The following is a 72,089-nucleotide window of genomic DNA, read 5'->3' as shown; positions in this document are numbered from 1 at the left end:
TTATGCAAACAGAACTTATACAATTAAAACATGCTTGTATATTAACTCAAATAAACTAAAAATTGGTTTAAAATATGGTTACTTCATCAAGGACTAATGTTGAAACTCGCATGACCAGTGTTTGTGTACGGTAGCATAGTTGACAGTTTGAGGTACAGTAGTTGGATATCTTAAGTAGTTGGTTATCTCATCTCTGATTCATTTTACTACCTCCCAATATTTTGTTTGTCTAATGTTGTGCCATTTCCAGAAAACAAGCCCAGACAGCACACTTTATCCCAGGGACATCCCATAGTAGTCCCATATGTCCTGAGAATGTCTCGGGATATGTACGCTAGCCTCAGGATATCCCGGGATGAGTACGAAATCCACAGGATATCCTACAATATACCATAATGTCCCGGGATTTGTAAGTTAACCTCAGGATATCCTGTAAAGTCCCGGGATATGTACGAATGCCATAGGATATTCCAGAATGTCCCATGACATCCCAAGACATGTACAAAATCCACTGGATATCCTGTAATGTCCCGATAACAAACTGAAAAAAAACTACTACCACTGATTAAATGTTTATCTAAATTTAAATGTTCAACAAGGCCAATATATAATAATTTGTTTTATTCACTAGCGCTTTCAGAAACTAGGTTTCCATCTTCAGGCTGTGTTTATACTAGTACATAAAGTAAATATTTACTTAATAAATTAATTTTAGACAAAGTTAAAACAGATGATTTAAAGGATATTGGAAAAAATAAAAAATGATATTAGAAAAATTAATCTTTTGAATTTTGGATATATTACAGTGTTGTTCTTGATGTAATTATTTTCCGTAATTCCGAGTATAATTAATTGGGCCGTCTTCATTATTTAACAAGTAATTTTGGTCTGTTTTTTCTATAAAATAAGATTCCCACGCATTAAGATGATGAGGTTTTATAATTAGTTTTAAAAGTTTAAGGTTTCCCAGATTGAAAATATGTCTTGTTAATACTGTGGCTAGCAAGGGCTGACTTTACTTTACTGACATATTACTACCACTGAGTTCAGGAAAACTAGAGTTCTATCATAGTTGTGTGAAATGTGTATTTAATTCTAACTTTAAATTAATAAAATAATCGAAAACTAATTTTAATCATATAACAAACAATTATAACAGTGTTAATCTAATGGTAAATAAATAATCTATATTCAAATACCAGTATCCTCTCCAACTACCAGAAAAACAATTCAACTACTTGAGGCCTAAAGAGATTAACAGAATCATATTATATACTGTAGTATCAAAAATATTTTAAGTATTGCGACCATTGCAATTGTCGGCTACTCTTTCACCACTTGAAAATACTCATAATCATGAAGCGCGGATAGCTCAGGAGGTAGGGTAAAGCCCCCTGCAGACGGGGACAGTAGTGGCGTCCAGTAGACCTAGCCATTAATGGCTGCCAGTAATCGTCCGCCTACTGTCTACGTGTGATGAGGTACTGGACGCTTCAACGGCCAGTAGCCACTGGCCGCCAGTAAAGACAAAATAGTTTGAGTTTAGTGGCCGCTCAGAGGACAGTAGCGTGGTCACGTGACCTACTGACAGCCATGTTTCCTAACCTTAAATGTTCTAGTCGCAATTAGAGCACTGAGGAAACTGTTGTCGGTCCGTGATTTCCGTACGAAATGTACAATATAGGCCTATTATTAAGTTTTAACCTATAACTTAGACGCTGGACACATTCAGACATGAAACTTGAAATTGTGTTTGCTGGTACTCGAAAAAAATAGCGAGTGATTGGTAGGAATCACCATTGGCTAAAAATCGGACTATGGGAACGGGGGTTTATGGGGGGTGTTTTATGGCGTAAAAATAGGGTTTTCCCATTTTTGACCCTAAAAACAAAAATTTCACAATTTCTTTCCAAACAATTTTGTATAGCTTAAAAAACAAATAATTAAGCATATTGAAGCGTTATTGTGTGCCTAATGGTTACGGAGAAAATTCCAAAAAATTGTAAATTAAAAATTCCCCTGTTGTTTTTATGGAGAATAATTCAACTGTTGTAGTTTGCTTGTTTATGAACATATTTTGATTGAATTTGGAAAATACATTCATTTCTCACTAAACTATTAACATTTTACAACAAAAAACACTTTTTTACCCTCCCTGTTGCAGCAAACCTAAGTACTCGTTAAACTAATTCTATAGGGTAATGTGATATTTTTAAGGAGGCATTTTAGTGTAAATCAAATCAGGATAATATAAAATTTGCTTAGTCTGCAGTTTTGCAGTGGCGGGGGTATTTACTATATCTTCCAATTCTTCACTCAAAACATTAATTACTTCACCGACAACTTCTTCAACAACTTCATCCACTGCATTTTCGTATTCCAACTCAAATTCATCCATTTTGATACTGAACAAAAACACTGTGGTGTCACACTGGCCGCCACTAAAACAGTTTCTGTGGCATCCAGTACTGTCCCCGTGTGTAGGGCTACTGTCTTGACAGTACAGTGGCCGCCACTTGTGGACGCCAGTACTGGACGCCACTACTGTCCCCGTCTGCGGGGCTTAAGAGGCTCATAAGGGGAAGGTACCAGGTTCGAGACCCGTCTGGGCCAAAAACTATTTTCTCGTTTTTTTCTTCAAAATTTGTTTTTATTAACTATTTAATCAATTTACTGAACTGATAATGTCGGGGAAATAAATATGTGCACTCGAGTTTGAGCCTAAATATCTCTGAGATGAATTATCAGATTTTGTTGAAACAAAAATTAAATGTAAGTTTGTTTAAATACATTTTACGTGGTAACAATTTAAAAATTTTCCGTTTACCAGAAAAATTTATATAGTTGAAAGATCCTAAAAAGTACCGGTTTTTAAGGAACTCTGCACTAACACTGAAGTTTAAAAATTAATTGTAAACAAACCACTGAGCCAATCTTTCTGAAATTTTTATGGCTTATTGGTATTTTTATTGTTAACATTTCCATGCATTTTAAAATTTTTACTCACAATAGTTTTTATGCTGCTGTTAATTTTTAAAACCTATGCTAACATCGTTAATAAGACGCTAAAAATTTCGTTCAAAATACCATCGTGTTTGTCGTGACACAAGAAATAACACCAATATGATAGATTTATAATGCGAACAAAGGTGTTTTTTAAACAGATTTATATTTGTAAACAAAAATTTCTCCCGCGACTGGCAGCGGGCCGCCTGGTGTGCGTACGATATTTCCCAGCCGGGCGGGAGCGCGGCGAATCTGCGACGTTGCCGATGTGTACCTGGCCAGTGGCCACCACACTGACATTGCATGGGCAGCCTATTCACTCACGGCAAACAACTTTGAAAATCAATATTTAGCTTCTGCCTTAATTTTTCGATCGTTGGAAACATTTTTTGCACGTAAAAATCATATAAGTACCTTCGTATCGCTCCCACGGTAAATTGGTCCACATTTATCCTTGTTCCGATGTTAAAACAATTGGCCACATGATCATACACGGGATAACGTTTGTCACAGCACTTTTCTTTTTCCGCATGAAAGAAACAAATCGCACTAACTATCATCTGTATTTCACCATCGAAAAAATTCCGGCGAGGAGCCATTTTCGAATAGATGTTACCGACCGGTGTAAAAATCTAAGACGAACTGGTTAGCTTGGTTAGTCATCTCTCATAGCGACCATAGTTCAAGAAAGGTGGGAGCTAATGTTTACATTCCATTACTCATCGGATATTCCAGCTGAACGCAACACTTCCCGGAAAGGGTGATGACCGCTCCGATTTCTACTCTCAGTTGTATATTTAAAAGTGGCAAATTAAAGAAACCATAAAATAAATACTGGTGGAAAATATTTACTTGGCGTTTAGCTGTTATAATTTTTTAACTAGCTCAATCAACACAAAACAGTTGGCTTGTTGCTTGTAATACAAAATTAATTTTTCATACCACCATAGTTAACTTATTATAATGTATTTGTTTCATGACTAGTTAATTAGAATATATTGTTAGTAAATTTATGTAAATTTCAAACTAAATATTGATATACACAGTTGTTTGCCGTGAGTTAATACCGATGCAATGTCAGTGTGGTGGCCACTGGCCAGATACACATCGGCAACGTCGCAGATTCGCCGCGCCCCCGCCCGGCTGGGAAATATCGTACGCACACCAGGCGGCCCGCTGCCAGTCGCGGGAGAAATTTTTGTTTACAAATATAAATCTGTTTAAAAAACGCCTTTGTTCGCATTATAAATCTATCATATTGGTGTTATTTCTTGTGTCACGACAAACACGATGGTATTTTGAACGAAATTTTTAGCGTCTTATTAACGATGTTAGCATAGGTTTTAAAAATTAACAGCAGCATAAAAACTTTTGTGAGTAAAAATTTTAAAATGCATGGAAATGTTAACAATAAACCTACCAATAAGCCATAAAAATTTCAGAAAGATTGGCTCAGTGGTTTGTTTACAATTAATTTTTAAACTTCAGTGTTAGTGCAGAGTTCCTTAAAAACCGGTACTTTTTAGGATCTTTCAACTATATAAATTTTTCTGGTAAACGGAAAATTTTTAAATTGTTACCACGTAAAATATATTTAAACAAGCTTACATTTAATTTTTGTTTCAACAAAATCGGATAATTAATCTCAGAGATATTTAGGCTCAAACTCGAGTGCACATATTTATTTCCCCGACAGTAAGCTTTTCATACTAAATCTATATTATTTTGTGTTTTTTTTTATGTTCAGGCCCAGACCACACTTCATCCCAGGGACATCCCATAGTAGTTCCATATGTCCTGAGAACCTGAGGACTACCCTGGGATGACCTCGGATGTCCCACGGACAGGGGCGTCATTGGGGGGGGGGGGCAGGGGGGGCATTTGCCCCCTGGATCCTGGTCTAGAGAAAAAAATATGCTGTACTAGCCAATATACAAATATTTTCCCCTGTCAAATCCTAAAAAGCACAGCAGACAAAAATCTGTATATTCTTTTACAGTAATTTGAAACAAAAATTATTATTGTTTTATTGTCTTAGATAGCACATTTTGAGTTTAAATAAATTAGTAGTTTTGTTATTCATTTACTTTTTCTGTTTGGTGCTGTACGCTAAACCATACTTCTAGTTTATATATATACATAAAAATTCAGATTTTTTAGAAGCATTGCTTTGTCATTTACTTTTATGAATTATTCAAACATTAAAATTATCCATGTGTATAAATGTTACGTAATTTATTTTGAACATTGTAGACTACCAATTTAATATAGTTAAATAGAACCTTTTGTACTTTTGTGTCAAATTATTTTATTGGTGATAAAATTTGAATTGCTTTTAAGTTCTTAAATACTTGTATTTTATTTAAAAACCAAAATAAACTGTTATAAACTATAGGCTCTAAACAACCGTATTCATTGCTAAATGTTGTACAAGAAAAATTGGTCATAAATCTAATAACAAACTTAATATTAATACATCATGGATCTGATCACGTTTCTTAGATGACTAACTTACCAACATAAAATTATTGTGTTTCTGTCTGTTGTCAATAATTCTTAGTTTCATTAACTTTCTGCCTAAATTTAAATAAATTTTACTCATAATTTTTTTTTTATTTGAAGTGCTTTTGACAATTAAAATAAGGACCCCCGGACCCCCCTTGTTTGCTGGGGGGTATTCCATACTCCCCGGTGTTTCCCCCCCCCCCCCCAAGCATTTGGTGAAATGACGCCACTGCCCACGGATATGCTGTGAGCTTATCCGTAGCGACTTCCACCATGATCCGTAGGACATCCCCGGGCGGGGACATTACGCATTCCTGCGGATATCCTGGGCTATCCCAGGTTGACCATAGGACTACTATGGGATATCTTGCATATCCTGTCGCAATATCCGTGGGATGTCCTGGGGAGAAAGTGTGCTGTCTGGGAGGAAGCTAAAGCTCAATTATGACATACAAAAGGTCCAATTAATTATTGAGTTTGGATTTTTAAATGACACATTTACATAAGGGGTATAGCATTAGTATATTGACAACGGTCATTCCTGTATAGTATCAGTTAACTACTAACAAAACTGACACATACTTTCTCCGAGTCTTTTTTTCGTAAGAAGGTTGCCACTATTTCGACCGAGGAAAATCCACAGTTAAGGTTAGGTAATTTTTGAGGTTTTGTGATTATTTCTGTTCAGCAAATAAAAAATAAAAACTGAGTAAAGCTTTTAACTAAACTAACCTAACCTAAACTGTGGTTTTTCCTCAGTTAGAAAAGTGGCTGCCCGCAAACAGACCTTTTTCTCCACTTGCTTGTCAACATCAATTATAACGGGAAAGTGGCGGAAGTATAACTATATTTCATGGGAAATTCACAAAAATTTTGATGAATGTAATTTTTACAGAATTTGGGGTTCTAACGTTTTTTAGAGTTAAATAAACCAAACCATAAAATGTTTTTATCGTTTTATCTGGTTTTGTGATGATACAATTTTTCCGTTATTTAATGGATTTTATGGAAAATCACCATTAAAAATCATAATATAATATATACAGTATATATTTATAAGGTTACTTTGCCTTGATCGCCAAGTGAGATGTAAGTCCGAAGAATAGGATGACGCGTTTCTACGTCAAATCGTCATTGTCAAATCATACAAAAGATTTTCTAAAGCATATGGTCGCGTCACAGTCTTTTCGACTCACGTACAAAACACATCACCGGTACAAAAATACATTTAAAGTAGACCTACTAACTCATTCGGGGAAACGGTTGTCACATCACCACGAATTAGTTAGAAGGCCTACTTTAAATGTATTTTTGTACCGGTTATGTGTTTCGTACGGGAAAAGACTGTGACGTGACCATATGGTTTAGACAAGTTTTTGTATGTTAACAATAACGCTTTGACGTCGAAACGCGTCATCCTATTCCTCGGACTTACATGGATCACTTGGCGATCAATGTAATGTAACCTTATGTACATAAATATATTATATCATTAGTGATTCAGAAAAACAACATAAAGAATGAAATTAAAAAGTCAAAATTTCAACAAACGGAGACAAAATGCCAGTATATTTTTCAAATTTCATCACAATCGGACAAAATGTTTAGGCTGGTAGCTCTGTACACATCCACGCTCACCCACACCCACACACACACATTCATCACTTCAAAAACCACTTTTTTGGATTCAGGGAAACTCAATACATATATTTCCACCTAAAATGCAACCTCAAAAAATTTACGAAAACCATACTTCCTCTAAATACTATATATTGTATGAGAAAAAAGTATAAATATAGTACAGTACTAGTAATAATTATACTCTCAACCAATCACTATAGGCCTATAGGAGACACCTCATCTTTATATTAAAGACAGTTTATGATTGACGATTTTTATAAATTATAAACAATAATGCATACCTGTCATCGCTCCAATGTACTGCCACATGAATCTCAATTTCAGGTTATTCGAAGGTAAAGCCATATTTTTTTAATTATTTGTCTGAAACTCAATTAAGTGCATTAATTAAAAGTTTAAGGAAACATAAACAAAATATTATTCCTGTCTACAACAAGAAAATAAAGCAAAACAAATGAGGCAAATTTACAATTCAAAATTGTGATATTTCAGTTATTTTTTGTTCTTTGGACTTGGTGTCGTTTGATATGATATTTTAATTGCTAAATAAAAATGTTCTAAATTTATTTAAAAAAATACTAATTCTTTAGCAATTTTAATATACACAATTAAAATCGCCGTCATTTTTAAATTTATATTGGATTAAAATAGTTTTTTTATCTTTTACCTGAACTGAAAAAAACACCATGTTTTATAATGATCAGTTGAAAAAAAATTCAAGGATAAAAGCGATCTTGGAAAAGTGTTATTCTTGATTTTCTTTTTATTTTGATCCATGGAACCATTTTCTTAAGTTTGGATGTTTACTTAGGTAAACCTTGTACATTCCAGCAAAGACAAGCAAATTAAAAGACTCATGAGAGTTTAAGACCTGCATTTACCTGACCTGTAATCCTAGTTTATAAACAAAGCGTTAGGTAATATTTTTGATTATGGATGGAGATAAACATTTCATTCCATGTTAAAGTTCTGAACAAACATGAACGTAATTAAATTGAGTCAACGCCTACAGCAGAGCGCTCTTGTGTAACTGATTTCTGTCGAATACGACTACTTTTTAACCAAGGTAAACCGAAACGACAACGTATGATTAACTGTAACACCGTTTATGCCATACCTATCAACTATCATAGTAAAAAAAAAATCATGTAGTATAGAATGATTTTAAACTCTGTCAACAGAACACTTTGGTTGGGTTATTTACCTACGATCTGATTTGCATGTATATGAGACGTCTACATTAGAATCTAAGTGAACGGATGTTCCGTCTATCAGAGCTCTATGTGGGCAGAGAGATGATCTGAATTAACATAATAAACCGAAAGGCCGATCGCGGATGTTGCCGTTAAAGGCGGGGACACACTTGTCATACACCCTTCCGGTCCGACTCCGATCATACTGTGGTACGACTGTCGGAGAGAGGAATGGTACATAACTTTGAACACCGGTGTTTACACCTCTCCGACACGTGTCACGCCATACTCCGATTTTGACTCCGATCACGCACCGACACTGCAGTCTATTCGTTTGTTGGATGCAGGACGGGTTGTTTCTTAAAAATCACTTGTATTCTTAAGGTATAAGAATAATCGAGGGTTAGGAACAATGGTTTAAGATAAATATATGCCGATGCTTGATTTTAAATCTGTGCGTGCATACCTTTAATTCGAGACCTCAATCATGAAAATCGGACGGGTAGAAGAGCCAAACGAACTCGAGAGATAAAAACCTAAGTGTTTAATATATAAGATGGACCCTTCCACCTAACTTTCCTTACATGCAGTATGGACCCAAATTATCCGTTTTCTCCTGCCCTCCAGAGATGTCTGACTTAAGTTTTTGAACATGTTTTTCACCTTCTGCACGTAGTTTACAAATCAGACTGGCGAGTGTTGATCGACCCAGAGGAGGAAATCGGAGATGGGTCGGAAGCGTATATGACATGTGTGTTCACCCCATCGAACCATATGGTTCACCCCCTCCAATCCCGCACCGATCCTTCTGGAATCCCGAAAATCGGATCGTAGTAGGATCGGACTTGACAAGCGTGTCCCCGCCTTCGGGTGTTGCCACTGTCGCGGGAGACGATACCGATGTCGCGGAGATCAGACGTACTCCTCACGACCATGACCCGTTCCCGTCATGGTCGGGTATGAGGGGTTATACTTGGTTTCCAGCTTGTACCAAGATGAGTTTTGACGTTGGACTAAGCAACCACATTTTAAATATTTTTTTGTTTTATTTCCAACTTTTAAAACATTGAAATTACAGATTTACCTTGACTTAAAATAGCTATTTATACTGTACAATTGTTTTGTATCATTGCCGTGACAATATTCCAATTTAACTACATACAGTAATGCGCTCAAACATTTCTTTAAGTGAGTCCTCTTTTTAAACTCTTCGAAAATCATTCATTCTTAAGTCGAGCCTTTCAAAATACCTTTCTCATTTTTGTTCCACATTTCCCTCGTTATTTTAAAGAATATTTCTTATAATTTTTTTTTTCTGGAGAATTTCTTTCTTTCTAATCATGCCAACTACATCAGGGTTGAAAATTACATCCCTGACCTTCCAGCCCAAATCTTTGGGTCGCTAGCAGCACGGGTCGCATGTGGCAAGGCACCAGAATGAGAGGCTAGAGTACCATACAGTTCACATGCATGTCCACACACAAAGACATAATTCTATAACAGCTTGTTTTCTCTTAAAAATAAAAAATTGTTATACTGACCAACTCAAAATGAAAAAAATATCATGCAATAATTATGTCCCCCTGTGAACCGGGGGGTAAACATTTTCCCCATTTTGAAGCTGAAAACATAAAATGCCACAATTTATTTCTAAACTATTTTAGAGCTTAAAAAAGAAATAATTTGTATATTAAAGCGTTGTTGTATGCCTAACTGTAACTGGGGAAAATGTAAATTAACTATATATTAAATATATTAAATTATATATTATAAACTATATATTAAATTAACTATATTAACTATAATTCCCATATTATTCTTATAGAGACTAAATAAACTCTTTTAGTTGGCTTGTTTATGGATATTTTTAAATAAAACTTGGCAATATTGTTGGTTTCAAACTAAGATATCAACATTTCATTTAAAAACACACCATTACCTTCTCTGTAGCAGCAAACCTAAGCACTCGTTAAAATTAATGTCATAGGAAATAAATCTGACAGTTTTCAGGTAATTATTTTAGTGGAAATCTAACCAGTAAATGGAGATTCGCTTAATCTGCAGGTTAACTGCGGTGGGTGTATTTTATTTACTACAGTAACAAATTAATTCTGGAAGGGTTTTCAGATGGTTTGTAAAAACTGGTGTTGATTGTAACTTTTAAAAACAAATTAATATTTAATTTGAACACTATAAAATTTCTTTTAATATTACAGATAAATAATAATACTCTGACTTTTATCTTAGCTATGGTAACTAAATTTTATAATATTTGTTGGCTACACTTCTAAGTTGTAAAAATATCTTACAGTATTGGCTTACGATTTCTTGGATAAACTAGGCCAAACAAGTTTAATAAATAACAGATTCTATTTTGAATGATATATTGTTGCATATTATTATGATATCTATAAAGGTACTACTTACAAGGGTTAGTTTTGCTCTCAATGGTACTAGAAAATGCTATCTTGAGAAATGAATAAACACAGCTCTGAGTTACAGCTCTGATGTAAGCTTATCTATAGAAGCTCATAATGTCAGAAGGTCGTGGATCTGTTTTAGACCTGTATAATGGCACTTGATATCAAACCCAATTTGAACAAGAATATTATAAAATCATAGTTTAAGACTCACATTAAAAGTTTTTTTTTAAGCTGCAAAGTTACACACACTTTATTAGTGTTTCGATATACTGTATCTTCTCATCTGAAATCAAACTAAGGTTTATCATTTGCTAATGAACGAAAACATTTTTTTTGTTTTATATAAGTGTTAATGATCCATTAATTTAAAGAAATATCTGTATTCATGCTGCGTGATGTCCTGGGTGACGTAGGCCTATTCATTCGTGCCACGTGAAAGGTTGGTTATTACAATGAATAGTCCAGGTTCGCTCTGTGGTTTCAGTTTTCTACTTCTACAGTTTGCAATAAATATTCAAATGCCTATCTAAGCACTGTTTTATACTGATCAATCAGCATATACATATATTAATTTTACTTTACTGCTATAATCACTGTTTTAAGAGAGGTTTAGTATGTTTTAGTTGTGCAAAAATAAAAGTTAAATTGGTAAAATCCATGTACATGTACACAAATGTATAACACCTAAATAATTTATGTTTACTTGAAAGGACCACAGTAGTAGTTAATTTATGTGGATATTATGTAGGTATGTCAGATAATTTTATCATGAAGTAAGAAATATTTTACTGCATGGTAATACATTTTTTGTGGGACACATTATAGGCCTACTTACATTTTTCATATATCTAAATTCGTATTTTTTCTAGGTTGCATTTTTAGAAGGAGAATATGACCACAGAAAACGTACTACTATAACCTGTGATATGACGTAGAAAATCTGTAATTTGGAGGTGGTCCCCTCTGACTAAGACCTTCAAATGAGCCCACACCGCTCATTCATCACAAACGGATGGTAGATAATGATGCATTCTGAGATATGATGCAAAATTAATTTTTAGTTCTCTATAGCTAGGGTGACAACCTTCACAGAAAGAGGTACTGGCAAATCACATTTTTTCTTCTTTTTAAAAAGGTTGGCAGCCTCTTTTAACCTTTGCATTTGCCCATTCACATAGGCTACGGATCTGTGCATGGAACGTATTTATATTCAACAAAGGGTGAGCCGGGTGAGCCGGTACAGTACAAGGATTGATATGTATATATAGGGCGCACTCAAGTCACGCGCCAAAATTTAGATCGACACAACCCCGCACGTGTAGTCCTATTCCGCCCGAGTTTCAATTCGCCCGTAACCTAATTAGTCTCAGTTCGCCCACGGTTCCAGATTAACCCTTATAATCCTCAGCTCTACCTGCGTCAGGATTCTCATTCCATCCACGGAGGCGAACCCCCGCCTCCAAGGACCTCACCCTCCCCCAAATATGGAAATGCCCTCCCCAAGCGAATACCGGTACCTTTAATAGTATTAATGTAAAGTTGAAACACAAAGATCTCAGCATTAAAATATAAAGTGGTATATGTCCTTATTTATGTAGCCGTTATAAAGATATGTTAAATGTTTATAATCTGGAACATTCGTTTGGGTTGAAAAGCTTCAACAGTAATCTATATTTACGACATAATAGATTAATAAAATTTACTACCCATGTGCTGTTAGTTACTGTATGATTGTCTCCCCATCTAAAGTTCGTTAATAAGCAAGTTAAATTATTTGGATTATAGCGTTTAACAACAAACAGAAACATACGATAACATTGCGATCCATTCAATGATGTATTCAACGATTGAGTTGTTACGGTCAAGTTTATTTTTATAATTTAGGGGATTCAAATAATATACGCTGTTCAAAGAGAGTAAATTAAAATTGATATCCAAATCTTACAGCTACAAGAGTTATCCAACCTTTTTTGACAAATTAATCCATAATTTCAAAACTTTGGGACAGGTATTAGGAGAAACTCCACTGAACAACGTGAGAATGATCTGATGCGGGGTATATACTATGACTGACAGACAACACGTTAAAATAAGTTTATCAACTTTCAATGGTGTTGTTGCTTTCTGCTTTAGCCTATTAAAAGCGGATTGTGGTTGTGTTTTAACCCAGAGTTAGTGGGTCAAACATGGACCACATGAAATTGTTGACATCACCCCACTTTATAGGATTCCCAACGGAGAAAAATTCGTTGGCTTAGGGGATGTCTCAAATCAAAGAGATAAATAAAGAAATTACCCTACTTAAAATATTTAACACAGGTTATCTCAGTAAAGCAACAGTTTTCTTCAATTCTTAATGCTGGAAAAACTTTGTTGCAACATGTTAACTCGAATTGAAACAGGGTGTTTAGCATTTATTAGAAGTTATCAGTTAAAACTTAGAGCAGAAATAATGTACTTGATCCTTGATGACGCAAATAGAGATATTTAAAATTAGTTTCTCACAAGTTTTCAAACAACTCTAAGATAGAAACTAGAATTACCTACTCAAATTTAAACATAACTAGTGGCATGTAGGGACTAGGGACATGTCCCTAAAAAGCTCAAATATAAAACAAATTATTGTTATATTTAAACAAATTAAGAATCAAATTATCTTTCACGCGGCAGCTCTGAAAATTGTAAGTTAATGGTTTTTTAGATCGCTTCAGTGAAAGCAGAATTTATCTACATCTATTAAAAGGCAAGCACGTTTCTTTAAAACCTTTTTTCTCAGCTTGTGTAACATATGTTCTTCTTCCCACTTTTAATTTCTGACAACAGGTGGACAACATTGGAGTTTCATAACAATGTTTGTTTCCCATGTTAATCTTATGGAGAAATACGAAACTTTATAGGGCCCCAGGGCCTCACTCTTTAATTATTCCCCTAAAAAGAAAGTTTCCTGCACAACTTCACGTTAAGCTCTTCCCAATGACACCAAAAACATGTCAATCGTTAAAAAAATTACAACAACATTATTAAGTAGTTTCGGAGCAGTAACTATCACAAAAAACCTGCTTGCGTATTAAATAAGTAATAGATGTTTTCCTCGACGTTATGTTTCATACTATGCGAATATACCTCAGCTGTACTTATTTGTTTGTTGTTTTTTCAATTTATTACCTCAGGTGTGATTATTTGTTAGTATTCCTGTATTCTGTTTTGTTTATTTCAGCTTAACTTAACCAATCAATAAGGACACAATGCCACTTTATATTTTAATGCTGAGATCTTTGTGTTCCGACTTTACATTAATACTATAAAGGAAATTCGCTTGGTTTGTCTAACAAATATTTTAAGCTTCAATAACCGTGTAGTCGGAGGTGGAAGGTGATGGGGTCGGCTGACAACGAACTGCACTCACGGTCAAAGGAATTTACAAGGGTTGGAAGGGTAGCCCGCCTAAGCCATATGGAACTGCACTCACGGTCAAAAATTGGTCTTTCACGGCTGAACGCTTCGCTAGCCCCTTAGTCATCTGTTTATTCCGTCCTCTGTCTTACTTTATCCAATACTTTATTTAATACACGTTTTAGTGTCTGTCCCAATAAATACAACAATAAATAACCTAACCTAACCTAACCTAACCTAACCTTTACAAAAGAAGCTTCGATATAATAAGAATATAGCCTATCATGTTATCGTAAATACTATGCTAGAATTTTCTGTGCACATATATATGTGTATTTTTTACAATGTCAGTAGTAAGTTTATTTGTTGACGTTTAGATTAATTTAATCAAAACTTTTCAATATATTTCAACTTATTGAATAAGTTTTAATCAATTCAATCATGGTGTTGCACAATGTGATATAGGCTAATTAAAAACTGACCGTGAGTGCAGTTCCGGTACCCCCAGAAAGGCTCAAAGTGACAGTGAGTGCAGTTGCGTAGTTGGATTAGGACCAGGGACTGACCGTGAGTGCAGTTCCAGCCCTCCCATGGGGTCATAGTTGGGGGAGGGTGGGTACCTAGGAGGCGGAGCTTCACCTCCGTGGATGGAATGAGACTCCTGACACAGGTACACCTGAGGATTATAAGGGATAATCTGGGACCGTGGGCGAATTGAGACTAATTAGGGAAATGGTGACAAATAAAATAACGTCTAACTCTAACTTGTCATCATACAATACCTTCACAGTAGTGATTTTTGTATCCTATGCACATTACATAGTAAACAAATCTATTTGTTCATTATTTAATTGGTCGATAATTTCAAAAGGAAGTCCTCTTCTGTAGGTCTTCCTCCTACTTTTTGGGACTTCCGTTGGGTTTAGCCACACATAAGCGTCTGATTGCATCGATTTCGAAATTTTCAAAAATGAAAAAAGCACATTTGGTGCGACAAAGAATTATTGTCATTGCTACACCGAGAGTGGAATATCTCGCACGCGTTGGTGTTTTGACACAAGTCCGCTATTCGAGCAGCCTAGACGAAAGGGAGGAAAGAGATCTATGTATTCCCATATCTAAATACGTTTATGTTAATAATTACAGAAGTTAGATATCTTTATGATTGCTAGCTGGCGACGAGTTTTTTTTTACAAATTCAGCCTTTAGATAATGATGGCATATTGTAGTAAAATAGAATAGAATACGTACCATTGAGTTTCACTTTTTAGAATCCCGAGTGGTCGGTAATCAAAATGCCCCTTTAAGACATTAACAGCACCTCTATTACTATAAGCTTAAAACATTATAGCTTAAGTTTTCCTACTTAACCTATTGAATCAAAACTAGGCTAAATATTATAAAACAATAACTAAAAACTTATCGTACACCTCTAAAATTGAATATCTAGTAACAGACAATGTTAACAGTTAGCCTTCAAAGCAGCAACTGAGCAATAGTCCACAGTAACTGAGAAATAATATTAATGGTTTAGTTTACCTCTGTCAATATGGTCCTTGCGTAGTTTGTCACTACTGCAGTTTCGTGCTCGTGGAGCACATCATCAGGTGAAGGTCACAAAAAGTTAAAACATTTTCCTTACGTGAAGGTCGTCAATTAACACACCGAAAAACACATAACACACGAACGGTACGAAAAAACATTTAACTTGGCCAATACATTAATATAGTCATGACTTGCCTTCTACCGGCGCCGGACCCCGTGTGTAACGTCTTTAATGTATTGGCCAAGTTAAATGTTTTTTCGTACCGTTCGTGTGTTATGTGTTTTTTCGGTGTGTTAATTGACGACCTTCACGTAAGGAAAATGTTTTAACTTTTTGTGACCTTCACCTGATGATGTGCTCCACGAGCACGAAACTGCAGTAGTGACAAACTACGCAAGGACCATATTGACAGAGGTAAACTAAACCATTATTATTGTTGCTGTATGGTCCAGAGGCTACCCATCAAGAAATAATATGTTGACACATAAAAGTGTAATTCCCCGGTCATTAGTCCTAAGTGTGATTAGACTGGTCATCGGGTGCAAAGTACGAATTCTAAAACTCTCAATAGAGCGCAGAGGTATGGTAGTCCTCGGTTGCTAAAAATAATTACGGCACATTGTTCACTAATTGGTGATTTCATGATTCCTCTATTAAACTCTAATATAGTAGCCTATTTAGAGGATAGGAATGTAGCAGCAATTTAAACTTTAAGTTCCATACAGTAGATCAACAACTATTATTATCAATGGTAAGAGTGAAAATGTGAATCCATTGAAACTGTGGAACAAGTTACTTAAAGTGCCACTAATGGGCTCTGTTACCAATTATTACAGTATATTCGTAAGTGCATCCACACCACTTGTATATCGTACTAGATATCATAGTACTGTAATATAGCGAGTATAGCGGCTAGTATCTGATAATAAGTAAGCGATTGAGTATTTTATTCCATTCAAGTACTCTAAGGTTCGCCAATGTAATGTTGTGTAGGAGAATGACACGGTAGAAAACCATTGAGGAGGAACCCGGAAGATTCAGGTACCTCTGACGGGTCATGTGCGGAGTTCAGCGTAGTTGATGGGGATTTTAAGGATTACGGGCTTAACTGTGCGTAGCTCCGATGTGCATCTATATTCAAGGGTTTGCTATGACCCCATTGGAGACATTGATAATGTGTTTTCGATCTCGCCGTGACCTCAGGAGTGTTGTTCACGATTCGACTGTGGCCATACGGGAAATGTTTAGACTTAACCGCCATCGTGGAAGACATTCACGATTTTTCCATGACTGCGGAAGATGTTCGTAATTTCGTCATGACTAGGGAAAGATTATCACGATTTCGCCGTTGAAGAAAATATTCTTGACAGCCGAGACTCGAGAGCCAAAATGTAATCGCAAAAGAGGTAATGTAATTTAATATATTCACAGCACCCATTTAATTAAATGCCAATCAATAAAATAAAAAAAATCATCAAAATAATTATTTAAATAAACAATGGGAATGCTGGATCGCCTCAAATTCTCAGTAAAATTTCTCAAAGCAAAAAATCGTTGGCAAACAAATAAAAACTTTTATACTGCCTCGGTGACCGACAAAGTTGGAATAGATTGCCTCACATATAATAATACAATTTTTATTTTTTACATGAAAATAAACTAACATGGCAGCGGGTTGCCAATAAGTAGTGTGTCGTCCAGTCACTTGGTGAGTATATAGGTCTGCCCACCAGATAGTTTTACAGGGCGTCTTTGAAGGCCCAAATATCCTGCTCGCGCACTCTAACCGGGAGCGTGTTATAGAGCTTAGTAGTGTAGTAAGGGTAGTCCTTTTGAGTCCAGGCTAGTTGGCATCTAGGTAGGTCAAGAGGAGATGGCCATGTCATGTTTGATAGGTTATGCTGGTTCTCACGTCGAGCAAGTTTTGCTAAATTTACTAAAAGTAGAAACATGCTATTTAATACGTACTGGTTGTTTATGGTCAGAACCTTTAGGTCTTTAAAGATAGGCCTACAGTGGTCATGGTGCCCGGCGGACGTAATCACCCTTAAAGCCATCTTCTGAAGAAGCAAGATGTCGTGCACTGGAGGTGCATGGTCCCAGAGTGCGATGCCATAGCTTTACGAGGCTTTGAAAAAGAGCACGGTACACTGTGACTAAGTATGGTTTAGAGATAACCAACACAAGTTTCCTTAGGAGACAGGCCACTCTGGCAAGCTCGACACATACACCTGGCTAATGTGGTGTTTCCAACATAACCTGGATTCAATCCAGAAGCCGAGGAGTTTAACCAGCTTCCTCACACAGATGGTTTGGTTTGAGTGTGCAAAGCAGTGCTTGAGTCTTCTCGTCATTTATTTTTAGCAAATTCTGGTTGAACCAATCCTTTGCTCTAGCAAGAAGGCATTCTGCACCAGTGCGTAGTTGGTTTAGGTCCCTGCCTCTCGTGATCAGAGTGGTGTCGTCTGCAAAGAGTAAGGTTTGATTGTTTAAAGATAAATAATTTATGACGATAGTAAAGAGGAGGGGGCCAAGAAACAAGCCTTGGGGGACTCCCAGATGTTGCACCGCCGATAGAGACGACATGCTTACGACCTTCAAGATAGGAGGTAATTGTCTGCAGGACCACACCGTTACCCCGTACTTCCTGAGATTGTTCATAATGATGTCATGGGTATTGGGTAACCAAGTCGAAACCAAGGGTGCGCTCTACCCGTCTGGCGCGCGCAAATGTAAGGGTTTTAGTTCTTCCTATTTGTAGTCCCAATTGTGAACCGATTAAAAAGATCTTGGTGTCATATTTTTCGTTAAATGTTATTGTAGTTTTCCCGTTTTTTTAAATTTTGAAACTTAAAAAAAAAATTGGGCTCAAAGGTTGGTAAAAAATGTTCAAATACGCGTTTTTTTATCATAAGTTTTAATGCATTAAAATAGTTTTAAAAGAAAAAAGAAAAACGGGAAAAGTGCAATAGGTTCTTAAAAACAAGAACCTGCAGTCAGTTTACTAAAAAGTTGAAGGATAACGATTTAATCAAGTATACTCGAAAGGCTTGCAAGCGCTCTTCATGGCGCTGTTCAATGCAATGGTATAGGGACATCGGCGTTCAGCAGCTTCGTATTGAGAAATCCGAGCTGAGGTAGAGCGCACCCTTATTTGACTCAAAATACTCAATCAGTTGTACCTTCATTACAGACTCCATTACTTTGGAGAGAGCAGACAGTATAGCAATATAGGTCTGTAATTAGACAGCTGTTAGGGGTATCACCTTTTTTGAAGACAGGGGTGGACAGTCAGGGAAACAGCTGTTTCTCAAACAGAGGTTGATAAATATCCGTGATAGGATCCACGATGGTGTTAATGGTTGGATGGATGGTGTTGATGGTGCCTTTAGAACTAAGCAGGAGACACCAAAACACCATAAATAATAATAAAGTTAGGGCTCATCTTTTCCAATAATTTACTATGACGACAGATGAGACATCTAGGAGGGAGGCCGCCAGGTCAGTCTGTAAAACAGACAGGTTGACTACACCATTGGCAGCGATTTGGGAGAAATAATTGTTGAAACCATCAGGGGCTGTTACAGTCTTAGGTCTAGGAGACCGGTGAGACTTTACAATGTCCATCTAATGCCGCTTTGCAGGTGTTGGACGCCTTCTTTATTTTAAACACATTGAAGCTTTTTTTGCTTCATTTACTTTAGAGCGATAAAGTATTTTAGTTTGGACGTACAAGGCATGGAGTCTTTCTTTCCGTTCAGGAACACAGTATACGTCTTATAGAAATCCTGTAAAAGATACAGTTATAAGAACGCATTTTGGCCAGTTCCTGGGTGTACCAGGATTTATCAAGTTAGGATTTGATAAATTGCAAGTTAAACCAAATATAAAGTTAAACCTAAATTAATTAAACCAAACCGCAAATGACATTAATGCCTATTTTTGCATTTAGTTCATCCTAATATGTTTACAAATTTCAAAATAAAATACTATTCATAAGGAAGGAGATGGAGTGGAAGAGTATAAAATCCTTCTTAGCGAATTTCCCTTCACGGAAGTAGCTATTACCGTAGGAGGCACGGTAAGATTTAGGTCTGGGACTGATTTACTTTTTCATTTTGTTATCCCTAGAGGCCAAAAACACTATTCGTGCAAATTCTTTTATATGTTTCACAAAATTTCTCAATTTCTTTCCAAACCATTTTTTTAGAGCTTAAAAACACAATTAAATAATTTAGGTGAATTGAAGTGTTTTGTACAATTATTGGTTACAGCGAAATAAAATGTAAATTTATAACTCCCATGTTATTCTTATGGAGAATAAGTAAACTGCTGTAGTTTGCTCGTTTATTGATATAATTTGCTAAAACTTGCCAAATGTATTTATTTATTTTACACTAAGCTGTTATATTTTACTAAAAAAAACGTTTTTCCCCTTCTTGCAGCAGCAAACCTAGGTACTCCTTCAAACCTAATGTAATTTAAATATTTAAATTGAGAATCAATTTAGGCAGATGGAAATACGCATAGACGGCAGTTTTGCTGCGTCGGGGGTATTGTTATATTCTTTATAGCACGGACGCCTTTAAAGGTGGCCATGTTTATAGTGTATCATGTACTGTATTTCTTTAATATTTTATTAACGTTTGTTGGCTACAGTGACATGGCAACAAACTAAAAAAACAGCTGTTTGAGCTGCCAGCTGCACCTGCAATAATTACACTTCACTCACACACACACTAGCACAATCTCATCACCAAGGCCTCTAAGGTTGTTTTTATTTGAAAGCCAATATAAAACCTCCGTTCAATATGGTTAGTCTTTCTAAAATCGGGGAAGGGTGCGAGACGGTGTCTGTAGTATATTTAAGTGAAATGTATATTAGTTGATAATTTATATTTAATTTTGGTATAGTAAATATTTTAAGTCATGGGTAATAACCATAGCCGTGATGGATCTCCCAAGCATGGAATTTCGCGCAACAATTCTGGAGTTGACCTACACGACAAAGTACCATCTCAGCTCCTCCCCATCGATAAATTATCAAAGGTATGTGTTTGTTTTTTATTGTCATCGGTTTAAAACACATTTACTGGTTTGTTTGTGGATTAAAGAATATTTAACTTAAGAATTCAGGCCTGAGAACAGTTTAGATCAAGGCCAGTTACAACAAATGATGAGCTGGTCTTGGGCTTAAAAGCGCTCACCTCTTTCTTAAACTACAGGCTAAAGAATTGTACCTTATTAGTGATCATTGTTTTAAAGTGAATGAATAACCTTGACAACTACCCATTAATAATTCTTATCAAGTAACAAACAAATGGAAATACAATTGAACAGTTTGTCAACTAAGTTAGGCTATATCAATCAGTAACTTGCAACTTAGTTGCAAAGTCGGAATTAGCTATGCTATGTGATACCCATTCATACTGATTTAACTTAATTGTAGATGAACACAGAAAATTCAAACTCTCCACAGATAATTCCAAAGGGGCTTTTCACTCCAAGCTCTTTCACATTCAGGTGAACTCCTCATGAGTATCACAACAAACATGATCGTGATGGTATTCAACACTCGATCTACGCTTCACTGTCTATCGGTAAGAGGGACAACGCCATGGACCGCACAGCCATTTATCAAGCCGATTATTGTATACTACAGTAGGCCTATCGGTACCGGTACCTTTAACTTAATGGTACCGGTAAAGTCTTTGTGTGGTTGTTATAAACTTGACCTGACCCTCGGGTTGGAATACATACAACCTTCAGCCGATGTTCACGAGTTATTATGCTCACATGCATAGGGTATCCTAAGCGGTATTAGATAATGCCGTTGTTAAAATACCCTATAGGCCTAAGTTATCTCCAAAATCGATTGCTGTGCGGAACCTAAGTTACTGACTTTTGTCTTGGAATCGACTAACTCCAGAATTTTCTAACCTGTGCTAAATCCTGGTAGTGCGGACCTGCCTAACTCAGTCCCCTCATAGAACTTGTACTGAATAGAAGCCTTGTGCGCTGTTCAATGGGATGCAAGTACAAAGACTGTTGACTCAAAAGTATTCTAGGTGGACCTATGTTGGTATTCATCACATAATATCGTATTTCTCGAACTAACTATTGATACAACCAATAAGTTATACCTATTAAAAATAACAGTAGGCCTAGATATAGAGGTGCGTTTGTTATTGTTATAGAGCCTGTGCTTCATCAGTGGGTGGTAATGTGTTGGATAGGCTACTGATTTAAATACTGGTAACTTATTAACAACCCAAATATGGAAATGGCTGCCATTTTCAATTGGTAGAATTTCAAATATCTGATACTTTGTACAAAGGTTGACCCTATCCGTCAATACTTGTGTCCTAAGTCTGATGTCAATTGATTAAGGGGTTCAAAAGTTATGGATACATTTGTGAAAATCTCAGAACTGACAGATAGACAGATACCCCCGCCGCAGCAAACCTGCAGACTAAGCGAATTTCCACTAGCCTGATTGGATTTACTAAAATGCCTCTTAAAATATCACATTATTCCCTATTTAAATAGAATTATGTAGTTACGGTAGTTTAACGAGTAGGGACTTAGATTTGCTACAACAGGGAGGGTAAAAAAGTGTTTTTTTTTTTATGTTAGGCCTAACAGTTTTTTTAAGAAATAAATATATTTTCCAAATTCGATCAAAATATGTTCATTAACAAGCAAACTAAAATACAACAGTTCACTTATTCGAGCCATAAGAATAACATGGGAATTACAAAAAAAAATTTTTGGAAATGTCCGTAACCATTATGCGCACAATAACGCTTCAATATACTAAATTATTTGTTTGATTAAGCTTTACAAAATAAAATTTTGAATTTTTGTGTTTTAGGGTCAAAAATTTGAAAAACCTATTTTTACACCATAAAACCCCCCATAAACCCCCGTTCTCATGGTTTGATTATGCTGGTTCGCAAACTTGTTCGAATAAATATAAGTTTACATGTTTGTACCAAAATTTCATCAAAATCGGATAATTTTTGCTCGAGTTATGGCGCTGCACAAGTGTTGTTTTAGATAAAACATTATAAGTTTATCTGTAGGCCTACATAGGCCATTACAAAATTTGAACTACAAAATTACTTTTTTCACCTCTAGAGCCATTAAAACAAACAAATAGTCCCAGCTCTGTATATTTTTGCTGCCACCTAACTTACCAAAATAATTTTCTTCATAGGGAAGACATTTTCTAAACTGTGAATGCATATAGTTATGTGTTAGAAAAAAAAGTATGGCGAGGGATGTGTTTAGAGTTAAAATCAGATATCTCGTGGACGTCGACATTCTACAGGAGTCATAAGATCTTCATTTCGTCACCCCGCAGCTGTCAACATACAACAAAATACACCAAAAAAATCACAAAATTTGAGCCTGGAAATGCGCTGATCCGGGTAATTAATGTGAAAGGGCCTTCTGGCTAGCCGCATCTATGATAAAAGAGAGTCTATCTCTCTGGGTTGTGGTTTTATGGTTTAAAATAAAGAGAAAGTCAAGAATGACAATGTTTCTCAATTGCTTTGTTAACCAGTTATCTGTCACTTTATTTTTCTATCTACATTTATGTATCCGTTAGGACGATAGCTCGAGTAAAAGCTAACCAAATGAATGAAAATTGATAAAAACATGTTAACCTACATTTATTTGATTGGGTTTGCAAACCAGCATAGGTAATTGGACTGTAGGAATGAGTTTTAAAGGGTATAAATTCCCAACCCACTTTGACCCATTTTGTTTTCTTGTTTTGTTGTGTTTTTGTTTTTGTTTTGTTTTGAGGATCATCCCTTATTGACCCCCAAAACATAAAATGTTTGAATTTCTTTCAAAACCATTTTGTAGATGAAAAAAAAACTCAATTTACCATGCCTTATGTTATTCTTATGCAGCTTGCGTAGTTGTTTGTTTGGATACATTTTTATCAAATTTTTCATATTTATTTATTTTATACTAAGCTATTAACATTTCACTACGAATAATCTTTATTACAATCCCATTGCAGAAAACCTAGGTACTCATTAAACTTAGTGTTATTTAAATGGGCAATAAATCCAAAGTATGTTTAAAGGAAACAATATTTTATTGAAAATCAAATCAGGCAAATTTCATTCTTTCATGAGCGAGCTTAGTCTGCTGGTTTGCTACGGTGGAGGTAGGGCCTACATATTATGCGTTTAAGTGTTGATTCTTTTGCGTTTTGACTGTTTGGATGAAAAACTTGTTGAACTAGAAACTGTTATTTATCGCAGGTTTTCCACAATGGGGTCTTATTATGCATGCTAAAGAATTTGTTTCAACGTTGTTAAATTTGTTTTTGAATCCAGGCCAGGCAAACTAGCTGTTATAGACAAAACCCTATAGGTTCTTAAAGATTTACTTTTAACTACTTATCAGGACTAGGCAATAGTATGGATAGCCCCTCTTAACTTCTTAACCCTCCAAGTGTCCATAGTTTAGGCCTTAATGTCCACCTATTTTTGGCGCATTTGCAAGGTTTTATTAAAACGGATCTGAGAAGCTTAAAACAATGTTAATTCTAATGTTCTATATACCATTTTGTTTGGAAAATCATGGGCTTCAATATTATATATAAAACATAAGGAACATTTAAAAAAAAAAAAAAATTTTTAGGTACAAAAAATATAATTTCGAAAATAAAAAAAAAAAAAAAAAGTTCGCGCTCAATGAAATTGTATAAATTTTAGGCCTATAAATTTGAAAATAGCCACTTTGTTCTAAATTTTATGAGGATTACAAATATATAATAATATAAGGAAGTAGATTTGCAAATAAATAAGTTATGGGCAAAAAACTGATTTCAGTACATAGCGTTTAGCTAAGAATGCATAGCCTAACCATAGCTAGGAATCTGGCTGATAATTTATATCAATATCACTACCTACTTCTTCAGGATCATCAACCAGCACTTCAAAACCACTTAAATCTTCTTATAATGCACCACGTATATCACTACTTTTGATTTTTAACACTAAAACAATGATAAACGTAATAAAACACATCAGTCATCGGTCCGGGGGAACCTAGCTGTTTACAAATACACGCACGTCAGCTGTCTGCTACAATATTTTCGGAACTAAAATGAATAGCGCTTAGAGACAGACCTCTGGAGAAAGCTTAGAATATTACGGAAAGAACGATACCTAACTCGATCCAGTTCAATCCGATTCAGTCAGTCATAGAGCCTTCGCCGTAAACGATGTCTGCGTGTCGAAAAATCGACAAGTAACACTACACAAAGTGTGCTGCTTGTCGAATTTTCGTCAAGTAACACTGGGAGGGTTAATGTGGTGCACCAGGCAAACTAAACCCATGTAAATGTATACTCGACCATCATGTCGTACGAGGTTGATATAGAGAGACCTCTAGATGTCGCTAATATTACTCTTTTGTAAAGGTAAAAAATTAGGTGTCATTGACAAGTTTAGGGCTTTAACATTTTTAAGCTCCATCTAAATTACACCATTGTGTGAGGCCCTGAGAAAAATTGTCTTGCAGTACACTCCTGATTAACTGGAGGTTATTTGGACTGAGACTTCCTAGGCTACCGAGATCCTTGGATAACATGGAGGCCGCTTCGATTTTGAGGTTAGGGGTTACGGTACCACATTATGAATGAAGTAAAGTATTTTTTTACATAAAAATATGTTTTAACAATATAAAGGTGGTGTTATTCAAGAAAACAATCAAACAAACGCGCACAACACTCATAAAATCATCTTGAAAAACCTTAAATAACCCTTAAACGTTAATTATAAAATTGTTATAAATCAACTCATTACAGTATTAAAAGAACACATTGAGATGGATCTTTCTATTTCCAAAAAGTATCAAATTAGTGTATCCTTTTGAGTTTAACCCGAGCTATACTTTACTTGACACCATCAAGTCAACATCAAGACTGACAAAAGGCGATGTGGGGCGGTAATGCCCGAGCGGAATTGCCTCTGCTATTGACACTTTCTGCACATTGCTCGTCTAGCTTACATCATCCAGGCTGCCAACTTAGCCTACTGTGTAATTTTATTTTCCAGGTTATTGTGGATCATTTGTAGGTTAAAATAATATAATGATTATTTCAAGTAAGTTAGTTTAATCAAATAAAAATTAATTCATATTTTTACTTCAGGCTACTTTAATTAGAATTGTTAGTTAAATAACCTACCGGTAGTTATTGAACGTTTTCGGAAAACTAAAATATATATTAGGCTCTAAACCACCTTAACCCTAGGGCAAGGATAACCGGGGTTTGGATAGTCGAGAGTGTACAGTACCAACATTACAAGTGCACTAGTTTTCTTGGTGTGACCCATTCAAAAGTTAAGAGAGGGGAATCCATACTATAGCCTAAACATGTAGCCTATATTATATTGAATAGGTTTCACTCTTTTGTCAACATTCATCAATTAAGTAGTTAATACTGTTTTGTTTTCAGTTACTTACTCAAAAGACATTGGAAGAAGACTCAATTGAAAATGGAGTGTCTGTTGGAACTTTTGTGGTAAGTGATTTTATACCTGCTAGGAAATGCTCACTTCACTGTGCTCCTTGGAGTAAGACTTCTACTCCATTACCGTTAAGCTTAGGTAAATTACAAAGTCCCCAAGAACCTTTTATAGGTTCTACTTCAAAGTTGCTATTATTTCTAAGCACAATTTGTTTTGTAAATATTCAGTGGCCTAACTCTCGTTTAGACCCCCCAGGTCTAGAACCTTGGCGGAACTAAGACAGTCAATCATTAAAATCAATAAAATATATACGGTATCAGCAACCTGACACATAGTTTTCGCATTATCTTTTTTTTTACAAAAAAAAGAGGTTGGTGGCCTCTTTTAACCTTGCATTTGCCCGTCCACATAGACGACAGATCTGTGCGTGGAACGTATCCAGCAAAGCAAGTGGTGAGCCGGTACAGTACAAAGGTGAACTGTACTGATAAAAGTTAGTGGCAGTGACCAGGATCCGAACCCACGACACTACTGCCTTGGGTCCGCGACGCTACCGACTGAGCCACCGACTCACCTAAACAAGAACAATTATCACGGGTTAGCGGTGGGAGGGGAAAATCATAAAAGTTGCAATTAGGCTACTTTACAAACGTAAGTTGTACCGTACAGCAAGGGGGGTTGTACAATTTTGTTTGATGAAATGACTAATATTCTAAATTTTATTCAAAATGAAAACTTGTGTTATTTGATTTTTCAGTTATTTAATGTCTTTTTATGGAAAAATCCCGATCAAAAATCAGAATTTCAAAGAAACAAAAAACTCCATGGATTAGTTTTTCCTTTTTATGCGGATACCAAATTTCATCAAAATCAGGTAACAGGCATAGTCTGTAGTTTTGTTCACGTCCACACACAGATATCACTAGGCCAACCACCTTTTTGGTTTCAGGGGGGCCCAAAACTGATTCATTAAAAAAAAAAAAAAGCACTATGTTGTCTCTGATGTAGGGGTAATCCTTATGGAAAATAAATGAATTTGTGCTTGGCTATAAATTTGACACATTTGATTGTTTTATAAGGCTTTTAAAATTTGACTAATAAATCGTTTCAGATTTTTTCTGTTATTTGTATCAAACTTCAGTAATGATCGTTTCAATTTTATTTTCCATGTGTTTGTATTATTGCTTGTTTTAAAAATGTTTGGCAAGTTTTTTAACTTTATTGTAGGTTTAAAAATTTTACTAAAACAACTATTTTTGTACAAGCAGCTTACACTAGAACACATTTCGCCAATGGGTTTTGATCTTAATATGAGATTGGGTACTTTTATCATGAACCAGTTTGAATTAAAACTCAATCTAGCCTAGAAACTAGAAATTCACTTAGGCTACAGGTTTGCTGGAACGAGGTGGTTGTTTCACCATCTTCCTAGCTTGGCTTAGTACCGTACATTTAAGTTGGAGTACTTTTGTTTGTTCCTCAAGGTACTGTAGTTTATTTATTTACCACAAACCAAATATTTTACAATGTGGCAGCATGTAATCTGTATGAATGATAGTCTATCTTCAGCATTAAGTAGCCAGCACTGGGTGACTTGAGCTGAGCTTACATCAGCTTGGTTTAGCCTGTATAATTGGGAAACTTGTCAATTATTTTCAAAACTTAACTCCCAAAGTGGTTCTTTACAGTTGGTTTATCCTGGGATCCTAAAAGAAATTTGCTGATTCATGTAACTTTTCAACTGGCTAACCAGGGGTAGAGTTAGACACTGTGTAACCAAACACTGTACCTCGTAACGTTTTAGTGTTTTTTAGTATTTTTTTATAATTTCTTAATAAATTTTAGATCAGGGGCAACCTACTCCTTAATCCAGTAGAAAATCTCATCTTTTTTTAGATTACGTTACACAGATTTTTTTTTTTACTATCACTGAAGAAATCTACGGCGTTTTATGTTGAATTCCAATTAGTTGTCATTTCTTGCTTTTTTGCTATATAATAATAAAATACCCCCGCCGCAGCATACCTGCAGACCAAGCGAATTTCCATTTGCCTGATTTGATGTTAAATTAAATCTATTTAAGTTGAATAACATCTATTTAGGTTTAACGAGTATCTAGGTTTGCTGCTACAGGGAGGTTAATAAAGTGTGTTTTTTAGTAAAATATTAGTAGCTTAGTATAAAATAAATAGATTTGCCAGGTTTGATCCAAATATATCCATAATCAAGCAAACTACAACAGTTTACTTATTCTCCATAAAAATAACATGGGATTTTTTAATTTACAATTTTTAGTAGCCTGAAGCCAAACCCAAAATCCACTCTACGATAAAAGAGAAAAATTAGTCAACATGAGCACACTTGAATGTTATCAACATGAAACACACAGCAGCAGCACAATGTGTGGGTGGTTTTTATCTCTAGTAGACTGTTGGTCAGCATGTTGGTCACGTCCAGGTGATATTTTCTACTAGACTTCTAGGAATCTGTTTTGCCCTTATTGAAAGACAGCTACATACCTCTGATCAATTACTGCCCCCTACATCAATACCAGTCTAGATATAGAATAAAGTCAATATTATCCTATTTTAGGGTGATATTTCTCAACATTGTTTATCTAGAATATTGTTATATATTTACTTTTGAACTATTGGACTATTATACTTTGTTCAATGTAGCCTACTCATTACAGTTAGATTTTTTTTGTAAATATTGTAAGCAAGTGTGTGGTTGTTTGTATCAACGCATTGAATCAAAGTTTGCATTGAACAAGTATCGTATATATAGACTACTGGTTAGAGTACAAACTTTACTTTACATAAACTTATAATAGGTAGTTAACTTATGTACATTAACATGACCTGTCTAGCTTTTGTGTTTACAAGTTATCAGACTTATATAAATGTAATGGTAAACTTTATAATTTTTATAAGTTCAGCAACTATTGGGAAAAACTATTTTTATTATTGCATTTTTGTTTTAATGATGCCTAAGGTATTGATTACTGTAGAGCTTAATGGAAGGCTGTGGCATTTTTAACGTCCTCTTCCAAGAAGGAACATTTAAAAAATTGATTTATATTAGTGTTATTTTAATGAGAATACCCAATGAGAGAGCCTTGACTGGGAGATTTTTCGTGAAATTATACCCGGACCCTGCCATACCCCCTATCATAACAATATTTACATGAGTATATTTACCCTACTATACGTTTTTCTTTTCTTATTTTTTTGGTAAAAATCTGAGAAATTTGTTTAAAGTCAGAAAATTGACCTCGAGTCAACCTATTACCACCACGATAACATTGTGACCCCAGAACAAGTCTGCGAAGATCAAGCACACTTGATTGAAAGAGCCATGCTTTTGCCGCAATCGCTTATGTCGACAATAACATTACCCCGCGGGTGACAATGACGATGTCTCCACGACCGCAGGAGATGTTTAATATTATGCTGTGATTGCGGAAGACGATAATGATGTCCACACGACCGCGGGGCCGTTCAGGATTTTGCTGTGATAGTGGAAGACGATATTAATGTTTCCGTGACTGTGCAAGATATTCAAGATTTTGACGCTATCTCAGAAGACGATGATGACATTACTTTTTCTGCGGGAGATATTTAGGATATTGCTGCGATTTCGGAAAGGAGATATTAGGAATTTGGCCGTGATCGATGGAGATGGTGATGATGCACGACCGCACAAGATGTCAAGATGGTTTGGTGGCAATCACAGTAGACAATGATAATGTTTCCGTGACCTATGAAGACATTAAGGATTTTGCCGTGATCGTGGAAGACTGACGATGACGCCTCAATGCCTTGAGATACCGTGCCAAGCTCAAGTGCAAACTTAGTTGGAAATACCTGTGATAATGTTTTTAAAGAATATTTGGGGGCTCAGTAAATAAACTTTGGTGGAGGGGGGGGGGGGGCTTACGGGTTCTCATCGCCGCCACTGCATATGTTTAAATTGAATTATTAAGAAAATTATGTTTATTTATCTCTTAGTCTAAATAACAAATATCCTCAATCAAACCTACTAAACTACTCTACTTTTTATTTAATTTTGTGTATTTGACTAAAAATGTATTCCAACTGGGATATATAGTAGGCCTATAGGCCTACCCTAAAAACCTGTGGCAGGACTTTGACTAAGTAATTTTAAAAAACTTCCTTTTAGCATTTAGTATCAGTTTAAAAATACGAACAGTGATAAATCCTATATGATTTTAAATTAAAAGACTAAAATAAATTGGCAATTGGTCATTTGAAGCTCTCAGACACCTTAATCAGAGCATTAATTATTCACAGCATTGTTGTGGACTATACGAAATACAAAGAGTTGCTCTCAGCGACGCTGCGACGCTTACACTGAAACTGATAACTATATCATTCCCGTGAGTGGTGTTGTAGCACTAAGAGGGTTTAAAAGCAATTTGGATGACTCTAAATTAGTAGATGAAATATTAATGATAATCAAGCCAAGAAATGTCAGGATAACCCTCACCGAGGATCCATATTTGGTTTGTATATTTTGATTATAGTTGCACAAAAACAAAACAACATACCTGGGTTCAGCCCAAGGAAACTCATATATAAAATAACAGCCAACAGACTTCTAAAAAACTTAAGATTCTTAATGAATAGCCCTCATTGATGAGCTTTTAATGGGGTGTCCTGATACAACAGTATATTTTCTTTCATGATAAAAAACACATTAATCTTGAAACTAAAAAATATAATTTTTTACTTATATTTTTTAGTTGTTTAGATTGTTTCATGTTTACTTTTAAATACAATGAATCTACAATGGAGGTCATGGATGTTTTTATGATTAGTTAAAAAAAATAAGCGTAAAAATACCCCATAACTTTTACAAGTTTACATTATACTGTGTATATGTAATCATAAATGAATATTGTGTGAATATAAATATTTTTTACAAATTACAATGGATTAAGATGACAAAGATCTACATTGGGATTGGGTTGGTCAGTAGCGTGTAGGAAGGAGATATGATTGAAAAGTGTCAGTGATATTTGCACATGAGTTACAAACAATTTGTCTGTTCGTTAGCGATATCTGTTAAATACAACCCTTTAGCACAAACACTCCAACAGCTTTAATAATGTGTTGTGTTTGCTCCGTCATTTATAAGAATTCAGTAAATTATTTATGTCACACATGAAACATTGGTTCTTTCTCCGTGTAATGGCATTTCGTACCACAGTTCTAGCAATATGAGCTATGTTAAGCTAATGAGCTTGAGTAAAAGTAAGCTCGTAGCTGAAGTAAGCTATTACTAACAAGTTGCAGCATCAGTAGGCCTACTGAGCTTGTGGAATTAGAAAATGTTTTCTGTAACAACTAATAATAACAAGTATAGAGGATGAAAATCTGTGTTAAAGCTAGCCAAAATTCTAAATCACCTGGTTGACGATATTAATACAATTGTTGTGGCGAGTGAAGTGATTAAACACTTGGAGTTACTCATTAGCCACTTTAGCAATTTCACTTGATTGGCTGTGAGAGGGATTGTTTACACATGTTCCTTTAACCAAAGAATATTTTACTTGTTATAAACATTCTGGTCAGTGAAATAAGCTCTTGTAGAAGATTGATATAATAAATGATTGTTAATTTATTTAGCCAATTAAAACCCTTATATAATGCTGCAGCTGATTCTAAAATGTTGGTAAAACAAACCTGCAGAAAACCCCAAATTTCCATTTGCCTGGTTGGATTTTTACAGAAATATTCCTCTGAACAAGTCAGATTTATTCCCTATTTAAGTAAAATTAGGTGTAACGAGTTCTAATACAGCTGCTCCAGGAAAGGGAAAAAGTGTGTTTTTTCGTAAATTGTTAAAAACTTAGTATAAAGTCAATACATTTTCCTGAAACAAACAACAACACAGTTTAATTATTCTCAATAAGAATGAAATGGTAATTTTAAATGAGCAGTTCTTAGAATGTTACCCATGACCATTAATCATCATACTAAATCAGACTACAATTGCTCAAGTTATCATATTCACTCTCACACACACACTGTGGCTTTTGGCTTCTGAAGATATAAAAATGAAAAAGTAAATTCGTCTTAGTCTAGGTCCCACAATGCTACCTTTGGTAATAGCCTCTTCTCTAATAGGAAAATTCACTGAAAATGTAGCACTATAGGTTGTTAGTATTTCTAAGCTAGGCCTAATCCGTTTGTAAATATTTATAAAGCTTTTTATAGTTATGTTTTTCAAAGACCATTTTGGCCTAATATAAAAAAAAGTAATCCAAGGGCTGATTCAATTTGAAAATTTTCTTGATTTGTTTTCTCGTCTGTCATGAATAGTATAATACCATGTTTTACCAACCTTTTGTTATGAAGGCTTATGCAAAATAAAACTAATAAGGAAATAAAACCACCACTATATTTGTGCGTTTCATTTAGGGTGTGTTTTAAGAGATCAATTGTGTCACAGGCTTACTAATAGATGATAATACAATACATGGTTCATCAATGTGTAGTGCTTGTATATGAAAAGTGTTAAATGAGTGTTATAATAACTAAGCTATACCTGGGATACAGCCTTGGTTGTTTCTTTATTAATTGCACAGATTAGATAACCTAATGCATGTTGATAAAAAAAGGTCATGTTTATTTATATGCCAATTTATTGTGTTTGCTAGATAAAATGTGTAATTGAACCGAATTTCAATTATATTTGTTTTATTATTTTGCTTTTGGGTTTTCAGTGACAACAATCAGATATTTGTCGTTATTAACAATCAAATCAAAAGACTGGGTTAGGTTAAAAGTTTGCCTCATAGAACAATATCCAAGGTCTTGTTTGAACCAACCTAATCTTATCATTCCTGGTATAAATTTACTATTTTGTAACTACTTTACTAATGTGTTACCTTGTTCAGCCACACTGAACAAACTTTTGGCAAACATGTTTGTTGAAACACTTTCTTATATTCAACAAACATGTGTTTGTCATATTCCATTGTGGACGTAGCAAACAAATTCCCTGGGCTATATCCGATATTTTTTTTTTTTGGAGATATTGTTTAGTGAGAAGTTGTTAAGAGTGAAATCTCCTAAATGTTTTCCATCAGTCTGAGCCAGTTGCTAGCCAGAGACACTTGTGCTTTGTATATTTTGAGTTCACTTGCGTTTTTTGAATGAAACGCATTATGTTTCATGCGTTTTTCACTGTGAAATTTTCTCAATTAACACAAGGGGAGGACTTTTGGAGTAGGCCTACTGTAATGGGGATTGTATTACCGTACCACATTTTTCTTATATAGGCTTAAGTGGCCGGTTTCATTACTGAAATCTCTGTCTTTCGGTGAGAGTCATGTCAAGTTGGTATTTGTACTGTTTACAAAACTAGACTTTTTGGCCATTTTATGATGGCACATCCTCAGTGGCAAAGCTGAGACTCTCATCAGAAGATTGATAATTCAGTGCATTACCACATGTTTGCCATCTAGACCAATACATTGATCAAATTACGAAGTTCACTTAAAGCCGGTTGCTATCACTATCCATTCATCAGGATTTAATGGTGTCTTAACATAGTTGATTGATCTAATAAGCAGCTTATAAGGGCAACACAAACCTCAGGAACAATTTGAAATATGCTTTGCTGAGATATTTAGAATAAGTACATTAAGGAATGATATGAGTCTCCCGTTGCCAATCACCGTAATGTTATAGTTAAATTATCTCTTACACTTATGATTTCTAAGTGAAAGATTGTGTCCTCTCCTTTCCTAAAGTGTGTGGATTTCCTAACATGTTAATTATAGCATTTCAAAGTCTGCGTTGGACACTTGTGTAAAATTGTAACCAAACAGCCAACTGTTAAATATGTCTTTAAATCCTCTACCCTTTGTATTCATACATTCTTTGTAATAATTGTATCCGTCACCATTATGATTACCACGACCTCCTAATAAAGATTCATATAGAGGTACATTACTTCCAGGATTCTGTTCTTAGATGAAAGGAAGTTACAAATACTGTTTAAGTCATATTTGTCTATTTTGATGCCAGGTATAGCAGAGGTGTGTTTTTACTGTTAAATTAAAAACAAGTAGGAGCTGCACAGAAAGATATTGGGGTTTTAGAGTTAAATGTTTAGTTAATTGTTGATATGTTGCAGCGTTACCTGTTTCCCAAGTATCCAGAGCTTGGGCAGATTCTCTTCTCCTACTGGCAGCAAAGCGCAGGTGTGTCTTCTAGCGTTCTGTCTCCAACCATGTTCAAAGTTCAGGTTGACAAGCTGATGACAGTCATGACTGATGAACAACAAATCCAGATGTACGTCATGGTGAGCGTTCTCAATTTGCTTAATCCCTCCGAACAACTAACCAGTTTTTTTTTCTCTAAGAGGTTAGCCACCTTTTTAACCTTTTCATTGAGCCTACATGGGCTTCAAGCATGGTGTGAAACATATCGAGCCAAGGAAAGAATGAACTATAAATTGTAGTGCAGCATTGGGTCGCGCTCATAACATTGTTTTACAGTATATTATTTTAAAGAGGCTAAATGCTACCGACTGAGTCATCAACCAACAAATGTTTCAGGATCATTTTTGTAAAATAGTCTAATGGTATGTTTCCATTAAAAAATATTCTTAGTAGAAAGTTGAGTCATAATAACTGTTCATTTAGACATTAATTAGACTATATTACAATAGGCTATTATAATCAGACTAACAAAAGATGTTACAGGGGTATAATACTTAAAAAAGAGAGTTCTACAAAAAAGAAAGCGACAAATTGATTTTTAACTCTGGCATTGTCAGTTATTTTCCAAAATGCAAGAGTACAATGCCAACAGTATGCTTAGGTCATTTAAAAATTGAATAAGAAATTTTATTTTCAAGACACTTGTAATGTATTTAAGTATATTTTTTCTGAATGAACCAGGGAATATAACAATACGATTACCATGCAATATAATATTATTATATTTTATATTACCGGTACTAAAACCTAACCACAATTTACGAGTTAACTTATATGCCGTAAAAATGTTTTATGTTTTACAAAGTAGTATGGGTGTGTTAAAAAAGTTACACATTTAGGCCTACCGTTAACTTTAGAAACATAACTATACTGTGCTCTATGTTGTTTCTTAATATTTCTTTCGGTTTAATCCTAGCAACCGTGTGGTTTAAACATAACCACTAAATTTATCACAATCTAAAAAAAGTTAATATAAAGTGTAGAATTGCCAGGGAAGGTTGTAATCGTTGCTAGCCTGTTGTTTAGAATGTGAGCTTTATTTTGGTGAAGTTGGTACACAAATTTCCCGTAAAATCCCGTCTGACAATACTTTTGTCTCGGTTTCGGGGATTTTCTATCTTCAAGCCACATTACAAAGACACTGACTACTGATCCAGGCAGTGTTGCTACCTTTGGGTGTTTCAGGGAACTACGTCCATTCTCGGGGTAACGTAGTACAATCACCGCTGCTCTTTTGGTATTCCTCAGATTGAAATATTTGAATGCCAATTGCGTTCACTGTAACGGTGCCACCCTGGGACTTCGCCCGGGCCTCGCCTCCATTGGCAAGCGCCTGTTTGAATTCATGCCGCACTCAACGTGTTAAGAGGAAATACTTTACTAACATTAGGGTACTCAAACCTAACCTTGCATGAAGGTATAGAGGATTAAGATTCATCAAAACCTAGTTGTTGCAGTATCGAGAGTCGATGTTGGAAGAAACTATATATAAGCTATCTATGGGTTAAAACATTCACAATTTCAGGGTGGCTAGTGACCTGAAAAACCTGGAAATGTCAGGGAATATTAAATATCTGGAAAAGTCAGGGCATTTTGTCATAAGTCAGGGAAAATTGTAAAATGTTTAAAATAATTTTAATAATTGTTAGGAAAGGTCGATCTGGTGAGAGTACCTATGCCGTGTGGGTGAAAACTAAGAAATATGTCTGTACAAATAAATTTTGTATTTTTGTACAAATTAAATGTTGTTGTAAACTGCATATCATCTTATCAAACTCAGTTTAATTTTATTAAGGCATGTTGCAAAGTTTGAATACAAGCTAGCCTGTATCTATAGATTTTATGTATTTTTTTTTAACATAAGATATTCTTCAGATAAAGATTAGTCCTTTTGAAGAATTGGTTAGGATTAAAATTGTAATTTTGAATTTGTCGATCAGGGAAAGTTTAAAAAAATCATGGAATTGTCAGGGAAAAGTCAGGGAATTTTTCAATGTGATTTCACTAGCCACCCTGAATTTGTGGTAGTAATTACAAATCGTGGTTACAAAATCGTATAGCCTATACCAATGCAAATAGTGTCAACATTTAAACATGAAATATGGGGTTTTCTAGACTCATGTCTTATTACCTGATCTTGAAATGCAGAAATTATATTCCTAAATAGAAATACAGTATACTTTTTTAATCAAGATTTTTAGGAGGCTGGCCATTTTCCAGATATGAAGAGGTAGCCTACAAGAATTCTGAGTTTTATGTTAACAACATTGTTATAATTTAATTCATTATTTTGCAGTAGTTTCTGAGAAATCTTGACAGAAAATTAGAACTGTTATCATACTGTCACTTATTAAATTATTTAAGTTGCTTGTTTTAATTCAGCTTCTAGTCAACACAGAGTTTGTTCCTTTGAGATACTGTAATATTAATTCCATTATTTTGCTAAAACTCATTTTTATCTTTTCATCATTATTAAAAGAAAAAGAAAACTCTCCATTTCAAACAAATTATACTCTGTACAAAATGAAAACAAACTATAAATGATTAAAAATAAACACTAGAAATTACTGTGTAAATAATATAAAAAACCAGTATTTTTACATTCTTTTTTTGTTGTTGTTTCGACTGGGTCATAATGAATGATGATTGTCAGATGTATGCTGGGAATGCAGAATACATGAACACAGAACAATTCCAGAGCCTGTTACTTACTGTCTACAAGATATCTATGGACCACTACCCTGAAGGCCCACAGAGCTGTCGGCAACTTTTCAAAACACTTGAAGCTATATCTAACTCTGCAGTAAGTCAATAGTTGTTTATCACATTAGAACCTCTGTTAAAGAAATAAAGTTGCAGGAACGAGTCAAATTTATGGTATCCAGTTTAATCCCCATGATCGGAATGGAAACAATATTAATTGTAAGTTATTGAGATAGTATATGGAATCTGTTGTTAAATCCTCTTATCTTCTTTTCTATGGAGTATACTCACATACCAGTATAATGGATACTTTAGAATGGCTCAAAGTAGTGGTATGTAGAACATTAGTGGTTGTACAGAATACAGATATTTTATGGATAGATTTTTCAAAATCTAGATGTTTTTTCTCGTTGTGGGCTTAATTGCCAGTGACATGGTTGGCTGAGCCCTTGCACTCTATTTTAAAATAAAATAGAATGGGATTGAGGGTTACTTATGGGAATTCTTTTTAGAGGTTTAGAAATATTGATGCACCATTAATTTGTGTGACAGTACGTGATAATATTATCCCTACTTCAACCAAATAAATTGATGCCTGATTCAGAAACAACAAAAAACCTATCTCATAAACTTGGTAAAGTAAGTTTCCCAATAAATTTTTTGTGATAACTAAACCCAAACCAAACTTGTTGCTTTGTCCTTAGCTCTGAATACTACGGAATCATGTGTGCTCACTATCTGTACTAGCAAAGCTTCATAGGGTACTAGCTCGAGGTCAAGCTAATCCTTTAGGAACAATGCTTAAGGAGGATGGTACATATACAGACGGCCCAGAAGAAGTGCTGGAGAGCCTTTTGAGCGCTCACTTCCCAGGATCCTTACAACCGCAGAGCACAGTCCAGGTGGAGATAGAAAGAGAGACTAGGGTGCGGACGGTAAGAGAAGATTGGGCCTGCGCTAGGGCTGTGATTACCTATAACGGTATCAAATGGGCGCTTAGGGCATTTCAACCATTTAAAGCTCCTGGTACCGATGGCATCTATCCTGGGTTTTTGCAGGAAGGTGGGGACCAGTTGATACTCCCCTTGGTGCGTCTTTTCAGGACCAGCTTAGCCAGTGGAGTTATACCAACAGCATGGAGGACCTCAAGGGTGGTATTCATACCGAAGCCCGGAAGGGATACATATGCTGTGCCCAAGGCTTTCAGACCAATCAGCCTTACATCGTTTCTCCTGAAGACCATGGAGAAATTAGTGGATAGACGAATAAAGGATAGGGTCTTGGTAAGCCATCCTTTGCATCCGAACCAACATGCCTACCAGAAGGGAAAGTCATGCGAAACAGCCCTGCATGCGCTGGTTAGTAAGATTGAAAGTGCTATCTCGAACAAGGAAATAGCGGTGGCTGCATTTCTTGATATAGAAGGAGCTTTTGACAACACCAGTACTCGCTCTATTGTATCAAAGCTGGTGTCAAGAAATGTGGAAAGCACTGTAGTGAGGTGGATAGCCAACATGCTCGAAAGTAGGAGAGCGCAAGCTTCTCTGTGTGGGACGGTGAGAGAGGTCAAGGCCCAAAGAGGGTGTCCACAGGGTGGCGTCTTGTCACCAAATCTGTGGAATCTGGTGGTTGACGATCTCCTGTCCGAGCTCAATGCACAGGGCATGTACGCTCAAGGATATGCTGACGATATTGTTGTACTAATAAGAGGAAAATTTATGAACACTTGCCTGGAACTCATGCAGAGGGCATTGTCCATAGTGGAGAGGTGGTGTAACCAGGAAGGTCTGAGGGTCAATCCAATGAAGACTGTAATGGTACCATTTACAAGGAAGAGAAATGTTGATATCGCTAGAGTACCAACTCTCTTCGGTAATCAGATCCAGGTTAAGAGGGAGTTCAAGTACCTAGGAATAAGGCTGGACGACAAGCTCACCTGGAACAGCCATTTGGCACATATAACGCAACGTTCTCAGACCACACTTATGATGATGAGGCGGGCTGTTGGGAAGACCTGGGGTCTAAGTCCACAAATGACTAACTGGCTATACACTAGGGTCGCAAGACCGATGATGGTGTATGGCTCGGTGGTCTGGTGGACCAAGGTAATGCAAACTACCGCTGTAAAGAGACTACAAAAGATCCAGCGAGTAGCATGCCTTAGCATCACAGGAGCCATGAGAGGCACTCCAACTGCAGCCCTGGAAGTAGTGCTAAACCTGCCACCTCTCGACATCATTGTGAAAGGAGAGGCAAGGATGGCAGCCTACAGAATGGCTTGTAGTGGCAACTGGAAGTATAATGCCTCCAGTGAGCACACAAGAATTGTGGACAAGGTGCAAAAGAACTCCTTGGAAATGCTACCAGACAGGATGGTGAAGATCACAGATCTAGAAAAACCATACAATGTTAACATTGTTGACAGGGATGCCTGGGATAAGGGTGAACCTGAATTCATGAAAAGGGGGATCACCTGGTATACGGATGGCTCAAAAAAGCCAACGGGCACGGGGGCTGGAATATATGGAGTCAGACCCAAGGTGCAGTTATGCGTAAGTTTGGGAAAAATGGCCACTGTATTCCAGGCAGAAGTGGTGGCCCTGTCTGAGTGTGCGAGAGTGTGTTTGAAGCGCGGTCTTATAGGCCACACTATATACATGAACTCAGACAGCAAAGCAGCACTAATGGCACTTGACAGTTTCGACTTTACCTCCAAGGCTGTATGGGACTGTCATCAAGCCATGAAAGCCCTGGGAAAGACCAACAGGATCATCCTTAGTTGGGTTCCAGGGCATAAAGGTATTGCTGGCAATGAGGGAGCTGACAAGTGGGCAAACAAAGGAGCTGAAAGCCCGCTCATGGGTCCAGAGCCGACGTGTGGTATTGCTTACAACACAGCACGGAGAGCTGTTCGCCAGTGGATGGGCATAGAACATCAAAGGAACTGGGAAAGAACAGAAGGAAATGTACAGTCAAAGAGAATGCTGAAGGCACCTACAGGTGCGATAGCGGCAGAAGCCCTTGGGCTGAGTAGGAAGACCCTGCGGAAGGTGGTTGGCTTTATTAGCGGCCATTGGGTATTCCGTGGACATTTACACAAGATGGGAATTCAAGTTGAAAGCCTCTTATGTAGGAAATGTGGAGAGGAGGAGGAGACAGCATTCCACGTGATATTTATGTGCCCAGCCCTACAAGGTCTGCGCATGAGATCCCTTGGCCTATCGACTGGAGATCAAAGGGAAGAACGGGTCACCATTGTCAAAAGGATCTCACGGTTCACAAAGGACCTGGGATTTGACAAAGAATGAGGACCTGTGAATGAGGGTGCACAATAAGCTGTTCTAGCTGCGTTGCAATCCCATGGTTACTTGAAGCCTGGCCCTCTATTAAAAAAAAAAAAAAAAAAAAAAACTATCTGTACTATCACAATTCCTATCAACACGTCCCGCGGTCACGGCGCTATCGTCGAGATTTCCTTCCGTTACAACGCCATTGTAGACATGTTCTGTGGTGACGTCACCATCGTCGACATGTCCCGCGGTCCCGGTTCCATCTTAAACATCTCCTGCGGCCCCGAAGATATGTCCCTCCTAGGTTCCTATGGCTGTATCTTCTAAACAGTTAGGAGTATCACAAAAATGACAAGAGTAAACATGTCTTAAAATCTTATGTGGAATCCAAAATGATCATAAAAAGTGGGCTTTGCCATTGAAAAATTTTTTAAAATAAAAAATAGCATGTCGTAAAACGTTACAAAAAAATAAGGGAAGTTGTTCATTTAAAGTTCTCTGTAAAATAAATGCCTAACAAGTTAAACCTATTGTAACACTTTTACAGTACAAGAATGAACTGTGCTGATCAATTTTGAGATGCGGCAATGGGCCTCAAACCCACGACACTGCTACCTCAGATAGTCCATCTTGCTATCATCAAAGGCACTGATACACCAACACACAGATGATTATAACAGGGTGTCTAGTAGTCGGGAAAATCGGGAAAGTCGGGAATTAGTATTGAATTTCAAAATGGTCTTGAAAAGTCGGGATTTAGTCTTAAATTTGATTTCAAAGTCGGGAATTATCATGATTTTGACGACATCGTCGTCTTGCGTTTACGTAACCGCGAAAGCCAATAATGATGGTCTACACGGCCTCGAGAAATGTTCACGATTTTGCCGCGATAGTGGACGACGACGATGACGTTTCCGAAACCACGAGAGACGACGATGACGTTTCTGTGACAGCAGGAGACGACGATGACGTTACCGTGACCGCGGGAGACAACGATGATGTCTGCTCGGCCGCGGGAAATGTTCATGATTTTGATGCGATCGCGGACGACGACAATGACGTTTCCGTGATCGCGGGAGATGACGATGACGTTTCCGTGACCGCGGGAGACGACGATGATGTCTACACGGCCGCGGGAAATGTCATGATTTTGCCGTGATTGCGGACGTCGACGATAACGTTTCCGTGACCGTGGGAGATGACGGTAATGTCTAAACAGCCGCGGGAAATGTTCATGATTTTGCCGCGATTGCGGACGTTGACGATGACGTTTCTGAGACCGCGGGAGACGACGATGATGTCATTGATGTCTACAAGGCCGCGGGAAATGTTCATGATTTTGCCGTGATCGCGGACGACGATCACGTTTCTGTAACCGCTGCAGACAATGATGATGTCTAAACGTACGGTACATGGAAGACTTCATGATAAAAAAAAACCAAATTTGCTAGTTAGAATTTTTTATTGCTGCATTATTTCTTTACTTGAAAACACCATATTATCATAATACTACTTTATGACAAAGACAGGGGTTGGTGTAGTATTATTTAGAAAATTTGGTTAAGCTATTAAAATTGGTATCGGTATCAAGAATCGAGAATCGATACATTTTGGTATCAGCACCCACTAATTGTTAATAAAACTAGTCTTGAAAAATCTGGAATTAGTCTTGAAAAGTCTGGAATTAGTATTGAATTTTATAATGGAAATAAACTAGACACCCTGTTATAATAGCCTAACCACTTTGTATCTGTTTTCAGTTCCACAAGAAAGACTCACTACCAGTGATCTACCTGGCTCATTGGCTAGAAGAGCATTGTAAGCGTTTAGTGACAGTTCTGCACCGATACATTGTCCACATACTCACAACAGGCTTTCACAGTGTCACAGAACGGCTTGATGATAAAGACCAGGTAAAGTAATACTTCTTGCTTCAAACCTTGGCTGCACTCCATGGCTGCGGTTTGCATGTGATGCGCTATAGGCCCGAGAGATAATTGCGCCCCTCTCCACCTACCTTGTGGGGGAAGGTAGGTCTTCCTCTTCATTGCGCCCCCCACAAATTGAATTGAACATGAAATTGTAAAATGCTCATTAGGGTGGGTAGAAAAAAATCAATAATTTTTTTTCTAGTTGTAATACCTTGGAAAAGCTGCTAAATTGTAAGACCAAAAAAGGATAAAAATATTAAAAATATTGGTTGTTATCTTCCGGTCGCGCATGTGCTCTAAAGTTTGGAAAAAAATTAAAAACTCATATTTTATCGGAAATTTTTAAATTAAAAAAAAAATTTCATTTTTAATATTTAATAGTTAAAAATGTCATCTACAAGACACTAAGAAATTGATATTTAAATAATAGTATTGTATGTTAATATCTTCCGGTCGCGCATCGGCTGCAAATGTTGCAAAAAATCAAGAAAAACATCATTGTGTATTAGTATTTAAAATATAATAATATAAAAATGTAATACCAAAAATCTGTTTGTACACATTCAGATAGTAACTTAACAAAAACAACAGACGATGTCAGAACTGATCTTAAACCAATAACTTTTTGATATACACTCTGTTATAAACCGATAAACGTATATTTAGATACTATTAGGACTCTTAATTGAAAACACGACACTGAAATAATTACACTGATCTGAACAGACGTTCACTAACCTGGATCTCATTGTAGACTGCTCGTTTCGCCTTTGTCCTTAGCGGTAGTGGTGGGGTTAGCTTCTTATCTCTAAGCAAACACAGACTTGTCTCGAATAGCAAACTTCGACTTGTCTAACTTAACTCGTTTCTTCTTGGTCCAAATAAAATACTCCTTACTTTAATATTAATAAAATAAAATATCTTCCTTATAACAATTCCTCCCAACCAAATAAGATAATTCACAAAATAAAATATTTACAAAATAAATTTGGGAGGATTTCTTCTTCGTCTACAAGTCTATTTTGATTGGTGGTTTCCGAGTTCTTTGAGAGCGTCGGAGACCGATAGGGCTTTGGCCGTGTGTCGTCAAACCTCTGTTTTCTTCCATGATTTGATTTTCGTCTTTCCCGTTAGTTGTCTCAGGGGAACTCGTGTTTTCTGGAGTCTTGATGGGTGTTTTAGTCTGTGCTGGTCTCGGACTCTGCTGGAAATTTTCCCTAGGAAATTGAGTCACAACATCATCTTCATCAGATTGAGCCATACATTTTCTCAAGTGGTCTGCGTGCACAAACCTTGTTCTACCATCAACCTTAGCTAGAAACGTAACTGGACTAATAATTTTTATGATGGTTCCAGGTTGCCAGTTTATCTTTTCGTTTCGGACTGTTTTCACAAACACTCGGTCGCTAATATTGAAATTCCGAAAATTTCCCCTGTTTTGATTAGCCGTGTTCACAATCTTTTCTTGCTTATCTAACATCTGTTTAGCTATGTGCGGTTTTAGAAGGCTTAGGTGGCATTTTGGCTTAAACTTCAAAAATGTCTCGGATGGTGTTTGCCCCGTGATTGAATGGGGAGTGTTCCTGTAGACAAATAGGAATGAATCCATACGGTGTTGTAATGACCTATTGGCTTTGTCTCTATCATCCTGTAACATTTGCTTCACAAAGGCGTCTTTAACGGTTTGTACGGCACGTTCCGCTAGGCCATTTGAGGCCGGATGATATGGAGGCGTCAAGACATGACTAACACCATTTGATCTAAAAAAATCACCAAACTCTTGGGAGGTGAACTGTGGGCCACTGTCTGTCACCACTGTCGAAGCAAGACCATATGCTGCAAAACAGTGTCGGAGTTTCTCAATCGTCCTGCTGGCTGTTGTAGATGGCATGTAAAAAATTTCTATCCATTTTGAATGGCTATCTACAATAATGAGAAATTCCTTTCCCTCGTGATAGGCGAAATCTAGGTGTAATCTTTGCCAGTTATGTTTAGGCCAAGTCCAAGGCTGTAGTGGCGCTAGTGGTGCTGACTTCCGGGTTGTCTGACAAACCATGCATCCCTTTACCATCTCTTCGATGTCTTGGTCCATCCGAGGCCACCACACGTAGCTCCGAGCAAGCGATTTCATTCTTGATTCACCTGGGTGTTCAGTGTGCAGTAATGTTAAAACTTCCTTACGGTGAGTAGGCGGTATAATCACTCGATTGCCCCATAGTAGACAGTTGGAATCAACGGAGAGTTGAGCTGTTTTGTTCAGATAGGGTTTTAGTTGATCATCGTCCGGAAGATTAGGCCAGCCATTTGTTGTATAATCGATTACTTTCGACAAAATAGGATCATACTTGGTTGCTGTTGCTAACTCCTTATAGGTTATGGGCAGCTCGTTAGATGTTGAGAAGAAGGATATTTCCCCTTCGTCCTCTGAGCCTTCACAGGGTAGTCTAGACAGGGCGTCAGCGTTGGATATTTCCGATCCTTTCTTATATTTGATCTCATACTGATATGCTGCTAGTGTTAATGCCCAACGTTGGATTCGGGCTGCCGCTAGCGTAGGTATCCCCTTAGTAGGGCCTAATAGAAATATGAGTGGCCTATGATCCGTTACCAGTGTGAACTTGCGACCGTACAGAAAATTGTTGAACTTGCGTATGGCAAATATCAAGGCTAGTGCTTCCTTTTCAACCTGGCTATATTTGATCTCACATTTTGATAAGGTGCGGCTCGCAAAAGCAATCGGACGCTCGGAACCATCTGGTAAGATGTGAGCAATTACGCCACCTATTCCAAAACTAGAGCTGTCACAAGTAACAATTATTTCAAGGTTAGGATCAAAAGGTTAGAACATTGTCTTTACACAGTAGTTCCTTACTAGTTCTGAATGCTCGTTCACATTCTTCACACCACGTCCATTTGACGTCATTATTTAGCAGCCTATACAAGGGATGTAATATTGTAGATAAGTTAGGTAGAAACTTGCCATAGTAGTTGAGAAGTCCAAGATAAGAACGCAGTTGACTTATATTCTCTGGTCGAGGAGCGTTTACGATAGCTTCAGTGAGAACCTCACTTTGATGAATTCCTCTTGCATCTAGGCGGTGCCCTAAGAAAATCAGAGACTCCTGAAAGAACTCACTCTTGGCATTGTTTACCTTGATTCCATGATCACATAATCGTTGAAGAACAGCATCCACTCGTCCTAACATTTCATCAGTAGATTTTGCTACAATTAAGATATCGTCTAAGTAACAAAAAGTGTTTTCGAGTCCGTTTAAAATCTTATCCATTGCTGACTGGAATAGTGCACCTGCACTAGTAATGCCATAAGGCAGCCTGGCAAACCTAAAAAGACCTTTGTGGGTGGTTATGGTTAGCAGCTCCTGTGAGAATTTGTTAACCTTAAGTTGGTTGTACGCTGCAGAAAGATCAAGCTTTGTAAACAGTTTGGCTCCTGAAATTTGTGAAAAAATGTCATCAGGAGTGGGGAGCGGATAGTAATCCGTTCTTAAGCATGGATTTATTGTCACCTTAAAATCCCCACAAATTCTTACCCTTTTATCAGGTTTGACAACTGTAACAATTGGTGTTGACCATTGCGACTTCGTCACAGGATAGATGATACCGTTACTCTGTAAGTTGTTAAGCTCGTTCTCAACGGCTTCACGTAATGCGAAAGGTACATTCCTTGTCTTACAAAAAACAGGTTTGGAATTTTCTTTTAATACCAAATCAACAGAAATACCCTTAATTTCACCTATTGTTTGCTCAAAAACTGGTGAATACCTCTTTTTCAATGTCGAAATTAACTCAGGAATATGAACAGTCTTACCTTGCGTAAGACGAAGAGCTGCGACGTTTTGTTCTCCGTCCGAGCCATTTGGTTTCATACAGTCCCAGTCCAACTGTATTTTCTCAATCCAGTTCCTTCCCAATAGCGGAGGTTGATGTGAGCCGTTGCTCTCGATGACTACTACTGGCAGGCGCTGACTGCTTCGGCCCGTGGACACGTTGGCCTGGAACTCGCCCAAGATTCGAATTCTCTCTCCAGTATAGGTCTTTAGTTTAACATTACAACTCTCTAAGGTAGGCATTGATTGATTAAACTTTTCAAAATAGACATCTTCAGGCATTACTGTGACTACTGCGCCTGTGTCAATTACCATTTCAACTGGCACATCGTTTATCATAACTTCAGTTACAAAACCACTTTGCTTCTTTGCACTAGAATTAGCATAGGCTATAGTGTATAGCTCCAAGTCGTGGTCAGAATTGTGGCTAACGGGAGGTTCGTCCTCGCTCCCATCACTACCGTCAACATCACACATGTTTAACCTATCACCTTTAGGCCTAAACTTATTTTTATTTTTGCTGCACTTGTTTGATAAATGACCCTTTCTTTTGCAGTAGAAGCATGTGTACTCTACGTAAGGACAAGCATTAGTATCGTGGGGCTTTCCGCAACGGAAACAAGAAAATTTTCCCAGTTGTGGTTCCCTAGGTCTAAAGTTTTGAGGTTTTGATGATCTCTCAGCAGAACTATGATTCGGGTTAAATCTCCTATTAACGTAACCTATATCCCCAGAAGAAATTTGTTTTTCAGGATGTAGGGATTTGACGTTTCTGTCAGCGTTCTCTATCACAAGTGCCATCTCAAGGGCCTTAGAAAAGGTTAATGTGTCCCCTTCTGCTAATAATTTACTTTGTATATGAGAAGACTTGAGCCCACACAAGAACATGTCCCTAAGGGCTTCATCCAAAAAATTCCCAAAACTACATGTAGATGCTAGCTTCTTTAGCTGAACTGAGTAATCAGTGATTGATTCACCATCTTTTTGACCCCTTTTGTTAAAAATAAACCTTTCATAGGTAGTATTACAGGTAGGTGTATAGTGTTTCTTAAGCACAGAGATCACCTCTGCAAACTCAACTTCATTTACTTTTTTAGGGTGCAAAAGATCCTTAAGTTTTGTATATAACATCGGTCCCATAATAGAGACAAAAAATGAGAGTTTACTTTCATCCTTGATTGTGTTTATCTTAAAGAAATGTTCTAACCTTTCTACGTAGTTTTCAAACGATTCCAACTCTTCATTAAATTCACTGATCTTTCCCACAATTTGTTTTGAAGACATATTTCAGGATAAATAACATTCAATTTCACTTTTGGAAGTACACGGATGCACATATCTTGGATAAAAACGTGACTAAATACTTTTCGTAGTCAAACATAACCTGGTTTCAACGATCAGCATCAATTAATTGCACAGCAGACAGCAGCACTCCAATTGCAGTCTTCAACAAGAAGAAATAACAGAAGTAACAGGTATTTGTAACCGGTCAAATTTAGTAGCAGTGTAAAAAAAAACTAGTTCCCAAGCAACTGTGATTGCAAGTCACTGTTATAGTTGGAGTCACCGTTACTACTTCACAGTTCCAGAAACCGTTTCGGCAACTTTTCAAAATGGCGTACACTGAGCAAAAACTTGTCGGCAAAATTGACAAACTTACAACCCGAAGTTAGAGTTATTCTAACGGTAAAAACACGCACTGGATCGATAAAAAGGCCTCGTCGCCACTGTTATAAACCGATAAACGTATATTTAGATACTATTAGGACTCTTAATTGAAAACACGACACTGAAATAATTACACTGATCTGAACAGACGTTCACTAACCTGGATCTCATTGTAGACTGCTCGTTTCGCCTTTGTCCTTAGCGGTAGTGGTGGGGTTAGCTTCTTATCTCTAAGCAAACACAGACTTGTCTCGAATAGCAAACTTCGACTTGTCTAACTTAACTTGTTTCTTCTTGGTCCAAATAAAATACTCCTTACTTTAATATTAATAAAATAAAATATCTTCCTTATAACAGCGAATAGTGAGCGAATAGTCTTCCTTCAAAAATAGTGTTAGCATAGTGTTAGGTTAGGGATATTGTCCAATAATGTATTTTGATGATAAAAATGCAAATTGTGAGCATTTTACCCCCTACTACCTCACATATGCTGCACATATGCATTATTGTGTTTTAACGAGGTCAAAACTCAACCTATATTGAGCGATGCTGTTTGTGAACCTCGACTTAGCTATATTCCGGAAAACCTAAACTCAATATAACAATGCTTGTACACTGTTTGACAAAGCCTGTAACAATATCGTTGATTGGCCGAATAAAATCATTATATCATTGTAACAAACCCTGTTTTAACAAAATAATTGGTATAACGAATATTCAGTTCGGTCCCTTAACATTTGCTATAGCCTACCAAGGTTAGACTGAATTAATATAAATTGCATCATAGGTCAAGAAACTAATTTGAATTTTTGAAATATTTATAATATTACAATTGTATTAACTATTGAACAGAATTTATATTTTGGCTGGGCTAACATTTCATAAGAACATCCAACAGCTTTTTTTGTCTTTCAAAGTAAAATATGAAACAAATCAAAGAGTCTAAACCTTAATAATGACAAAATTACAAGACAATATTAGGTGAAAGAAATTAAATAGAATAACATAGCCTATGGTTAAATATTAATTAAATAATCATAGAGGTTTAACATCTTTCCCTTTGAGTTTCTTTTCAGAGTATGGTCAGGAAAATGTTTGGTAGGTCTTATAACTGTGCCTCTTAATGATCGTTTTAAAATGACTCCTTAATTGGGATTTGTTTTTTATTTTATTTTATTGCCAATGGATTTCACCAATTTACAGTTGAATTACATAATATGAGTAGCTCGTCATGACTAAGTAGCCTAATATACGGTAAGCCAAGAATAAATTGATGTTGTACTGTAAGCGCAAGACTTCAGACTTGTTTACGCGTGCTCCCTCCCACTCCCCTCTACTCCCAGCGGATGCTTAACACCAACACACGCCGCCTGTTGGTCGGCCACAGGGAGTGTTGGTGGCATCTTGAATGTGATTGCAAATGTAGTTTTAAATTACCATATAATTACAAAATATTTGTGATGACTTATGGATATTTTCCATTATCTCGTAATATTATCGTGACGTATCAGACAAAAAATACAAATTAAACATTCTTAATTGTATCTGTCATCATCAACAACAGAAAACTATAATTTATTTAATTACACATAATAGTTACAATAATAAACAATAGTAATGAAGGAAGGAATCTTTAAGTAAATTATATCAGTTACCTTAAGTTACTATGGAGTTGCAAGGTCAGAGTCTGATATTGAATCGGTGTCCGAATCTTCACATTCACTATCTTCTGAATCCACACCTCCAAGTTCAATAACAAAACGTTCCATAGCGTCCTCCATTATGCTATCTTTAATCCAATAAAAATTGCTATACTTGTCTGTTAAAAATACACTGTTGTCTTTGCATTTAACTATGGGTTTGTCATTGCTCTCTAGTCAGTTTTTATATTAGTCTATATTTATCTTTCTCAGTTGTCATTGGTTGTTAGCTTGTGGGTTTGTTGTTATTGTTTCATATTACAGTAGACTCTCGCTCATCCGGATCGGCCTTGTCCAGACTCCCGGTAGTCCGGATCGGCAATCATGATTTTTTTTAGCGGCACAGTACAGTAGAAGTCCAATTATCTGAGCAAAACGGGACCGAGACTACCTCTAATAATGAAAAAAATCGGATAACACGGCGGTAAAAATTATTACGGGTGGAAGTGCATATGCCCGGGCTATCATTACTGTGGACCTGGAACAAAATTTGGCCGAAAAAATTATGACCGGTGGAAGTGCATACGCACGGGCTATCATTACTGTGGACCTGGAACAAAATTCGGCCGAAACAATTATTACCGGTGGAAGTGCATATGCCCGGGCTATCATTACTGTGGACCTGGAACAAAATTCGGCTGTAAAAATTATTACCGGTGGAAGTGCATACTGCATAAGCCCGGGCTATTATTACTGTGGACCTGGAACAAAATTCGGCCGTAAAGATTATTACTGGTGGATGTGCATATTCCCGTGCTATCATTACTGTGGACCTGGAACTAAATTGAAAAAACGGCTATATACAGTACTGTGTATTTGCCTCGACTCTCGATAGTCTGGATTTTTTGTAATCCGGACCGGACGTCCGCCACATTAGTCCAGATGAGCGAGAGTCTACTGTATTTATATATTGTTGTTGTTTTAAATTATTTATTTATTAGTATACCTTTTGTTATTTTGTCAGTTTTTGTTTTGTTCCGCTATTTTTGTCATTGTTATTGTTGTTTGTTATTAGATCATTATTATATTGTTGATTTTATTTATAGTCTATAAGCACAAAATTTGTTATTATCAACTAAGCCATTCTGAGTTGTAATGTTTTGATTTGTATAGCTGTAAAATGGAGATGTCCGTTGGAAATAAATAAATAATTTTGTTATATTTTAAGGGTGTGAATAGTAAACACCTCCAAATCTAATTTATTAATAGAAAAAACAACATTTTTTGTAGCTTCCTCCAATTTTGTCAGTGACAGATCACACGTAGTATTTTCCTCCTTGATTTTCCTTTTCATCTTAGCCCAGGCTAACTCAATTGGATTGAGGTCGCACATGTAAGGGGGCAATCGAATCACGCTGTGAACACGCGATTTTAGTATTTCATCTAAACAATAAATCTTTTTCAGGAGGCTTATGCTGATTAATCAATTACCACAACTCGAATTTCTTCATCTCCATCGAGCAAGGGATCTTATTTTTTGTCAGCCAGTCAATCATTTCTTTTTTGACTGTGTATTTGAATGGTGGCTTGTTTCCCAACTGACCCCTCCATGTAAACAGTGGTTAGGAGCGTTGTCTAGCACAACAACACTTTTATTAGGGAGGTTTGGTATAAGTTTTTCATCGATCCACTTTTAAAAGTTTACTCCGTTCATCTGGCCATGATAATCTCCAGTTGCTTTACCATCTTGAAATATTAGTGTCGCATCATGCACAAAAACATCTTCTGAACCGGCACTAACCACAATTAATCTATTGGGCGAGCTAGTTTGTGAGGACCCCGGGGACATCGTCACTGCTCCAGCATTTTACAAATTAATGTTAAGTTGTTATCAACCCATGTTTCGTCAAGATATATGATTTTACACTTTTCATATCTACACTTTTGAATGTCTCGCAAGTAGTGAGCGCCCCAATTTACAATATCCGGCCGTTCTATCAACAATTTTCTAATTTTCCCACACCTTTTCCGTTTTCCATTTAAACCCCATGTCTTTTAGAAGTTTTTGTAATGTGGAAACTCCCCAAGGAAAATTAATTTTTTCCTTAATTGCATATAACAGTTTGGGTGCTGTCGGCACTTTTTTTGCATTGTATAAAAATCGTGAATATTGTCCCTTATCACTCTTTTATCAAATTCATTAATGTGGAATTTCTTCTCCTCTGAGTAGGGCCTTTTCTTACCTGGTGTTTCTAGGGCAGATCCTCCGGCCTCAACCCCTTCTTTCCTAATTGTCGGAACACTACAGACAGATATCCCTGTATACTTAGCAACCCAATGATTACTTTGTTTCAGGGTATACTGGAAGGTTCCAGAGTTGGATTCTTAGTCACACTGTTGAATAACACATCTCATAATTTCACTGGCTTCACTGTAAATGGTTTGCCCTTTTTTACGGGTGGTTGCCATGATATTAATTTAAGTTAGCCTAACACTTTTATAACCCACGGCTTAACAATCACTTAACTATTCTTTGTTTGAAGTTCATTGTTGGTGATGGTGAGTTAATGTTGTTCAAAGGTTTATTGCGGACATTTTCCATCACAATTGTAAAAAAAATCACAGTTTTTTTACAATCGTGATAGAAAATGTCCGCAATAAACCTTTGAACAACACTAAACTATCACTCAATAATTACTCAGCCGCACAACTTAACTCCACAACACACCCCAATAAACTGACAGTCGATAGAACACGATAGAATACAATACTCTTCCGGTCATAAAATACTTTACAACATTAGGAGACCTACTTTCCTTTTATTAACTTAGGGATATAAAATAAATAACTGCAAGCCATTAACCGTTTTACAGGGTGTTCGGAAAAACTGTCTGATATTTTAAGGTGTTATTTATTGTACATGATATGAAAATAAGCAAAAAGTTTCCATAGTTACATGTACTAAGCCTTATGGTTTTCTGTTTATAGGTATATCAATATGTGTTTTTACATATAATTCTATGTCTTAAGATTTGAGCTATAAACTCAGTTCATTGTTTACACCTAATAAGTCAAACTTTACAAAAAAATTATAATATACTATGATTTTACTGTTTGGTGTACATTTTAAGAAGTAAAAACATAGTTGTATCAAATTAATTACTCTACCACAGTACCAAAACAATAATATAGAACCCTTAGCTATTACATTGTATAGTACTTGAATTAAATTCAAATTTAAATTCTATAAAAATTTTAAATTCACGCAAAAAAGGAACACAACGCAAACAGCGCTGGTCGAATGTTTTTAGAAAGCGTTGTCCGACCAATGCCATGGAAACTTTGGCTGCGTTAGGGGATTGGTACCGCTCTCTCCCGCACACACCGCTGGCAAACAAGTCGTACGCTTACAGTAGTTCAATCCTGTCTACTTCATCCAAAGTAATCTGCCAGAGTCAATTTATTTGCATCCAATTTAGAGTAGCATTTTGCATAAGAGATTTGGCTGGATTTTTTTTTGATAGGTTGAATGGGATAGTATCTTTGTTTGGCCTCATCTGTTTAATTTTGTAAGATCCACCAAAATGACCTTTGTTAGAGTCCTTTTTTTGGTACAACAACCTTTGGAGAGCACCAGTCTGGCATGATGTATCTCAGTGATCACTCCCATTGACACCATTCTTTCGAGTTCTCCTTTAGTAGCTTCCTAAAGAGAAATAGGAATCCAACGTGATGATAGCAAATGGTCTGGCATTATTTTTCAATCCTACTTTGTATTTGACATCAATGTAACCTAAGCCTTCTTACAGTTTAGGGTGTCTTGGTCTTGTTATACCAGTCATTACAGGATGGCTGTATTTCATCAATTTGAGCAATTTTCTGCAAACCTTTTATTGCAGTTTTGTCTAGGAGTGGCTGTGAAGTGCCTGTAGAAACGTATACAGTCTCATAGCATGTTTTGTGATTATATGATAGTTTGACTGTAGCAGTTCCCAAATTTGGCAAAGCTTGATGATTTGTGCTACTATTATGTTTTGGATGTGCAATTGAGCTTGATTTTCTTATTCAATTTAATGTTGGGAAGCTAAATGATTACGCCTGCTCATGTTATGCTTACAGTGATATGCATTACAGGGTCTAGAGCTGACAACCCCAGTGTTGGAGAAGGCACCTGCTCCATGGGACAAGCCTAAGCCCTTGCTGCCAGTCTCTCAGGTGTGGATCTTGGCCTGCACCCTCCCTGCTCTGTTTACCAAGCCACAGCACCATTCTCCCGCCATTTCATCCAACAACGGATTTTGCACCAAGAACTACCTAGCCCGAATCGTGAGTTTGTGTTATGAAGAATACAGCCTATTTTAACATTGTTTTTGCTGATTAATTGTGTGACTCAAATCATGCTATGAACTTATATTACTGTAATATCAAGTTTACATACAATACCTCATATCTGTCAAACTGATAAGGTGGGTTTAATTTGGCTTCTACATGTTTTATTTTCAGGTTACACAGGAATGTCTAAGAACAATACAATAATAATGGTAGCATAGTTACCACATTGCATTTATTTGGTGCAACGTAAATGGTGACCTTTTAGCAAATTTCCCATGTCATAAAAAAAGCTATTTTATGTTTTTGTGAAATTTGCATTATTTATAAATAGTGATGTGGGCCGGGTAAATACCCAGTGGGTAGGTAAATATAAATTGGGTATTTACCCGGGTATTTACCCCAGGCCTGGGTAAATACCCAAAAACTGGGTATTTATAATTTTTATTAAAGTTATAGAAGATTGAGATGTTTTTTTGCAATTATTACCCTGTAAGGATAGTAAAATGATGATAAAATGTGTTAAACAAAATTTCATATGGTCACTACTAGCATTTTACTTCTGTGTATACTCGCCATAAAGCATAAAGCATAATCGGCATAAATACCCTGGTCGCATGGTTGCACTGGTCCTGACTACTTATGATTTTTTAATTTCTATGATATATAGATGAATTTCAATTTATTTTATTGAAAATTAATAAAATTATTTTTAAAGTAATAATTATTATTTAGGAAGACAGGAAAATTTAACCTAGTAGTGGCCTATGTGTAAACAACTTAAGAAAATAATTAAAACTCAATCTGTAGGATGGCAGAATTTAATAATATTTTTTTCTAGATCTTTTGTTGGTATCAATAGTATCAAAATAAAAAAAAACTAATTTCATAAACTTGTGATACAAACAGGGGCGGACTGGGTACTCTATTAGGGCGTAAACCTTGACCAGCCCGAAGGCGCCAACCGGGGGGTCTGGGGGGTATGGAAATTTTTTAAAAATTATACCTGTAAACTCGCATTTTTAGGCAATCTAGAGGCATTAACAGTGGAAAATCAGAAATCTGATAACTGACACTATTGGTCAATATTTGGTTTACAAAATTTAGACTATTTACCCACACGACTTGGTGCTATTCTGACAGTAAATATCCTAACAAAAATAAAAACACAAATGATTTTCTTAGGTTCTTTCCTATTATATTTGTGTATTTTCTTTATTTTCCCTTGCATGACTTGGCTGCATGCGTACAATATAAATCATTTGCTTCCTGTTTACAACCTGAACTTGCAACTGTTGTATCCCAATTTGGCACTGTAAATAACAGAAGTTATATATTTTAGATTTCTATGAAATTATTTGAACACAAACAATATGCTTTCACTGTGAACAAAAACCAATTTATTGACTTGAACTTTTTTAGAATTACATTAAGTCAAAACTGTAACCCTAAAGTAGGCCTACCTAACCTATTTCTACAAACGAAATAGCCTAGAGAGAACTACGAAGGTATTTTGAGCTGGCTATCTGTAAGTAAAATAGGAAAGTTGACCAAATTAGTGCCATAGTGCATATTGAAATAATTAATAGGCGTTAGCCACATACGGTATTAAAATAATGTTTACTGTTTAACCTTTACTGTGTAATGGTTAAGTTAACAAATACACTGTCACTAAATCTAATTTAAATTTTGTGAAAGTAGTGATTCTACAATACTGCTTTCGTTCATGTTTCCTGTGTAGGTAAATAATATAAAAATAAATTGAAGCTTTCGACACAGTGACACAAATCAGACACTCACAAAAGAGAGACAAATTTTAATTGGCAGCTGACACTCTTTATTTATTTATTACATGCACGGCAAACGCCATTTTACAAGAGAGTTGAGTTGACATTGATAAAAATTAAATGTGACTTAAAGTGAAATAGTTATAGTGTGAGCAATTATTAAATATTATAACAAATATGAATAGTATTAAATTATCTTCACTAGTTGTTTACCACAGACGACATCGTGACACCGACCGATGTCGGATGCAGTCGCAGTGCAGTTTTTTTTCGGGGTTGGCGTAAAATGACGCGGGAAGAGGACAGCTGTTTTTAAGTACCTCAGACCACAGAGTACAGTAAAGTGCCTTCCACTCGGAGTAGGCCTACACGTACGAGAGAGAAGAGCTGCTTTGCTCTCGCTTGTCGACAGTGTCTATTCAGGTCTCACACCCGACTTTATGTTTTGCTATTCACTGCTGAAACCTTTACTCTAAGTTTTTCCTCTTGCTTTCTAAAAACACATCTCGTCTCATTTTTAAAATTTTTTTATGAATTTTTCCTTTAACGAGGGCGCAAATATTGGAATGTTGAGAAGGCGTATCGGCCCACCGGCCGGTGGACCGGCGGGCCAGTCCGCCCCTGGATACAAAACATTTGAATCTATAGGCCCAGTAAATCTTTCAACAATTTCTGGATATTTATAAATTAAAATAATTATGTTTATGTTATTTAATTGGTTATAAATTTATAAAATGATAAAAATTGAAATAGCCAGCCTTTTTTAATAGGCTATTTTTAGTAAGTTAAATTTTAACTGATGTTACTTGATTTAAGACACGAAACCCCATGCTTATTTAGAAAATGTATGTATCATTTAAAAAAAGGTGCTAAATCATTAAATAAAAGGTACTAGCAAAGCTTCAAGCTACTGTAGGCCTAAAAGGTGTTATAGACTATCCTAATTTATCATGTAATGATAATAATAACATATTTAGGGGTATATATAAATGAATTTCAATTGATTTCATAAATACCCAAAATACCCGGGTATTTATGAATTTTGGGTAGTTACCCGGGTAAATACCCCCCGAGTTTTAAATACCTGGGTATTTTACATCACTATTTATAAACCTGTGATAGCCTATTTAAAATTATGCATAATATATAAATATTTCAGGGTTGGTACGGTCAGGGAAAACCTGGAAATGTCAGGGAATTTTGTTGGTCTTGAAAAGTCAGGGAAAAGTCAGGGAATTTTGGAAAAAATTTGGAATTTCTCTTGAAAGACTACATTTTTTACAGATATGCTACATTTTGCATCTACGTCTCAATACTTGGTCAAAAACATTGAAGTTTGACGAAAACATCGATGTAACAAAAACATCGGGACATCGATATAAAAACATCGAACATCGACAGACATTCTATCATCACCCTCTGATCACTGGTTTTATTTGAACGCACCGAGCTCCCAGTGTTTCTACACGACCAAAAGAATATAATACCGGTCACTGGGTTAAGAAATCCCGTTTAATCCCTTAAGATTTTTTATGTTAAATGCTGAGTGTTAAATTATAAATATTGTGTTTAAATAGTTGTTTTAACATTGCTATTATATTTTGTTAAGGTAATTTTTTTGATTGGGGTTAGTTTTTCACTAAAATAAAGCATAGTAAATAAAAACGGATGTCATAGCCAAAACTCCTGTTTTATCCCACATCCCCTTCAAATCCCGCCCATGCTCTAAAAATCCTGTTTTCGGGATAATAATCCCACGTATGGAAACACGGCTAGTACCGCGATGCGCGGAAGGATAGGCCTACATTCATCGTTTCAATTTCAATACGATACTGAATACAATTCCTCGTTGAATTTATACCAATACTGATTCAACCTTTAATAAACTAAAAAAAACTGCACTTGTAGGAGTTTATAAAAAAATTTTATTCTGTTTGTTGAAACATTTAATAGTTTAGTTTGGTACTAATTTTTGTCTCCGGTACAAGCATGGTAGTTATTTTTCCAATATCACATGTTTCTTCCGATATAAGCCGATGATATCGCAAGCAAAATATCGATATATATCAGTATCAGAAGCACTGTATCGTCTATCTGCTAGTGTCAAGTCAAGGCCAAGTAGAACATAAAGTGTGAGGTTAAGTTAGTTGGTACTCTTAATTTTCCAGATTCCAGATGTTTAATTCTTTACTTATTGGTTTTATGAGTAAACTATTTAGGCCTACATTTTTTCTAATAATGCTTGATTCTGACTATTCGATATCGTCTTACGGTATACCTGGAAAAAGTATAATATCAGTCTGGAAAACCTGGAAAAGTCAGGGAATTTCATTTTCCAAAATCAGTACCAACCCTGTATTTGTATTGTATTTTATTTTATTTTTGTTATTGTTGTAATTATTACTGATGATTAAAGACTTGATCAAATCGTTTTACAAGTACGAAAATGGCGTCTTAGGTCTAATATAAATAAATATATTCTATGATTAGACAAGTATTATATTGTTTCCCTGGTGTTACAGTTAAGTGTATGTTGTCCATCCTAGTTGACTATGCTCTACAATAAGCAACCAGTGTGGACTAAATATATTCTTTAATGATTAGTCAAGTATTATATTGTTTTTATGATTTTACAGTTAGATCTATCTTGTCCATCTCATTGGACTATGCTCTACAATAGCAACCAACATGGGCTTGGAGCAAACAGGTACTATTTTGACAATCCTTAACAAATAAAACCTTAATTTAAGTAAAACATAAAAACACAATACAAGGTTGTTAAACTATTGTATGCCACACAACAATTATTTAGACTAATAATTAGACTACTAAAGAGCAATACAGAAGTCATGTTTTGTTTGATGAATTTTTTGTGTATCTATTAGCACCTGTACTCTATTTTCTCAGTTACGCTAACCAAACTCCGTTTAAATAAAACCTGGAGAACAATAAAATCTTGTACCCGAAATGAATGAAATAAAAATGTCTTAAGACTCCTTGTGTAGGGACCTGGGAGCCAACTCATTTTTACAATCTTTCCCTTAACATGTTATACATAGAGTATATATATATTCATCTCACACTATTCTCATGCGTGTTAAATTACTTTTGTTTGAAAAAAGGTAGAGTTCAGCTGCTTTAACTGAGAAAATTAAAATCCAGGAGCTGATAGATTTACAAGCAAAGTCAAAGTCACAAAACATATCAATAATATTTTGCCCTAATATAGTACTTATTCATGCTATAAATTACAAGTATCAATAGGTGTTTTAACTTGTATTTTATTACTTTATTGTACTTAATTGTACCTTATGGAAAAAATGATATTTGATTTGATTTCAATTCATGCTTTGCATTACTAAAAATGATCTTTTTAGCACTGTGTGGCCACACCAATCAGCCATTGTTGAGGTGACCAGCAGCTGTTTCAAAACCAAACAGTAGAACACAAACATGTTATTAACTGGATCAAGCAGTATTGTGCCAGTAAATAACTTGATTTGTAATTCTTTCAGATTTCTGCATCACGTTTTGAGTTACCGCGGGGCCACTCTGACTTTCCTGCGTGGGGAGCAGGACATAGAGTTCTGTATCGGAGCTACGCATGAGTGGCAAGAATCCCACCTCTACTGGGGAGGGGAAGACAGCATCATAGTACAGATACTACCACTCTACCATGTTGTTCAGCGTAAGTAAAGGAAATAGTATATTACGCCTCAAGCCTGGACAGTAGGTATTGACTGTACAAGCATGATGATTCCTGCCCGAGGTAGCCGATGCTAGTTTTTCTAACCTCCTCACGGGTGAGTCGTGTCGTGTATTAAGAATCTATTTTTCAGGTGTCTGAATAGAGATTTGATAAATTTTGGTATCGACATATCACTATTTTTAAGAAGTTATTAATAAATTGCAGGTTTAAGGATTAGTTTTTAATTTTCGGATTATTTAATCAACCATAAATTTTGTTTCTTTAACTGAGAATACTCTTTCCGATAACTAAAATAGCGAGCTGTGTTATCGCTAAACCAGCATTGTGGGAGTTGGCACAAAACACGTTAGAAATTTTAGTATAAAAAGTATGACCTGGATTTTTTTTTACTAATGAATTACTCATAAATTTTTTCTGGTTGGCCTGGACACCCTGAAACCATCATTAGTGTTCCTAATTCGTTAGTGTGTAGATCGTAATTCATACATAACGTTTCCAACGACGTAACAATGATGAATTGTCTTTGTTAATTAAAAAACATTATTAAAGCGGAGAAAGACAATCGAATCAACAAACAAATATTTTAGTAATAAACAATCAATGTAGGCTACTACATAACGTTTGGTACTGCAATACAATTACTTAGTTGCCATTAGCTGTATGGGCTATTAATTAACAGCTGTGTCTAAGTAATGTCGGCCTTAGTCACTAACTAGACTACAAGATCACACCACTCATCCTACACTCATCTCCATTCATACTTGGCTTAAAATACCTACTTTGTATGGTTGCCATTTAATAAGGAAGTATAAAGTACAATGAAATGGATACAAGGTGTTATTTATTACACCATTGATGTAATAGATATATGTAAAGGGTGCAGTTGAGCTAAGTATCAACAATAAAAGTAACACCAAACACTACATTTTAACCTTATACTTATTATTTTCTTTATCAAGTTCTACGTTTGCCAGCCTAAAATATTTGTTAAGTCTAAGAGGAAGGCGTATGTTTGATAATGAGTTCTTATTTAGTAGTTTACCGGTTGTTCCATTGCCTGATGATAAGTCAAGCATGAATCAATAGTAAAGCAGGAAAAACTACCCGGTTCAAATGAATGTCAGTTGGTGTTGAAGTTTCCGGTTACAAGAAGTGTTGTGGCGCCATTACAGCTAACAACTATTTTTTATGCTAAAATGTCAATACTTAATGTTCAATAGTTCTGCCACTGGCCTCTATGATCACTTGTAGGGGTTTTAATTTCCCTTTTCTATTCTATACACACTGATCACTTCAAGATCACATTACGTTTGGAAAGTTGGCTTTGTTGACGTCTGTGGCTGTCCCCCATAATGTAATAATATAGCTTGAAATAGAATACACACATAAGTGTAATAAACATTTTTACATACTTCCAAGGAGGTAACCTGAATTAAACACTAGTTGACTCTCATTCTACACTTCACCAATTATATTTTACAGGCCTTCATAACCTATTATGGTTACAACCTAAGTTAACTCATAACTGGCTAACCTTTAACCTAGGTAAAAGAGCCTAGAATAAATAGGCTAACTAAATTAATTAATAGCTTGTTTAGAAGTGTATTTTTGCAACGCTTTAGACAACCAGTGATACAGTTTTGCGGGTAATTACGCTTTTTGCACGGATTTTGGGGGGCTGCGCAGATTTTTGTGCGCATTAGGGTTGTGAGCGGATTTAACCCAATTGTAGTTTTTAAAAATATTTGGGGATTTCAAAGGTAAATCGGGACACTTTGTACTTTGTGAGTCAAGAGAAGCACTTTAGGAACCAATGATTACATAGTACATTCATTAAAGATCGATGATGTTTTTTTGATTACCTACATTTATTGTACTCTTCACTCCCTTTACTTCTACGCCTACGATCAGTTTGTCACTTCTAGACATTTAATTGTTTTCTAGGGATATTTTACTAGCCGTTCTAGTGATTTGCCAGTGGATTTTCCTCTAGGCGTTGGTTAGTGGCAACACTGCTAATCCAACTAAAAACCAGACAGAAACAAAACAAACTAACCAAAATAACATAGCCTTTAATTAAAGATATTTTGCATTTTATTGATTCTAAAACTTGTTTAAACTGCTATAGGTAAAATTTGTTCTGGACAATATGTTAAGTTTAATACTGTATTTAATTTTTAAAACTTTGTAATAGTAGCATAATATTTTTCACTGAATATTTTCTTGTATATATTCAGTTATGCTAATAATACTGAAATCACGCATCTAGTGTAAACATCCTGCTACATATTTTGAGTGCTACATTTTGTTATAGGTGAAAAAATTAATGGAAAACTTGTTTTCTAGGCTTCTAGCATTATATTATTAGACTTAGGTTAATTTACAGAGTACACGGATTGTGGAATTATTTTAAACGTATTGTGCACGGATTAGTGAGGGAAAAGTGGGATTTTCATGCTTGTGAGGAGGGATTTCTTCCGGAGCTGTGTGGCAACACTGTAGACTACTCTTATGTCTGTCTTGAGATGTGCATTGTAAATGTACTTTATTCATAAATAAAACATACATTTACTGAATGTGTGTTTTTTTTATTTATGTCTTGATAGCCAATTGATAACTAATTTTGAAATGTTCATCCTACTGAAAACTTTTGCTAAATAACCTTAGTATTAATTAGGGATGTGATACCACTGATACTACCAGCTGGAACCTAACCTACACTGATATCGGTGACTGACATTGATATCGGTATTGAGAATCGATCGTCAAAATTTGATTCCCGAGCCGTCTGTGAAGATCTCCTCTCAATCGAAAAATTACCACTAATACCGCAATTGTGCAAGACAATGACTGCGGGTGTGATTTAAATTTTGCCGCGATTGCAGAAGATAATAATAATGTCTACACGACTGCGGGAGATGATCACAATACTACCAAGTTTGGCTTAATTTAAACATCAAAATTACAGCGAAAATAGGTTATAAATTGAATTGTAAAGAAAATAAATATAATTCATTCAAATTATAAAGGTTTAATTTATATAAATTTAAGGCATCAATACATCTTGACATTAACAACAAAGTATCAAACTATGATTTACCATAAACCACTCTGACCACACACTCTGTTCTTCTCTTTAGAAAATTAGTGTTCACTCTGTTTATATTGTAAATTGTAACCATAAATAATCATAATGTCAATAGTAGAATCCATAGTAAAATGTTTTCCTTTACGAAAACAATTTTCTAAATATTCAGTTATACTATAGATTTTCATAATCAAAACTCTACCATAATTCTCTGATTTCATTATAAATTATTGCTATCTACTGTAATTTTAACATTATAGTTATAATTTTAAATACCTATTAAGTTATGGTTTTTTTCCCTTAAGTTATTTTGGTGTAGTATATAAATGATCTTTATTTTTGTTGGTTGTGTCAAAGTTAAATTTTAAAGCTAGCATTTAGTTATAAGGGGCTATATTTGATTTAAGTGCCAAGCTATTGGTTTTAATTTTTTACATTTTTTTTCAGGTGGTCCTAAGTTATTATATTTAAATACAAAAATTAGAGGTTATCCCAAAGGAATCCGTGCAGGGCTGGACCCTCGGAAACCGAGCATAGACATAAATGAATCTTTCACCTACGTCACATACAAAGGCATTCCGTATCAGTTGCAGAGCATCGAGGTTTGGGGGTGTGGCACTCCCCAATCAAGGTATTTATTTATATTTTCTATGAACTAAATTGTTGTCTTAAGTTAAGTATGTCCGTCAATTTCATATGCAAACAATTTTACATGTGCATTGCATTTGAAATAGATTCCCCCGCTGTAAATTGGTTTTAAGTTTTTTACAGTCACAAAATTAAAGTAAGAAAATAAGAGGAAGGATTCGTATGAGGAGGAGATTTCACCAGTGGGAACTGAGACTATGGCTTATTGTAAACAGCATATTTGTTTTGTTAAGCTTTTTTACAGAATTTTTCCAGTGACATTATTTACAGTTTTACAATATGAATTGATATTTTAGTTTGCCTTTATAAAACCAAAGGCCAATCCAAAGGGTGCTTAAGCATACACCAATATTTTGATAAATAGACTGAAAAAAATATATCATCATCCAATCTGTCAAATTTATCCTCCAAATTCATGTTCAGAACTTATTTAAATATCTAATCACTTTCGGGATGCTACCGAAGCCAATCAAACTCTCTGATTAGTGATTAGGAGTTAAACCTTTTTATTGTACTTACTCATCATCAATGTATGACTATTCTCTATGTATGTTATGGAGAAATAAAACTCTTTCTTTTCTTTCTTTCTCTGTAGTTCTATAACGGCCACACGGAGTTAAGATCAAGGATTAAATTAATAATATAACATAAGAAAAACCTCTGTATATCGCCTTGCAGTGGCCCACTATGTATCAGCTAACGCTTTGCCACTCCACAATGAACTTTGAATTTTTTTGTCTTAGGACGCTAGGCATGATCCCGGGATTGTTTTTCATATTACTTCAGGCTAGACCTAGGGGTTGCGGCATTATCACTTATATAAAATCCATTGGTGATTTGGCGGGATTTGAACCCGAGACCTCAGGAACCAAAGTTCGGTGCTCTAAACACTACACCAGCTCGCTCCTCCGATGAACTTTGAATAAAAATATGGATGATTTAATTTGATCGATATGACAACTTTTTTATATTTCAAGGGAGATGCAATTGGACATAAAGAAGTGGGAGGTGAAGCAAGCGGAGAGACAGCGTGTGGTGAAGCTGTCAGCCAATGAGTGGTCAGACCATCCAGACCGTTACCTCCTAGAACTGGCAGGACGGCCCAACTATTCACAGTCAAACAACTAATGCAATCCCTTGTACTGGCGTAGGTGCTTATGGTATCTTCCTGCAAATGTTTAAAACATACAAATTTATTGTACGCCGGAGCGTGTATTTGTTATATGTCAATTGTTTTAACTTAACATTTTGGAGGTTGTGCAACAGTCAACAGTTGGTGTCACTTGTTACAAATGATGCTTTTTATCGCAAAACTATTTTTATTACAAAAATAACTTTCTATTACAGTAATAGGTTTTTTTATTACTTGACACAAAGACAAGTGATTGGGTCATTAAACTGTTTAACATCGTCCCAACATGAATAACCAACATTTTAATATGTGCAACCTCTAGAGTGTTAACTGTGTGATTTTATTCTCTTGTGTGATTTTAAAGTGTAAAGAGATAGTTTTAATATTATAATAATGGAAATTTATTCCTTAAAAATGGATATTTATTCTTTTATAAATATATTTGTTCTTTTAAAAACGGATATTTATTCTGGGTGTATTCTTTCAGCTCATAGCTGTGTAATTTCACTTAGCCTTTTAAACTGTTTATCTTTAACAACTATTTATCTAAAAACCGAATTTTTTAAATGATGCCTTGCATTTTAACATGTGTTGTTTTCAGTTTTCATGTTATAGTCTTATAAAAAACTAAAGTTGTGGTTGTGATCAAGTTCTGCTAATACAGTAGTTGTTACAGAAAATCAAACCAAACATATTATTTATAGAATAGGGGTCATGATATTTGATATATAAGTGATATTAGTTAGTCAAACTTTGTACTCTAAAATTAAAATTACAAACAATAGTTTATACTTATAAAAAAACACAGTACGGTAGTGCAATGTAAGTAACGTTACTGAGAACATAACCCTTATACGTTAAAAATTTGTAAAATTGGTATTATTAATGCTATAGGTTTCTAACTAAATATTCAAATTTCGTACCTTATATGCACAAAAGGCACATGCCTTTTCCCGCCTGCTGCAAAATACTGTACTGATGCTACGGTATTTAGTACCTCATTTGCTGTTCTTAGCACTTGCTCTACTAGTACATAATGTGCTTAAATTGATTTAAGTTTAATACAATTGAATTCGAGTCACTAGAAATGGTACATGTAATTATATGTATGCCAGTAGGGAAAACGAATGTGAATTCTTAAGCATAAAAATGCTTAGGTTACCGTTTCCACATTGTAAATTCTTTTTTTCTTTGAATTTAAGTTCACAGTAGAGCTTATTATACCTGGTCAACAGTTTCTGTGCTATGACTTTTTGATTAGGATTATTCCTGCAATTGAGTTGGATTTAAAATTCAGTAGGCCTACCACTTATTATAGTTAAATTTAGTTAAGCTTTAAGTTAAGTTAATAAATAAACTTTTATCAGAAAATATTACATAATAAATACACATAATAATTCACATTCAATAGTACATATGACACATAATAATCCTATTAAGAACTATTTATTTAAGTAACAACTGAGAATTGCCTAGTAAAATTATGAATAACTCCCAGGGTCAGTAGCCTGGGTACCTACATAATAATGACTACTCATAAATTCTAGTTAATTCAGGAACTGTTACTGATTCTGGTACCAGTTCTTAGTCTTGTAAGTACTGTTACAGCTTGCCACTTAATTTTTGTCTACGTCCTCATTATGTACCATAGCTTTTTTAAATATTATTTCATTTACAGTTGGCTGAAGTATATGTTAATGTTGTTTTTATTATAACTGAACTAAACTTTCTTTCCATATTTTACTTTTTGTCAAAGTTGCCTTAGGCTGCTTAGATAGTATACTGGTTCTAAACAATGCAGAAGAATAGTCATTATTGTGTCAGAATTTCTTTTAAGTTTTTAAACTATTCACTCTGTGTCAGAGTCCTTGGTCCTTAGCTGTCAGCTTTCTTGTTACCGGATTGTTATCACTACACAATAAAGCAGGCCTACTTACTCCTTGCACATCGTGTATTTACTTGTAGAACACTAACCATCACATTGTTTTCCAACACTTACCCTTAGCTGAAAGCACCTGGTCAGGACTTTTGACCGACTCACTCGCCCACCCCAATTAACTCTAGATCCATGAGCAGGACTCTGGTTCTGGTGTTGATAGCTCAATCCAAATCCTTGAGGCTTTCAATCGAATAATTTGTGATCTCCTAAAAAATCCTGATCTTTTGAACATTTTGGTATGCAACTGTGATAATTAATTAATTGATAGTGTTAGTTGAATTGCGACCCATCCAATATACAATGTGAATTTTACACATTGTGAAACTGGAATGTTTCCTCAATATATATTATGAAAAAATTATATTTTCCTTTATGTACAAATAGTCTTTTGTTGTATTTCATTTAACTCGTCTGCTTAAAATAAAAATATTCACTCTTAACAGCCCTCAACTTTTAAGCAATACTAAAACACTTAGTTTTCCAATTGAAGGATGTAAATAAAATTAGAAACAATGAAAAAATGAAATGACTTAATACAGTCTAAAATCCTAGGTTGTTTTTTAATAAAGTCAATATATTTAGTCAATTTATGTGTTTGTTTTATGTATTGCACCTACGCCATGTTAGAACTTGAAATACCCAAACAAATTAGTTTCTTATTAAATCCTGTCACAATTCGACCTTATAATATAAAAGATTTTGTACATAATTGTAACATCATAGCAAATAAATACCTTTTTTAAACAGTTTTATCAAGTATTTGTTTTTATTTACATCAAGACCATATTTATTTACTCAAACATGAGTTTGTGTGATTGATCACAGATATAGAAAAGAGATGTCATCTACATACAAGTCATAAACAGGTTGAAATAAAGAGACCTGAACACACCAACTCAATATACCATTATGATAAGTACATAACACAACGAGTCCAAAACGTCTGTTACATAAAATGTAGGCCTACGAGTTGCTGTAAGATAAAATTAATTGGTTCAATGGTTCAGTCATAAGCAAAACCTTAGCTCCAGTTTGAGGTTTGTTGTTATTCTTACTTGCATTTGTCTTCTATCGTATCCATAGAATATTTAGTTTGTGCATGATCACTTGTTTATTTTGTTTGGGTTTTCTTGTGTATAGAGTTTAACTTACAGGAAGGTTGGGTACACATTTTTTCAAAAGTGTATTTAAAGATCTTACAACTTCATGTATAAAGTATTTGTCACTTTTGAAACATTCTTAATTAGGAAATACTGTTGAAAGTATACTTTGTACATTGTATAAAGTTTCTCAAGTAAGTCGCTTGATTAGTTTCATTTGTGTATGGGGACACAAAGTAAATCACCCAATAGTAAATACTCTTGGCAGTCTTGCTGCTCTTGTGTACTTCCGTTTACCACAATTAGTACAATGGGGTTAAAACCCTTCTCTTATGGTTGTGTATACTCTTTAGATCACTAAAAAGTAGGTAAGTTCCCTAGTCTACCAGTGCCTCTTGTGCCAAGCTACCATAGCTGTACCCCGGTGGTCCACTTTTTAATGTAAAAAAAACTTCTTAGGTTTATGGGTTTGTAAAAACGATAAAAAAATAAGCAAATGTTAAAGTGGTCGGTTTTATCAAAGAGTAAACTGGCCAGCGAAAAGAGCCAATCAGGAAATATATGACATCATGAGAGCCGTAACTAAGAGTTTCCGAATGATTGGCCCTTAACTGACAGTGACAGATAAATATTTTTTGAGAGTAACGTAATCATCACTTATTAAGTGATTGTATAGCAATGTTTTAAGTGATGTTTTAATAAGACCATTTGGAAAGTAAGCTCCGGTCAGTTCAACTATGTATATACAAACTTAAATAATTCTTTAAATATGTCAGATTCATTTCCTATTTAAATAAGATTAGGTTAAATGAGTACCAGGTTTACTTACAGCTACAGGGAAGGTAATAAGGAGTGTTTTAGTGAAATATTATTTGCTTAGGATGAAATAAATAATTTTGCCAAATTTGGTCAGAAGATATTCATGAATAAGCAAACTGCTTGAGTTTACCTACTCAACAGTTTAAGAGTAACATGGGAATTTTTAATTTGCAGTTTTTAAGCTTTTTAATTTTTTAAGCTCTACAAAATGGAATGCAAAGAATTGGTAAAGTCTTTTGAGTGTGAGAAATGCCAAAATCCTATTTTTACGCCATAAATCCCACAAAAAACCCCTGTTCCAACAGTTGGATCATACTAGTTTGTGAACTTTTTTGAATAAACGTAATTTTACATGTTTATACAAAATGTCATCAAAATTGGAAATCAGAAAGTATTAAGATGCGCTTTTGTAACTAATGATTAATGACAAAACTGTATAACTCTTTTTCAGTGTGTTGATATTGATTTGTTTGGCTTCTCTTTGAGTTTATTCCGCAGGTGTTGGCTGAATGAATGATTGTACAGTGTTTTTTATACGGCACTGTGCGGTGTTGGTCGGTCGGCGCATTTGGTGCGCGCTTGTGGGGTGAACTTGGCGGACTGGCCTGCGGATTAGTGTTGGTATACCCAACACATGGCCCAACAGGTTGCTTCTGCTCAGAAAACTATACTTATTTTTAAAACCATACTCTGAGGGTTTTGTTCTCATTACTTGGTTTAGTCTATTTATTGTTGTTTATGAAATGTTATTTGTTATTATTTATTCTTTGTTATCTTGTCTTTGTTAATTTGTATGTGATGTTATTATAAATTGTAATGTTGTATGTACCAAGAAGACTGCATGGAATTTCTAAATGGACTTAAACTTTAATGCTGCATTGTAATTGGGCTCTATAACTGTAATGTAATATTGTCATCTAAATAAATAAATAAATAAATACATTTTTATATATAACCGTTAGACATACAACAACGCTTCAGAATACAAAATTATTTTTTTTTAAGCTCTACAAAATAGTTTGGAAATGAATTGTGAAATTTTATGTTTTTAAAGTCAAAATGGGAAAAAACTATTTTTACCCCATAAAACACCACGTAAACCCCCGTTTCCGATCATGCTGGTTTGCCTACTCGTTTGAATAAACGTAGGTTTACACGTTTGTACCAAATTTAATCAAATCATCATTATTGCTCAAGTTATCGTGCTAACGGACACATATGTATATGAATTTGAACGGAGGGGTTTTTTCGCCTCTGGGGACTTCAAAACAACAAAGTAAATCAGTCCTGGGCAGGGACGTATTTAACTATCTGCCGCCTCTAAGCAGTAAATTTAGCCGCTCCCTCCCCTCACTCTCGTCAGCACGCTAACCGACCACAATAAGATTACCTCAAAACATGCCCTTCCAGCTGTTTTTTGTAGAAAAGTAATCGGCAATTGCATGCTGCATCAACAAATCTAATAACATTTTGAGCTCTCTTTTACAGACAATTTTGTTTCCCCATTTTCATTCAAAACGTGGTTCTGTTTTGCATACATGGAATACAATGTTGTTGTATCCAATCAGAAGAGTCATAATCACGTTTTACGACGCGTAAACTCACGTTTTGCGACACGTAAACGGCACACAAAAACGTCCGTATACAAGGGTTCTTATAACGCTTTTCATTGAATACTTTTAGTCAGATATACAATCACAAATACTGTTATTTACATAACTGTTATATTTTAAAACTAAATGAATCAAAACAAAAAAAGGTTAGTATAAAAAAGTAAGTGGATCTGACTAAAAGTGTTCAATGAAAAGCATTACCGGTATAAGTATATATCCATGACAAATCCTACTTTAAAGAACAACATACAATTTTGAATGAGTTATGTTAGAAGTTAGTTTGAACTTTTCTCCTTAATTGAAACCTAGAAAATAAATCAATTTTAGTCCAAGTTAAGTCCAGAGAGTTCAGCAGTTAGTTCTTCAATATTCAAGACTGCTAGTTAACCCTCGAGCGGGCGCTTGCGGAGTTTTCCTCCGCACTTGTAGTGTTTGTTAATATAAATATGCATAATGGGTGTCAGCAGTCGTGTCCGGCTCTACACTTCACGCACCTCATCCTGGGAATGCCCCTAAGCTATTTTTACCCCCAAATTCCTCCTCATTTGTTGTCAGTTGCAATTCAGTGACGCGGTGTCAGTTTGCGGAGGTTTACTCCGCGTGCGCCCTATCGCGTAAGTCCTTAGCACAGAGTTTATTTCCTCATACGCTATTGTCAAGCTGCGTGTATATTTTATGCATACAAAATTATAAACATGTTTAAATCTATTATTTCATTTATAATTATTATCAAATATATTTTGTTTGTATGTATATATGTATAATTGCATTATTGCAGAACATAACTCCGCATGCTCCCTCTCTCGTAACATACCTTTATACTAGAAAATTGTTCAATATGATTATTTGAAATATTAATCATATAAAGTTTAACAAATAATGTTATTAACAAAGAAATTAGGTTTCTGATTAGATTATTCAACATTTACATATAATATTTCGTTATAACAAGTAAAATGGGTAAAATTTATGCTATTTAGTGTTGCGGAATAAAACTCTGCATGCGCCCTCTCCTGTTTTAGTGGTGAAGCGCCTCCCCGAGGATTAACTAAGTCAATTTTAACTTCAGAAGATCGGGAGGGATTTTGTTAGGTTTTTTACTTGGACCTTTAGCTTCAAATTCAAGTTTAATATCATTTTTGTTCTCACCTTACCTGGGGTTTTCTTTATTTTTCAAGTCTTGCATTGACACTTTCAATAAAGGATTTATGCTGCAGGCCTATAAGCTCCTCAAAGAAGCTATCTTCAACATCTGATAAGTGATGTGATCGATCACCAGCTTCTCTTAGTTTATGTCCGTATTACAGATTTCAATGTCATACGCGCTGTTGCTGCGTAGTAACGAACGATATCAGGGGGAGGTAGGCCTACACTACCTGTAACGAACGATATCAGGGGGCGGTAGGCCTACACTACCTGTATCCAGCGGCCGGCAGCCCACGCCCGCGAGCCACGACGTGTCCGCCAGGCCGACAGGGCAGCACGGAAAACTCGGCACAGCCATATAATAAATTATTTACTTTGACTTTAATGTGTACTTAAATCATTTTATACTCAATCATTTTATCAAATCATGATTTAAAATAGCATTTTTCCAGTTCACAAAATTAATTTGTCAACATTTAGTATTTTTTTTTTAGATTAAAACCTCATTTTTTATCATTTATCTTCCAAAATTTTGCCGCCTCAAAAATTTGCTGCCCTAGGCGAGCGCCTAGTCCGCCTATTCAGAAATATGTCCCTGGTCCCGGGTCTAGGTCGTACCATGAGACCTACGGTAATAGCTTATTCCCTATATGGGAAATTTGCTAAAAGTAAGTTGGTACAATTTGGAATTTCAAAATGACAGCCATTTTGATTTTAATAACTTAAATGACAAAAAATGGCAAGTTTTCAATTATTTAGCATTAAATATTTCCTATCAAACGACTAAATAATAGTTAAAATGTCACGCTTTTTAGTTGTAAAATAAGTGTGACTCATTTATATGCAACAAAAAATTCTGAAATGAGTAATTAAACCATTCTACTTTGATCAAGGTTTAGGATTAGGTTAAGCTACTTTTTTCTGTTTTATTTTGAGACAAAGGATTATGTATCAGAAAAGAATGCATTCTTGTTCAGTTAATATTTACTTAATTTATACTATACATACAGGTAATTTTTGAATAAAATCACACATGTATACCACATGTGTACCAACAACAGAGAGCAGTTTCCTATTTTCGTTATTGTCACTTTAAGACAGCAATATTAGATGCGTATTTTAAGCTGATGAATGTTAATTGTTATATTGTTACATCACCAACATTATATACACATAACATATACATAAAACATAATAACCAAACCATGGATATATATTTTTTTTTTATTTGTC

The 72,089-nt window shown here is 35.6% G+C and overlaps 2 protein-coding genes across 4 annotated transcripts in view; one reads left to right on the top strand and one right to left on the bottom strand.

The window, feature by feature from the left end:
• Positions 1-10,841, bottom strand: part of LOC128998278 (facilitated trehalose transporter Tret1-like) — a 24,146-nt gene extending 13,305 nt beyond the window's left edge. For 2 of the 3 annotated variants that reach the window (XM_054424338.1, XM_054424336.1), the window contains exons 1-2: positions 10,773-10,822; positions 7,434-7,521 (exon numbers count right to left, since the gene is read on the bottom strand). In XM_054424338.1, the coding sequence (XP_054280313.1) occupies positions 7,434-7,497 (64 nt within the window). In that variant the 5' untranslated portion in view covers positions 7,498-7,521; positions 10,773-10,822. Of the gene's footprint in view, positions 1-7,433; positions 7,522-10,772 lie in introns of all 3 variants that reach the window. The other variant, XM_054424337.1, reaches the window with a different exon arrangement.
• A 9,615-nt stretch (positions 10,842-20,456) lies between these two features.
• On the top strand, positions 20,457-66,934 carry LOC128998143 (uncharacterized). Its single transcript, XM_054424146.1, has 10 exons — positions 20,457-20,756; positions 26,197-26,262; positions 34,379-34,546; positions 37,120-37,269; positions 42,220-42,372; positions 53,681-53,872; positions 58,299-58,369; positions 59,178-59,350; positions 62,907-63,090; positions 64,085-66,934. Exons 1-10 carry the CDS (start codon positions 20,637-20,639, stop codon positions 64,233-64,235), a joined length of 1,428 nt encoding a protein of 475 aa, XP_054280121.1. The 5' UTR covers positions 20,457-20,636; the 3' UTR covers positions 64,236-66,934.
• Positions 66,935-72,089: the final 5,155 nt, after the last annotated feature.

The sequence above is a fragment of the Macrosteles quadrilineatus genome, unplaced genomic scaffold (assembly GCF_028750875.1).
Source record: "Macrosteles quadrilineatus isolate MER2022 unplaced genomic scaffold, UCM_ALF_1.0 Scaffold_7__1_contigs__length_78375512, whole genome shotgun sequence".
NCBI classification, from domain to species: Eukaryota; Metazoa; Arthropoda; class Insecta; order Hemiptera; family Cicadellidae; genus Macrosteles; species Macrosteles quadrilineatus.
This window is presented reverse-complemented; position numbering and strand designations above follow the sequence as displayed.

Coding starts and splice junctions, on each gene's coding strand:
- LOC128998143 (XM_054424146.1), top strand. CDS start 20,637: ATGGGTAATAACCATAGCCGTGATGGATCTCCCAAGCATGGAATTTCG. Junction 58,370..59,177: donor CATGGGCTTGGAGCAAACAG/GTACTATTTTGA, acceptor TAATTCTTTCAG/ATTTCTGCATCACGTTTTGA. Junction 59,351..62,906: donor ACTCTACCATGTTGTTCAGC/GTAAGTAAAGGA, acceptor ATTTTTTTTCAG/GTGGTCCTAAGTTATTATAT.